Source organism: Phaseolus vulgaris, chromosome 11 (assembly GCF_000499845.2).
Source record: "Phaseolus vulgaris cultivar G19833 chromosome 11, P. vulgaris v2.0, whole genome shotgun sequence".
Taxonomy (NCBI): domain Eukaryota; kingdom Viridiplantae; phylum Streptophyta; class Magnoliopsida; order Fabales; family Fabaceae; genus Phaseolus; species Phaseolus vulgaris.
Window position 1 is genome coordinate 28554067 of NC_023749.2, and position 72089 is coordinate 28626155.

Sequence of the window (72089 nt, forward strand, 5' to 3'; positions counted from 1 at the left end):
AAATTAGATTTTTAGGATCGTCTAATGACTGGCATGTTTCATAATTCTTGCAAATCTTGGTTTCTTGATATTTGTTGTTTCAGTCGTTTTGCTATCAAATTAATATGAATCAAGCGTAGACTTGTCCAATGCTAGAAAGATAATAGTATAACAGTGGTCAGATTATCACAAGTCGTCTCCCAAAGAATCCAATAGTGAGTCCAGTGAACAAACATTCATAGCTAATTAGATACCAATTTATAAACTATTTAACAATAATATAAACTAAGTTTTTTAAGTCTCTCGTCTCTAATTTATTAACTATAACAACTAATTCTTTTTGGTATCTAAAATTAGTTTGTATTAGTAGTGATGTTTCACAAAAACTAGTTAGAAATTGAAACCTGAAAGTAATTAACTTATAAATTTTACGTTTTCAGATGTTTATAGTTTTGGTTTTTAAAAATATATATTTTAAATCTTTAAATTTTTATTAGTAGATGGTTTATTTTAATTGCAATTTTTTTAGTTTCAATTACTGCTTTTATTTTATATTATATTATTAATCTTATACTATTTCATAACATATTTTTAATCAAAATTTTAAAAATAATATTAATAATACTACATCAATTAGTGTATTGGAGTAATAAATTAAATATTACTATAAAGTCAAAATAAGTACGTATAAATGGAGGGGAATAAGTTAAATAAATAATAACTCGCTCTAGTTGAAAAAAAAACGGAAGATTTAATAAATATTTAAAAATTAATAATAGAATAAATATAAAAAATTAGAAGTTAATATTTTAAATATCTACTTCAAATAAAAATTGATTTGCAAACTGGTTCTAATCAAGTTAAGCAAGCTTCTTAAATAATATAAGTTAGAAACTAAATAACCTGGTAAAAATATTATATCTAAATTTAGTTTTACAAAAATTAATGAAAAAGTTATGTAAACTTTAATTTTTCAATTAAACTTTAAAACTTCCACGTTAATACTCTAGAAATGAACTTATTCTATATATTTATACATGAATCTTTGTTAATAACAACACTCTAAAAATATAAATGATAATATTTAAGTTTTTCATATATATAAAAATTGATATTCAAATATATATATATATATATATTAATCTATTATAAAAATTATATATTAAAATTATTTTATTCATTAAATTTCTATTAGATTCACGTCAAATATATTATTTTCTCTAAAAAATGAAAAGTTGTAGAGGAAAAGTCACGTCAGACTATATTATCTCTGAATTCAAATTCATTTATAATCCTGTTATAGTATTTTTTTTCATTACGATAAGGTTTTCTAATATTAAAAAATATTATTTTTTATTTATATAAAATGTGATTTATTTTTTAATTTTATAATATATGTTTAATATTTTAAAAAATTATTTTAAATTTTTGTTTTTATTTAATTTGTTGTTGTGTTTATATTAATATATTTCTGTGTATAATTATTATGTTTGAGTTATAATTTATTTAATTATAATGTTTTATGATTTTTTTTTATTGTTAATTAAGTTATACTTTTTCTTGTACTATATTTGATTTTTCATTATTACAGGGTTTTTAATGTTAAAAAAATAATTTATTTAATGATTTAATGATTTATTTTTTAATTTTATAATACATTTTAATATTTTAAGAAATTACATGAAGTCTTGTTTTTATTTAATTTGTTGAATAGATATTTCTTTTAATTATAATTTTTAAATTATACCTATTTGCATTTAATACATATTTATTTATTTTTAATTATAATTTTTAAATTTATGAACATGTGAAAGTTATTTATTTTTAAACAAAAAGAAACTCATTTGATTATTAATATTTTTAATAGGTAAGGGTAAATTTATAAAGTAACATTTTACACCTTTAAAATATTCAAAATTCCCTCACAAACATCACATTACTCAAAAACTTCAATAAACTTTCCTCATAGATTCACTCTAACATATCTCAATCCAAACATTTCTTACTTCTCTCTCACATCCTCATAAATTCACTCCCTCAAATCCCCACAAATTATCTGATTCACTCTAACATATCTCACATCCTCATAATATTTTTGAATTCCCACAAATTCCCACAAATTCTCTCTTTAATCCAATCACACCCTTAACACATAATATTTTTTTCTATATGAATTCAATATCAAGGGAGGATCATCTCCTTCATAATCTCAATTTTAATACTGAACATAAAAATACCTATATAATGTTCTTTTTTGAAAATAAATATATAATAAATTATAAACTTACCAATCATTCCCGTATAATAATATTAAGCATAATATATTAATAAAATATAATATAATAACAATATAGTGAAAAGATAAACAAATTATAACACTTATAAAAATAAGCATAGTAATTGAGGTGTCAGTCTAATTTAAATGTGAAGTTGCATAGATGCTTAACATGAAAACTTTTTATAAAAAAAAAAAGATAAACATCATAAGACATGTTTTTATTCTATGATTTTTTTAATTATAACTCTCATTAATCTTACAAATATTGTTAGGGTAACATTAAATTGATAATTTATATTCCTATTTTTCACTTGATATACACAAAACTCATAATAGAAACATTTATAATACTTTCTTTTTTATAAAAAACTTTCATGTTAGGTATAACTATGCAACTTGACATCTCAGCTAAATCGACACCTCAAGCAACCACAATCATCTATCATCATATAAAAAAAATATTATTAAAAAAGAAAAAATACAAAATTAAAGACTAATCCAAAATTTCATATGTAAAAAAACCTTACATAGATATATTATATCTATTTCCTATTTATAAATATTAAAATGAAAATTTTCTTTGTACAGTAATAATTAGCTTTTAAAGGATATATTGAATTTTACAAAATAATGAAAGTCCTGTTAATTTTTATTTTCTAATTAATAATTAAATATCATACATTAATAGTTCATATATAAACTTATTTTATATAATGACGCGTAACTCTTCATTAATGACGATATCTTAAAAAGATATTGAATCTTTAACATATACACTGAATTTTACAAAATTAAAAATTAATAAAAGTCATGTAAATTTTTTTTTTCAATGAATATTTAAAAGCTACACATTAATAATCTTTGAATCAACATGAAATTTATAAATTGATATATAATTAATTATCAATGTTTTAACTACAAAGTTTAGGATTTAAATTAATCGCTAGCTATCAATTTAGAGAGTAGTTTATAGATAATAAAAATTACTTTATATACCAATAAATTATTTTAGTCTCTTTATATATATAATATTACATATACTCTTATTTTATCTAATAATAAATTAACAATGAAATTACATTACTTAAGAATTATAATTCACCGTAAAATTTTAATTTCTTTTATTAAACAAATCAAATTTGTATTCATACTAAAAAAACATCCATTAATTTATTATGATGTTTGTTCAAACATAATGTTGAATTTTGTCTTTCATTGCCATTGTTGTTGTTATTGTTAAAAATAGAGGAAAAAAATGATAGACCATTTACTAAAGATAACTTTTAACTTTCAGAGTTATTCTATACTTGTTAGATCCAACATTTTTTATCTGCAAATTTAATTTATTATTTTTGTACGATGTTCCAATATTGTTGATAAAATTTTATATGATTATTTTTACTTTCTATGTAAAATATATCGGTCAAACTTCATGATACCAATTATTGGATAATTTGTTATTAGGTCAAAAAGATTTATAATTGATAAGGTAACTTTTTACTTAAGAGTATAAAATGACTTGACTAATATAGTTTATACTATAAAATAATTCATGCAAAAAGAACCAATATTGTTTATAATTTGTTTTTTAAATGTTGTCATATAAAATTTCAATATCAATTTTATCATTTATATAGACCACACATTGATCAATTTTCAATCACAATAATTGGATTTCATTTTAATCTCACTGAACATAAATTTATCGCCAGAAGACTCATTAAGTATGAACACCATATATATCCATCTCAACTTCTCACCACCTTATATCTTAGTCTATATGACTTAGATCATCATGTGAAGCTAGAGGATCTTTGTTAAACATAGGTTTTTTATACTAATTGTACCATCAAACAAAACTCATACATCATCCCAGATCTATAACATAAATTTCTTACAATTTTCATCATTCATATATAGTACATATATAATACATATCATGTAATTTAGATTCTAACTTCCAATTATTTAGATTATAAATTTGGTAGAAAAATCTTCATAGCTAATTAGATACCAATTTAGAAACTATTTAAGAATAATAGAAACTAATTTAAAAACTAATTTTTTTTAAGTCTCTAGTCTCCTAATTTATTAACTATAGCAACTATTTATTATTTTGTCTCTAAAATTAGTTTTTATTAGTAGTGATGTTTCACAAAAACTAGTTAGAAATTGAAACCTGAAAGTAATTAGCTTATAAATTTTACGTTTTTATAGTTTTGGTTTTTAAAAATATATATTTTAAATCTTTAAATTTTTATTAGTAGATGAATTATTTAAATTGCAACTTTTTTAGTTTCAATTACTCCTTTTATTTTATATTATAATATTAATCTTATACAATTTAATAACATATTTTTAATCAAAATTTTAAAAATAATATTAAAAATACTATATCAATTAGTGTATTGGAGTAATAAATTAAATATTATAATAAATTCAAAATAAGTACATATAAATGGAGGGGTTTAAGTTAAATAAATAATAACTCGCTCTAGTTGAAAAAAACCCGGAAGATTTAATAAATATTTAAAAACTAATAACAGAATAAATATAAAAAAATTAGAAGTTAATATTTTAAAAAGCTACTTCAAATAAAAATTGATTTGCAAACAGGTTCTAATCATGTTAAACAAGCTTCTTAAATAATATAAGTTAGAAACTATCTAAATAACCTGGTAAAAATATTATACCTAAATTGAGTTTTACAAAAATTAATGAAAAGGTCATATAAACTTTATTTTTTCAATTAACATTTAAAACTTCCATGTTAATACTCTAGAAATGAATTTATTCTATATATTTATACATAAATTTTTGTTAATAACAACACTTTAAAAAGTATAAATGATAATATTTAAGATTTTTCATGTAAAAATTGATATTCAATTATATATATTAATCTATTATGAAAATTATATATTAAAATTATTTTATTCATTAAACTTCTATTAGATTCACATCAAACTCTCTACCAGTTGACTACCTCTCTTATCATAAAGTCATTGACATTAACATTACAATGCCATAGATCTATTACACTTATCAGACTACCTTCATTAACTTGTCTCACAGTAATACTACATAATGATAATAGAAAGAATTTACTTGTGTTACAAAAAAAATTCATGAGACCTACCATACACAATTTTGTTCTTGCCGGTTAACTCGCTCCGCCGATTGATTCTAACGACAGCCTTTGGCCCTTTTATCTCCGCTTGAGAATGGTGTTTCGTTATCAAGAAATCTCTCACCTACAAAGACAAAGGGGCGCGTTGACGATCGTTTGCACTCCGACGCTCAAGTCAGATAAGGGCAAAGAAACACCAAGTGTATAAAGTAGTTTCAGTCTCAAAAACTCTGTACCTTGCTAGGGTTCTTGGCACCTTTTATATAGGTTGAAACTAGGGTTTACCTTTGTGTTGTTACCCTTGTCTAGGGTTCCTTGGAGAATGTCCCTGCGCCGCTATTTACATAATCTTAGCATATCTGGCACATAGAACTTCCCTTAACTGGAATGCAACGAATAACAGAGTGGTCGCTTGGGTACCAACTAGTGCACCTAATCTCTAGCGCCATCTGCTTTGTGGGTGCCCTAAGCATTCACGTGCCATGCATGCAACTTTGCCTGGAAACCTTAACCCTAATGGGCTTTAGCGCCTCCCAGGAATATTCTCTCGTGCCGCGCCTGCATGTGGTATACACACTACGTGCATGGATCCTTCATGATCTAGGCTTCCCACATATCTCATGTCTTAACTGTTAACTTATTTTGGGTGTTTTGATTGTCTCATGTGTTAACAACCGATGACTCCTCCTCACCCCTTCCAATGTGCTAATATGTTGGACTTCTGCCAAGTTGTCTGCGGTAGTCCGAGGTGTCTTCAGGGTCTCCTGAATCACTGTTCTCTGCCTGCCCCCCTTGACTGAACTGGCGAGCTTTGCAAGCAAGTTTGCTCGGGCATTTTGTTCTCTGGGTACGTGGACTAACTCGAACACCTCAAACGTTTCCTTCATAACTTGGACGTACTCTAGGTATGCAGTCATTTGAGGATCCTTAGCTTGGTATTCCCCCGTGACCTGACTTGTGACTAACAAAGAATCACTCTTTGCCAACAAACCTTTTGCTCCCATCTCCTTGGCCAACAACATTCCAGCAATTAGGGCCTCATATTCTTTTTGGTTGTTACTGGCCTTGAAAGCGAACTGTAGGGCCTGCTCAATCAGCAACCCATCTGGTCCTTCCAAGATGACACCAGCCCCGCTGACTTGTTGGTTTGAGGAATCATCAACAGAGAGCACCCATATGAAATCTGCTCCTTCTTGGTGCGTGGCTGCCGAGGAGATCTCTACTACGAAGTCAGCGTAAACCTGGCCTTTAATGGGGCCTCTAGGCTCATACTGTACGTCAAACTCATATAGCTCTACTGCCCATCGCACCATTCTCCCTGCCACATCTGGCTTTTGTAAGACCTTGCGAATTGGAAGGTCTGTCATTACTATCACAATGAAGCTCTGGAAGTAGTGGCGAAGTCTTCGCGCTGAGAATACTACTGCCAGAGCTGCTTTCTTTAGGGCCTGGTATCTCACCTCTGGCCCTTGCAGTACTTTGCTGACGAAGTAGATCGACTTCTGCACCTGGTCTTGTTCTTGCAGCAGAACCGAACTAATCGCCTTCTCCGTGACTGCAAAGTATAGGCGAAGCGGGGTACCTAATTCTGGCTTGCACAACATCGGTGGACTGGCCAGGTACTCCTTTAGCTTCACAAACGCATCTTCGAACTCACGGGTCCATACAAACCTACTATTTCTTTTCAGACATTGGAAATAAGGATGCCCCTTGTCGCCACCTGCCGATACGAATTTGGACAGAGCGACCATGCGCCCTATCAGCTGTTGCACCTCCTTTGCCGAGATCGCGCTTCTCATTGCTATTATCGCAGCACACTTCTCGGGATTCGCCTCTATCCCATGCTCAGTGAGTAGGAACCCCGAGAACTTGCATGCTTCGACTCTGAACACACACTTCTTTGGGTTCAGCTTCAGCCTATACTTCGCTATCGTGGTGAACAACTCTTCCAGGTCTGCCACGTGCTGCTCCTTTTGTTGGGAGGTGACCACCATGTCATCTACATATGCTTGGACATTTCGCCCTAACATGGGCTCTAGTACTCTGTCCATCAGCCTTTGGTAGGTGGAACCTGCGTTCTTCAATCCAAAGGGCATTTACCTTGTAGCAATAACAAGACAATGTTAGAATGAATGGCTTTAAACTAGAGGGGGGGGGGTGAATTGTTTAAGGAGGATTTTTGTAAACTTTAAAACAAGAATGAATTTATCTCAAGAAACAATTGATAAGAAATTCAGTTTACCAAAAATAGCAAACAAAAACAGCAGAACCAAAAAAACAAACGGTTGTTTCACATAAACAATCGGTTGTTTATACCAGCAAACAACAAACAAAACTGAATTTAAAGAGTTAAGGATAGAGAGATTGCACACAAATGTTTATACTGGTTCACTCCAAATCCAGAGCTACATCCAGTCTTCTCAAAAACCCTAAGGAAATCCACTAAGCAATCACAACTTGATCACTTACACAACAACCAAGATAATGACCTTGAACACCTCAAGAAACACACTCTTCTTGGCCAACACACCAACACCAAGATTGATGATCTTGATCCCCTCAAGAACACACAGCCAATCTCAGCAAACACAAAAAAAAAACTTGTTTCACAGAGTTCAAGGATTACACTTGTTGCAGAAGATAATCTGAAATCAATACAAACATAATCCTATTCCACAAACTTTGATCAATCACAAACTTTCAGCAATCTCAGCTCTTTGAAAAACTCAGAAAACTCTATTCAAAATTCTTGTTTTTTTACAAACTGTTTTTCTGAATATATTCAAAGATGTAGTTTGTTATCAAATCTTAACAAACTCTTAAATTGCATTAAAAGATTGGTCAAAGCATTTAATGACTGGAGCGTAAGCAGTTAAATCATTTAAAGCTCAGTCAAAGATAAAATAGTTTTTCTGTTATGGTCCCAAAATAAACAATCGGTTGTTTCTTCGAATCAATTGTTTGTTTATGTTCTTAACAGTTCAACCATTTTAAAAACAATTTTCAATCTTTTTCTCAAAACATCTAAGTATAAACAATCGGTTGTTTCGACAAAACAATCTGTTGTTTTAACTTAGTTTGAAAACATTTTACTTTCACAAAGATTGAGATGTTTATGCCTTAGATTCGATCAAGGGGTGGATTACAATGCTCAAACTACCCCAGAACTATACTAAACTAGCACAGCCAAGGCTTTAACATCCTTCAAAGGGTTTGGATTCTTCAAAGCTTGAACACCACTTGGTTCAACAATCTCTCCCTATTTGATGAAGACAAATCCCTGATGCTTGTGTTGTACTTGATTGAATCTGAAGCAGTTCCTGCAAGATACAGTTTTGAACAAAGCATAGAACTTCTGATATTTGGTTAGCACAGATAAACAATAATAAACTTCAGAGCTAAATATTAGAAAATATTACTCATCCAAACTGTTTTAACAACTAAAAGTAGAAACTTAAACACAACATATATCTCCTCCTATTTGTCTTCACAAATAGACAAAGAGAAGAGATAAAACAAGATATTGTTTTGATTACATTAGAATTAAAGCAGCAACAACAGAAAGAAAGAAAAGATTTAAAAACCAGATATAAGCACCAAAAACAATCGATTGTTTCGATACAACAATCGGTTGTTTTTCCTTCATTCTTCATCATCAGCAAACTGGAGATCAAAGATTTGGTTCTAGACAGCTTTAATCTGTTCATCTAGAGTCATGAATCGTGCATCAATGTTGTCAAACCTGGTGTCAATCCTCTGGAAATTACTAACACAGAGATCATGAAGGCTCCTTTGATTTTCAGCGAAGCTATCAAGCCTATTCACCATGAGTCTTTCAAAAGGAGACATGGTTTGCATCCTTTCTTCTTGATTTCCAGCACCAGCACGAGGTCCAGCATCATGATAATCTTCAGGTAAATCTTCATGTTGAACATCCATATCGGCAGGTTCATCTTGTTCAAGATCAGCAAGACCACTAGATGAGGCACCAAGGTCACCATCTTTGCTTATCCATTTTCCACCTACTTTGGTAAAACCCATTTTGCTGAGTGATCCATTATTCAACTCTTGAGTTGACTTGACCAACTCAGATGTTTCATCTTCAAGGTTCACTTCAAAATAGAGTAGAAATTTAGATACCAAAACAGCTTATGGATAATGATAGTCACTTAACCTCATAGCTTTATGCATGTGCTCTTTGATGATGTAAATCCAATTGATTATGATTTTCTTCATGATTGGTCAAAGCATTAAATGACTGGAGCGTAAAAGATTGGTCAAAGCATTTAATGACTGGAGCGTAAGAAATTAAATCATTTAAAGCTCAGTCAAAGATAAAACAGTTTTTCTGTTATGGTCCCAAAACAAACAATCGGTTGTTTCTTCGAATCAATCGGTTGTTTTAGTTCTTAACAGTTCAACCATTTTAAAATCAGTTTTCAATCTTTTTCTCAAAACATCTAAGTATAAACAATCGGTTGTTTTGACAAAACAATCGGTTGTTTTAACTTAGTTTGAAAACATTTTACTTTCACAAAGATTGAGATGCTTATGCTTTAGATTCGATCAAGGGGTGGATTACAATACTCAAACTACCCCAGAACTATACTAAACCAGCACAGCAACACCAAGCACAGCCAAGGCTTCAACATCCTTCAAAGGGTTTGGATTCTTCAAAGCTTGAACACCACTTGGTTCAACAGACAACTCTGTCATAAATGATGTCTTGCACTCGTCCCTGGGTTGCATCATGATCTGGTTGTAACCAGAGAAGGCATCCAGGAAGCTGAGTAATCTGCATCCAGACGCGTTGTTACCAAGGCATCAATACTGGGCAGCGAGTAGGAGTCCTTCAAACAGGCCTTGTTGAGATCCGTGAAGTCAATGCCATCCTCCACTTCATGTGGCCTTCTTTACTAACACCACATTGGCCAACCATTTGGGGTACTGAATCTCCCTAATGTGGCCAGCTTTCAACAGCTTCTCCGTCTCTTCGCGTATGACCTAACGCCTTTCTTCGTTGAATTTTCACCTTCTCTGGCGAACAGGTCAGACCTGGTGGTCCATGGTGAGACGATGACACAGGAAGTCAGGGTCTATGCCAGGCATGTCAGAGGCAGACCACGCGAAGGCGTCATGGTGTCGCGCTATGACCTCGACAACTTGATCATGCGACTCTTGGCTCAAAGATTTTCCAAGCTTGAACCTCTTCCCACCGATCTCTCTTTCTACTACGTCTTCGGCGGGTTCGAGTCGTTTCTCCCAGGCGATCTCTGCACGAGTGATCCCTTCTTCCCTTGGAGGCTGGGTAGTAACAGCGAACACCCCTCTCTTTGTCTTGAAGCTATTTTTGTAGCACTTCTTAGCCTCTTTTTGGTCAGGCTTGATGGTGATCACCATACCCTTAAGGGAAGGAAACTTCATCTTCATATGCCTTGTGGAGGCAACTGCTCCAATCCTGTTTAAAGCAGGTCTACCTAATAGTATATTGTAGGCTGACAGAGCATTAACGACAAAATACCTTATGCTGGTAGTGTGTGAAGTCGTGACATCCGTGAAGGTCGTCCTCAACTCTATATGCCCACGCACCTCCACCTGGTCTCCAGCGAAATCACACAAACATCCGGTATAGGGCCTCAACTGGTCTGGGCATAGTTGTAACTTGTTAAAGGTTGATCAGAACATCACATCGGCCGAACTTCCTTGATCCACGAGGATGTGGTGCACCTTCCTTCTTGTTGTGACAAGCAAAATCACTACCGGGTCATTGTCATGGGGTATGACATCCTGGAGGTCGGCCTTGGTGAAGACGAGATCGACGTCAGGAGTCTGATCTACCTGCTGCACCTCCACCGCCTTTACCTCTCGCGCGTACTTCTTTCGTTGGGAGGCGGTGCACCCTCCTCTTGAAATCCTCTTGAGATTGTGTTGATATCCCCGTGAATGGAAACCTCGTGCCCCTGATCTGCCCCTACAATTACCAACGCTTGATCGTTCTGCGGCTCTTGAAGTTAATCCTTTAAGAACTCGCTCTTTACTAGCTCATCTAGTTGGTGTGTCAGGGCCAAGCAATTGCGTATGTAGTGGCCATTTGCTTGGTGAAACTCACACCAAGGGTTCTTGTTGGGCCCCATCTTCCTATCGGTCTTTGTGGGCACCTTCAGTCTCGTCGCTATGTTTGGGACAGCGATTAGCTCCTTGAGCTCCACTCGAAAATTATGCTTCGAGGGCAGGTCCCTCCGTGTGCACGTCCCCGCCTGGAATCGTTCGTAGGGCTTTTTCGTTCCCTTTTTCTCTATGGTCACCTCGTGCACCCTCATGGGCTGAGGTCGACCTGCTGCTCGAGGTCGGATAGGACTGACAAGTCCTTGTTTCTCCGTTACTCGATCATCTGTAGCGATGTGTGCCAACGCTCGCCGTCTGTTCTCGGTGAACGTCTTTGTGCAGAACCTTAGCAACGATTCACTGAAAGGTCCTGGCAACATTCCCTTGACAAAGGCATGCACCGTCATGGCCTCAACCGTGGGTTTCAACCTCACCACCTGAACCCCAAATTTGTTCAAGTAGTCCTTTGTGGACTCCACCTAATACTGTTTAATATCGAAGACATCATAGGAAAGTCAAGTGGGGGCTTGTTAACAAGGTATTGTTCCCTAAACAACGTAGCAAACTGGTCGAAGGTGGTGATGTGTCCGTCGGGAAGGCTAACGAACCATTCCAACACCGCGCCAGCCAACGTACTCATGAGCAACTTGCAGCACACGACGTCAGATCCTCCTGTAAGCATCATCTGAGTGTGGAACGCCGTGAGATGGGCCTCTAGGTCCTCTACCCCTGTGAAGGTGACCTGGGCACAGACACGTGGTTGGTAACGTTGTATCCATGATCGCTTGTGAGAACGGCATGAGATGTGCCCTGAGTGGTACAGGTGGGGCATGTTCGTCCACCGCGTGCTCCCCTACTTGCTGCAAATCCCGGCGCAGTTCCTCATTGGCTCTGCACAGTTCTTCATTGTCCACTCGTGATGCGGCAATTTCAACCCTAGATGTTGCCACCTCTGCTTGGAGGGCTCCCATAGTCTCCAAGACTTGTTGCGTTGTAACATTTTCCCCTCTAGAGGGCACAACTCCTGTGGGTACAGCAGTTCCTTGCCTCGTACTCCTCATATCGCTGGTAAAGACTCTTAACACGATTGTGAGTGGGACCTTTCTTTAACGGGCCCCACGGTGGACGCCAAATGTTCTTGCCGGTGGACTCGCTCCACCGGTTGATTCTAACGAAAGCCTTTGGCCCTTCTATCTCCGCTTGAGAATGGTGTTTCCTGATCAAGAAATCTCTCACCTGGAAAGACAAAGGGGCGCCTTGACGGCCGTTTGCACTCCGACGCTCATATCAGTATAAGGGCAAAGAAACACCAAGTGTATAAAGTAGTTTCAGTCTTTGAAACTCTGTACCTTGCTAGGGTTCTTGGCACCCTTTATATAGGTTGAAACTAGGGTTTACCTTTGTGCTGTTACCCTTGTCTAGGATTCCTTGGAGAATGTCCTTGCGCCTGCATGCACTATACACACGACGTGCATGGATCCTTCCTGACTTAGGCTTCCCACATATCTCATGTCTTAATTGTTAACTTATCATAACTCTAGGGCCCACCTTATGTGGCCCACTACATTGTTCATACCGCTGATGTCCGATCTCTCTCCTATGTTGGCGAGGTCTGATGTCTATCTCCAACGTCGGCGTCTACGATATCAATATCCGAAGTCTAACCAATTCCCTGGTGAGTGCGTTTGGGCCCACCTTACGTGGCCCCTTCCACTATCAGGCACCGGTGTGCGATGTCTGAGGTCAGTCACTAGGACCGATGACCGAGGACTGGTCGGGAAAAATTCTTTTCTTACACCATAAAATTTTCCTTCTACTCTTAGCGTCTGTTTGCTTATGTGAATGTACTGTTTACAAACAAATAAGTGAGGGGATAATAACTATTTGGTTTCAGAATTTTGTGGGGAAAAGAAGGAGAAGATATACTTGTGCACAGTAAATATAATTTTCCCTCAAAATGAATAGATGTAGAGGAAAAGTCACGCCAACATATATTATTTTAGAATTCACACTCATTTATTCTCCTGTTATAGTATTTTTTATTTTCCATTACGATAAGGTTTTCTAATATTAAAAAATATTATTTTTTATTTATATAAGATTTGATTTATTTTTTAATTTTATAATATATTTTTAATATTTTAAAAAATTATTTAGAATTTTTGTTTTTATTTAATTTGTTGTTGTGTTTATATTAATATATTTTTGTGTATAATCATTATGTTTATGAGTTATAATTTATTTAATTATAATGTTTTATGATTTTTTTTATCATTAATTATGTTATATTTTTTCTTGTAATATATTTTATTTTTTATTATTACAGGGTTTTTAATGTTAAAAAAACAATATATTAATTTATTTATATAATATCTTATGTATATAATGATTTATTTTTGAATTTTATAATACATTTTAATATTTTAAGAAATTACATGAAGTCTTGTTTTTATTTAATTTTTTTAATACATATTTGTTTTTATTATAATTTTCAAATTATACCTATAATACATATTTATTTATTTTTAATTATAATTTTTAAATTTATGAATATGTGAAAGTTATTTATTTTTAAACAAAAACAAACTCATTTCATTATTAATTTTTTAATAGGTAAGGGTAAATTTGTAAAGTAACATTTTACACCATTAAAATAATTCAAAATTCTCTCACAAACATCACATTACTCAGAAACTCCAATAAACTTTCCTCATAGATCCACTCTAACATATCTCAAATCAAACATTTCACACTTCCCTCTCACATCCTCGTAAATCCACTCCCTCAAATCCCCACAAATTCACTCTTTAATCGAAACACACCCTTAGCACATAATATTTTTTTCTATATGAATTCAATATCAAGGGAGGATCATCTCCTTCATAATCTCAAACTTAATATTGAACCTAAACATTTCTATATAGTGTTCTTTTTTTGAAAATAAATATATAATAAAATATAAACTTAACAATCATTCCCCTATAATAAATTTAAGCATAATATATTAATAACTTATAATGAATATAATAACAATATAGTGAAAAATATAAACAAATTATAACACTTATAAACATAAACATAGTAATTGATGTGTCAGCCTAACTGATATGTCAAGCTGCATAGTAATGCCTAACATGAAAACCTTTTATAAAAAAAAACATAAACATAGTAAAACATGTTTTCATTCTATGATTTTTTTAATTATAACTCTCATTAATTGTAACACCCTAGAAAATACATCTAACTATTTTAAAACACGTTCTACATTTTTTTTATACAAACTTAAAGTTTTTCAAAATATTTCTATTACAAGATTATGACTTATAGAAATACAAATATTTACAAATACATAGCTCAAAATAAAACTCTGAAACCTTTAAGGCTCTCCTGCACCTATATGGTCATCTCCTCGTGTACATAGTACAATCATTGCGGTTCAAACACAACAAGAAAAACAAGGGTAAGCTTGTGAAAATAAAAAAATTATAATATACGCAATTAAATTAAAAGAGAAAGTCAAATTGCATGGTCAAAATCTCAATTATTCAATCTTCTTCAAATTCCAACATAAAACAATCATATAGATCTCACATGGATCTACACATCTTGAATATTCAACAAACAACGTCTTTTGGAAGACCCGTATTAAGAAAGTCCTACCAGAGACTAACACCTGATTCGAAGATTACTAGCAAATCTAACAGAAAGGATCAGGGTAAGTTCAATACAACCCAAGTCGTGCATCTCATATGTCACGGTGTTCATGAACCTCCCCATCAGCTTCTCACCACCTGATATCTTAGTCTATGTGACTTAGATCATCAGTGAAACTCGAAGATCTCTATTACCACATAGGAATCAATACTTAATACACAACAAACATCATTCCATACATTATCCCAAATGTATGAATTCAATTCCACACCATTTCATCATACAATATCATTCCAAACACGATCCACAACATTTAAAAGCTTAATTAACATAAAAAAAAACAACACATAAATATTAAACCAGCAAAATCTAATATTTTTATAAATTTTAAATAATATATAAACAAACAAAACAATATATAAACACACAATATATCCCTACAAGAGAAATTGAATATTGGGACCACGTCCCTTCCACATTAAGATCTTCTATCCTGGGATGCTATTAAAAATTAACTTTCGCTTTCCTTACCTTAATTGATTGCTTTCCAAGCAACCTCTAGAATTTTATTCCCCACAGTCTGGATAAGCTTCAAGATTTATGGGCCTAATGCAAGTTATCCAAACAGAACAAAAATTCAGTATATAGTAGAATAAGTTGAGAGGATTAAACTTCTCAACTGACCCTACCAAGATTGATAACTAAATCCTAAGGAAATGTTCCGTAACAACTCAACTACAGCGTGGTATGATCAAATTCTAAAATAGATGAGGATTGGAGTGAGAAATTAAGAGAGAAGATAGAAGGGAGAGATGGAGAAAGAAATAAGGAGAAAAAGAAGATTGTGGTGCAGTGAGGGATCCCAAGTAGAATCTACAGAGAAGGATCCCACAATACTTTCACCATGGGAATATTTATTTCGTGAAGTTGTTTCACTTGTGAATCTAAAATTCTTATTGACTTCCCTTGAAATGACAAATTTTCTTTCACTTGGATGGAATCAGACTTTAGAATGTGGCTGGGATCAAGTACAAATTTTCATAGCTGGGATACATGAAAAATATTGTGAATGTTAGCTAAAGGAGGAGGAAAAGCAATTTCATAAGCCACAGGGCCTATTCTCCTGAGAATTTGATAAGGTCTTATGAACTTAGGAGTCAATTTCTTGGATTTAAGTGCTCTTCCAACACCAGTGAACAATGTAACTCTTAAAAAGAAATGATCACCTGCAGAGAATTCTAAAGGTCTTCTTTTTTTTGCTTAGAGATGTTTTCAAACTTTCTTGAATCTTTTTGACTTTCTCATTGGTTTGTTGTATTAATTTTGGTCTAATTAACACACTCTCACCATCCTGAAACCAACACAGAGGTGTCCTTCACTTTCTTCCATACAATGCCTCAAAAGGAGCCATTCTTATGCTAGCTTGGTAACTGTTATTGTAAGTGAACTCTACCAAAGGTAGAATTTCATCCCAACTGCCCATTTGATCTGACACACAAGTCCTAAGCAAATCCTCTAAGGACTGGATAGTTCTCTCTGATTGTCCATCAGTCGTAGGATGGTATGCTGAACTAAGTCTGAATTTAGTCCCCAAAGCTTCTTGAAGTGTTTGCCAGAATTTGGAGGTGAATCTAGGATCTCTATCTGAAACTATGTTGTAGGGTACACCATGCAATCTAACTATTTCATCTATGTAAATCTGGGTCAACTTTCACATAGAGATTCTCAAATATATAGGTAAGAAGTGTGTCGTCTTTCTCAACCTGTCCACTATGACCCAAACAGAGTCATGCTTCCTCAAAGCACGTGGTAAGTGGGTAACAAAATCCATTGAGATGTTATCCCACTTCCACAATGGAATGTCTAACTGAATTAGCATGCAGGTTGAAACTAGGGTTTACCTTTGTGTTGTTACCCTTGTCTAGGATTCCTTGGAGAATTTCCTTGCGCCTGCATACACTATACACACCACGTGCATGGATCCTTCCTGACTCAGGCTTCCCACATATCTCATGTCTTAACTGTTAACTTATCATAACTCTAGGGCCCATCTTATGTGGCCCACTACATCGTTGATGTTCAATCTTTGATTTCTGACAAGTCAAGCAAGCAACTACAAAGTTAGCTACATCATTCTTCATGCCATGCCACCAATAAGTCTTCTTGAGATCTTGATACATCTTGGTCATTTTTTGATGTAAACTGAGTTTGCTTTTATGACCTTCAGATAACACTGTTTGCTTTATTTCATTATCCTGGTATGCATATTCTATTCTTAAATCTCAAAATACCATCCACTCCTAAAGAGAAGTCTTTAGCTTTGTCAGTATTTAACAAGCCCATGAAGTTCTTCAATTTTGAATCTTCCAACTGCTTCTCCTTCACCTTCTCCAGAAATTCATTAGTTATAACAAGTGTATTACAACTAATGCAATTTGAAGACATGGAAACCTCCAAATTCATACTCCTGAATTCTTCAATCAATGCTAGCTCTCTAATCATAAGCGAAAACATTTGTATCTTTTTACGACTCAACGCATCTGCAAAAACATTTGCCTTCCCAGGATGGTATATTAGCTGGAAATCATAGTCCTTTAAAAAATTGATCCACCTCATCTGCATCATATTAAGCTCCTTCCGATCAAACAAATACTTCAAGCTTTTGTAATCACTGAACACATTAAAGCTAACTCCATAAATAAAATGTCTCCATATTTTTAAAGCAAAGACAACTTCTGCCAATTCTAGATCATGAGTTGGATAATTTCTTTCATGCACCTTTAACTGACGAGAAGCATAGGCAACAATTTTCTTATTCTGCATTAGAACACAACCCAATCCCTGATAGGAAGCATCACAAAAAACTTCAAAAGATTGATTGGTACCAGGGATTGTCAATACATGAGCATTAGTCAACCTTCTTTTCAACTCTTCAAAGCTTCTTTCACATTGTTCAGTCCATGCAAAAGGATGATCCTTTCTAGTCAATTGGGTCAAAGGAGCCACTATTTTTGAAAAGCCTTATATAAATATCCTGTTAACCCGACAAAGCTTCTAATTTCTGTAATTAGTTTAGGACGTTCCCACTGAAGTACAACCTCCACTTTAGAAGGATCTACTGATATTCCCTGTGCAGAGATGACATGTCCTAAAAATGATATTTCTGACATCCATAAGTCATATTTTGAAAGTTTAGCATATAGTTGTTTTTCTCTCAAAATGTTCAGGACAGTTCTAAGATGTTTTGCATGTTCTTCCCTTGTACGAGAATAGATCAAGATATCATCTATGAACACTACCACAAACTTATCAAGAAAAAGTTTGAATATCCGATTCATATAATCCATGAAGATACTTAGAGCATTGGTCAAACCAAATGGCATAACCAGAAACTCATAGTGACCATACCTTGATCTAAAAGTAGTCTTCTGAACATCTTCCGCTTCCACTAAAATTTGATGATAACCTGAGCGCAGATCTATTTTAGAAAAGACAACTGCCCCATGCAACTGATCCATCAGATCGTCAATTCTAGGAAGAGGATATTTTTTTTTATTGTTAACTTGTTTAATTGTCTATAACCTATGCATAGACGTGATGAACCATCCTTCTTCTTCACTAATAGCATTGGAGCTCCCCATGGAGAAACACTAGGTCGAATGAATTGTTTCTCCAAGAAGTCTTCTAGTTGTTTCTTCAATTCAGCTAACTCTGCTGGTGCCATTCGGTATGGAGAAATTGACACTGGGCCTGCTCCAGGAATTAAGTCTAATGCAAACTCTATCTCTCTTTTAGGTGGAAGTCCAGGAGTCTCATCAGGAAATACATCCATAAAATCTTGAACTACAAACATCTCTTTTTGTACTTTATCTGTAAATATAGAACAAACAAAGAGCATACAAAATTTTGCACCTTCTTATATCTCTCTTTCAAACTGTTGAGCTGAGATAACCTGCATTCCTTCTAATCCAGGGAAAATTAACTTCTTCCGACCACAATCTATTAGGATATGATTAGTAGACAACCAATCCATTCCCAATATAACCTCCAAACAACAAATATCAAGAAACCAAGATTTGCAAGAATTATGAAACATGTCAGTCATTAGACGATCCTAAAAAGCTAATTTATTTTATTTAAGCAGAAAATGAAACTCAAAAAAAGCAAACAAAAACAAGTGACAAAAATAAATCCTAAACTATAATTCTTCTCCCTCACACTTAAATCAAACATTGTCATCAATGTAAAAACAGTTAATAGATGTGTACGATAAAAGTAAGAGAAGGAATACTCCCTCTTCAAACTTGAAGGTAATTGGCGCCCTTGCTGAGGAATCCAATTTGATTTGGGTTAACAGTTCTTTTTTCTTTATCTGCAATTTATTTATTTATTTATTTTTACTTTTTTATTTTTTTTTATTTTCCAATTTTAATTTAATTTTTTTTTGCATATTTAAATTTTATTTTCTTCTTATTAGTTTTTATTCATTTAGTATAAGCTAAAAAAAGAAACGAAAAAAAAACTAAAAAGAATCTAATATTCATGATTTTTTCTCCTTCTTGTTTACTTTTATAAAAAAAACAATAAAAAAATGAAAAAATAAAAAAATATAATAGTTAAGAGTTTTCTTCTTGTTTTTATTTTATTCATTTATATCTTTTATCTTTATCTTATTTTGTTTTTCCTTTATTTTATATTTTTTATATTTTTTGTTATTTTTTTATTTTGTTTTGTCATTCTTTATTTATTTATGCTTTTGTTTTAATTTTTATAATTATTATTTTTATTTTTTATATTTTATTTATTTCTTTATCAAGCCTTGGAGAAGGCGGCTTTGGCGATTGTGTTTTCAGCAAGGAGGTTGCGCCATTACTTCTAGAGTTTTACAGTGTTGGTAATGATTAATTTACCTATCCAGAAGGTTTTGTAGAAGCCAGATGTAGCTGGAAGAATGGTAAAATGGGTGGTGGAGTTATCGGAATTTGATATTAAGTATGAGCCCCGAGGACCAATCAAGGGGCAAATCTTCGCTGATTTTGTGGTCAAGCTCTCTTTTGAAGCAGCGCAGAGTGAGGGGAATGATTTTCGTTGGGTGCTCTCAGTGGATGGATCGTCTAACCAACAAGGTAGCGGTGCTGGAGTTATTTTGGAGGGGCCCGACAGTGTGTTGATAGAACAATCCCTGAGGTTTGCCTTCAAAGCTAGCAATAATCAAGCAGAGTATGAGGCATTGATCGTCGAAATTTTGTTGGCAAAAGAAATGGGAGCAAAGGTGTCGGTGGCCAAGAGTGACTCGTTGTTGGTCATTGGGCAGGTAACTGGCGAGTTTCAGGCCAAGGATCCGCAAATGGCGGCTTACCTGGAGTATATAAAAGAGTTAAAGGGGTCCTTCGCCTTGTTTGAAGTGGTACACGTGCCAAGGGAGCAGAATGTTCGAGCTGACTTGCTAGCCAAGCTCGTCAGTTCGGGCAAGGGGGGCAGGCAGAGGACCGTCATAAGAAACTTTGAAGATACCTCGGGCGTTTGTGGCAGATCATCAGGTTCTTCAAGTAAGCAAGTTGACGAAGGGAATGGCAAGGAGTCATAGATCCTTGACTCAGGAGACTTTGAAAAGGCCGAGAATTAGAGCACATCCAGTGGGAGAAGTAAAGATGATGCAGGTTTGTACTATCCATGAGCCAGATACATGGATAACGCCATACCGGCGCTACATGGCGGATGGCGTGCTCCCACTGAACCCGACAGAAGCTAGAAAAATAAAGAAGAATTCCAGCAAGTTTACCCTCATTGATGGCGAGTTATACAGGTTTGGGTTTACGCATCCTCTTCTAGTATGTGTACACGGAGAGAAGTGCATGAGAATTATGGCTGAGCTCCATGAGGGGATTTGTGGGAGTCACATCGGGGGTCGAGCTTTGGCAACGAGAACTCTCCGTGCAGGTTATTATTGGCCCACAATGAGGGAAGATTGCAAAAGATATGCCCAGTGTTGCAAACAATGCCAGCAGCACGCTGATTGGCACAAGGCGCCTCTAGAAGAACTGAGGTCAATTTGCAGCCCCTGGCCGTTTCACACATGGGGAATTGATATTCTGGGACCCTTTCCATTGGTGATTAGGCAAATGAAGTACTTGGTTGTGGCAATCGAGTACTTTACGAAGTGGATTGAAGCAGAGCAGGTGGCCCAGATCACCGCGCACAAGATTCAGAGTTTCATGTGGAAGAATATTGTGTGTCGATTTGGTGTGCCTAAACGTTTGGTGTCGGATAATGGAACTCAATTTGCAAGTTTCCGGTTAAAGAAGCTGTGCGAGGATGTTGGAATAAAGCAGGTGTTTGCTTTTGTGGAGCACCCACAAACGAATGGGCAAGTTGAGTCTGCCAATCGGGTTTTGCTGAGAGGCTTGAAGAGGAGGCTAGAGAAGGCTAAGGGGTCTTGGGCTGAGGAAGTTCCCCGTATAGTATGGGCATATCATACCACCGAGCAGTCAGGAACCCATGAAACCCCGTTTAGTTTGGTATATGGGTGTGATGCAATGATTCCAGTTGAAATCCAGGAAAGTTCGCCGAGATTTCAGAATTTTGTGGCTGAAGATTCGAATGAAGAGAGGAGAATGAATTTGGACTTGCTGGACGAAATCAGGGAGGAGGCTCGGGTGAAAGCTGAAGCGGTGAAGAGAAAAGTGGAACGCAGGCATAACTCTAGGATAAAGCCAAGGCAGTTCAGAGATGGCGATCTGGTGATGAGGAAGGCCCACCAGTATGAGATGGAGAACAAATTGTCGCCCAAGTGGACAGGACCGTTCAGAATAACCGAAGTGCTCGGAAACGGCACCTACCGCTTGGAGACGTTGGAGGGAGGGGCGATTCCTCGTACTTGGAATGCCACCCATCTCAAGTTTTATTACAGTTAAAATATGGTAAATAGTGATTAAATTGAACAGTTTTAAACAGTTGGTATTCAGTTGAAACAGTTTTCAAGGGGGCACTCTTTTTTCCCTAAGGAAGGTTTTTAATGAGGCCACCCAATAAAGAAGGTTTCAAAGTTTATTAAAGTTTCCAAGATTATTAAGTTTGCATGTTTATCATTCTAAAGTTTTCAGAAAAATACCTTATCGCTCTTGTGTGATTTAAGGCAACAGTTTAAAGATTATCGCATGCATTCAGTTTAAAGTTTTTAAGTCCTCATCGCTCTCGTGCGATCGGAGGCATTAGTATAAAGTTTAAAAGTCCTCAACGCCCTTGTGCGTTTTGAGATGATAGAGAGAAGATTGAAAGGTCCTTCTCGCCTTGAGCGGGTGCAGGCAAGAATAGATTGCAAGACCTCTTTGTTGTAAGCCAGTTGAGGCAAGTTTGAAAGTCCTCAGTGCATCCAGGAGGGATGAGGTATCACCCCTGGGCAAGTTGAGGCACTAGAGAAAGTCCTTCTCACCCTCGAGTGAGTTCAGGCAAGTTGAAACTGAAAAGTCAGGGGTGTTAATGATCTTAAATGTGGAGGAGGAAGGTTGATGGAAAACGCCTCCTCTCTTTAAGTGAAACATCAATATTGGCCTAGTAAAACCTGTTAAAGCTTCCGCGTTTGCGGGCGTTCTGAAGATAGATAAAATCCTTCTCGTCTTGAACGAGCTCATGTGCGGTGTGAAGGGTGGAAAAGGTTAAAGGGTGGCTGAGGTAGGTTCACAGTGAACACCTCACTATCCGGATCATTGTTTTAAAACTCAGGGAGGTAGGGAGGGATCCGAAAGGCAGCTTTACCCCCAGATGAGGGAACAATGATCAAGTTATTTCAGGTTAAAGGCTCAGGGAAGGTAGAGGGGGATCCGTAAAAGGCACCTCCCTTTCCTAGATGAGTGGATGGTAGTAAAGATTGGAAGCTCAGAGAGGTAGAGAGAGATCCGCAAGGCAGCTCTCCTCCCAGATGAGTAAAGATAACCACTCAAAGTTATGAGGTAGCTCCATAGAGGACGCCTTTCCAGTTAAAAGAAAAATGACATTGCCGAAAGCCTGTGGCTTTAAGATTGAGATGGCAAGAGGATTACACAGCGAGAACTAGATCAGCGGAGTTTTGGGCGATGACATAGAAATACACATTTCACTTGGCAGATCGGGCAACGGTATCTAAAATACTAGATTGACTTGCACCTCCTGCCCAACAAGTGATTTTACGTTAAATGTTATTGCTATAAGTTAACAGTTTATTCAGGATAATTTGATTTTTAGAAAATTAAGTGTCAGTTTGTGCTGAGTTAATTTGGTTAAGCAAATTTAGCCAGTTACATCAGATAATTGCACAACAGACAAAGGTAAAGATATACAAAGCTAAGATAGATTGAATTGCCATAAACAGGTGATGTCGCATATACAAAAGTAGTTTATACAAGATGAGAGTTATTACAGATAAATCAAAAAGTTCAATGTAAGAGTTTCCAAGATAATAAGGTTGAAGTGGCGGATGAAAGCAGTTAAATCGAAGGCGTGATCTTGCCATCCACCACTTCATTGTACACAGAGAATTTAGAGAGGTCGAGATCGGGAAATTCACAAGCAAACTGCTCCAGAGCGGCCCCAAAGCCTGAGGTTAGAACATGCGCGGCATTGAGTTGAAGTTCGTCGATCTTCTTCTTGAGCTCACTATTCTCTTCATGCACTTGGGCAAGCTCCATGGTAGTTTTGCTCAGTTCTTCAGATTTTTTATCCCGTTCTGTTTTGATTTGTCCTAGAAGGCCTTCTCTCTCAGCTGATCTTTCCTTTAGTGTAGCCATCTCGGCCTTGTCGGTTTCGTGGGCCTTTTCCAACTCAAATGTTTTGACCTTCAAAGAAACAATCCTATTCTCTAACTCAACAGCTTCTTGAAGCTTGGCATCCAGCCTTTGGCGCAGATCAGCATTATCTTCGCGCAAACTTCGAAGCTCAGCATTGAGGGCATTTTCTACTCGCGAGAACTCTAGCCCTTGCATCGTTGTGTCACATCTAAGCTTGTCGGCTTGAGCTCTCGCGGTGTTTGCCTCTTCTTGATGAAGGCAGTTGTCGATTTCAAACTTGTTCAAGGAGTCCTTCAGGGCTTCACCAACAATTTGGGGAAGGCGTTTCTCCAAATTTTCAACAGCTATGTCACTGAAGTGTGCAGTGAAGGACTTCAGAGCTTCCTGGAGAGGAGCTGGAAGCGTTCGAGCTGGATGAGGAGTTGTTGGTTGATTCTCACCACCACCACCTTCATCAGGTTGGATGGTAAGAGCAGCTTCAGGGTGTGGTGGTGAGGAGGGTTGCTCAGCTGCAGGTTGAGGGGATGTTTGGGTATCAGCAAGTTGCTCTTGGGAATTCCCAGCAGTGGAGGCATTTGAAGGAAGAGCGTCGTCAGCAGATTCAAATGGTGTGGAAGCGCTTAGGGGGTTTTCTGCGTAGTCGGGGGTGACGCCTTCATTCGCAGATGATTCAACAGCAGTTGCTCTTTTCCTTTTAAAGGCCGATTCTTCTTGAGGGCTCTCATCCTCTTCCTCATCAGAGACCACCCTAGCAGCTTTCCTTTTGGTCTTCTTTAATGGCGGCTCTCTTTGTTCAAGGGCAGGGGGAACTAGGCCAACTGTTGGAGATTTGCCACGTGCTGCAGCAGTTTCTGCAACGGAGTTGGGAATGGTTTGGGAGCCCGCCTCCAAGTTGTGTAGTTCGGCAATGGAGTGCAGTCTAGCCATCTGTTCTTTTACCAACATCGTATCTGCATAAGAGGAACAAGATTTACAAACTAGCACAGAGAATTTTGAGAGTTAATAGTGTGCAGAAAAGCAAGTAACGTGAACAAACGCATGAGTTAGCTAGTGAAGACTGAGTGCAAACCAGAATAACACAAACAAAGGCGATAAAAGATAGTATGATTTGGGACACAGGGAAAAGGGAATTTGGAGATGAGGGGAAAACAAACCAATATGGAAGTCCAACTGATCTTCATGGAATTCAAAGGTAATTATGGAGGAGGTGGGCAGAGTGATGTTGGAAGAAGCGACTCCTTTCCAGAAATTGCACAAGTCTTTATCGAGGTCCCCCATCTTCTTTGGACTCCTTGCCCTTCTAAAGTTGTCTTTAGATTCTTTCTTTCCCTTATTCACCCAATACAAGGGAAATCCGTCGAGGAGGGTGGGGTCTTGATCGTTATGGCAAACATGAACGAATTTTCCTTTCCAGTCTTTGTAAGACTGCTGGAAGATGGAGAGGATGGACCTCCCAGCAATCCCACTGAGGCTAACCCATTGTCGATCACCTGGGTTTTTAGCCTCGAACAGGAACAGGAAGACATCAACGGAAGCTGGATGCCCCAAATGTGCGCACATGATTTGATAGGCCCTAACGAACGCCCAGCTGTTGGGGTGTAGTTGGGCAGGGGCTATGTCCAGTTCAGTTAGAAACTGATGAGAATCAAATAAAGGAGGCTTTTATTAATGGAGGAAGAGGACATCCACCCTCACATTTGAAGTTCTTCCTTCTAGTCTTCTCAAAATTAAAAGAAGACATAAAATAAAGAAGAGGCCCAAGCCCAAAGCCCAAGCCCAAGCCCAAGAAGGCCAAAGCCCAAAGAGCCCAAGTCCATCCCATGAGGGGCAAGGCCAAACTTTGAAATACTCTTGTATAGTTTTAGGAGGTGTGGTTATTAAATAAAGGACTGTGAAAATGTAAAATAAAGTCACATTACCCATGTGACTTAGGAGAGTGGTGTAGGTGTAGTTTTTGGGAGGTGTCAGAGTAGAAAAAGGTCACACCTCCCATGTGACTTGTTTTTGGTGGGAATTTCAAATGAGTTTATTTGAAATTTCCCACCTATTTTTCAGCACCTTAGGCTATAAATAGAGGTGCTTCCTTTGTAAAATTCAGATTGGAATTAATCTAAGAAAACTCTACTCAAATTTTGAGTGATCATTGGAGAGCTTTTGAGCCTTCTTCTCTAGTCTTATCTTGATGGATCCATGGAGTCCTCAAGTGGCGGCAGCAACTCTTATCTAGGAGCATTCCACACTTCTAGTGGCGAGATCATCCAACATCCTTCCATCTTCATGAGCAATTCTTCTCTCCTTCCTTTCTCCTCTTTCTATTGTTTTTGTTAGTTTGTGTTCTTGAGTTTTGGTTTGATGTTCTTGCTGTTTTTATGAGTTTTTGGTTCGACAGTTTTATAATTCTGTCCATTCATCTTGTTCCTTTGTTTTTCTTGCTAATTTGTTCGGTTCAATTTGACTATAATTGGTTCATCCAAATGAGTTTGGGATTTGGTACTAGTTTTTGGTGAGTTCTTATCTTAGAACAATGATCCAACTCTAAGAAAAGTGCCTCTATAATGTCCAACTCAAGGTGATTCCTAAGAAGGTCAAGAACCTTTCTCTATGTGGCTAGTGGAATCGCATCAGAAGCTCTCTTTCAAAGCGGGTGAGGGGAAGGCGAAGTCTGACCTTCTTGAAGACGGTAGTATAGATGAAGAAAAATGGTTCACCGTTGTTCCCTTGGCCATCGGTGCATACGGGTTCTCTAGGAAAACAAGGGTGAACGGTGACTTTGTCGTCATGTTCTTTGCTAAACGAAAGGTGGGCCTTATCAGCTCTCTTGAGACGAAGAACGGCGGGTTCTGTGTTAATGGAGGAAGTTTCACTCAGCAAAGTTGAGGTGGCCCAAGGATATAGTTTTCTGTAGTCATAAAGGGGTTTCACAGGTTCTTCAGTTTGTGGTGGAGTTGGTTGTGGTTGGTTGGGTTGAGAAGGTGCGGGTCTCTCAGCTTGGTTTGAAGGGATATTGGGATCCCTCGGTGGATTGTGAGAGGAGGAAGGGTTTTGTGAAGGATTGACTCTGCGAGTCTTTGGTGGAAGGTTTCGGAAAGACAAAGGTAGGTTTGGGATGTTTCTTGTACGAGCCATTGGAAGAGCTGCAAAGAAGGTAAAAAGGGAAGAGATGAAGGTTTATAAACAGAATGATTTGATTGAAAGGAAGAAAACAACATGAACAAGGGGGGCTCGCAAAGAGAAAACGTAATAGAGAAAACCTAAATACAGAAAAATAGAGCAACCCACAACGTATGCTTCAGAACAGTTAATGGATGATGCAAACCGATTAAAATACAGCAAATGTCAGTGGGAGGAAGAAAAACGTTACCTTTTGATGATCGGAAGTGCTTTGAGAAAGACGATGATTGAGGGAGATGAAGGGTCCGCAAGAGTATTTCGAACGCTATGAGTAAAGAATAGAGTAATGAAACAGTGAAGTGGCGGAGGGTTTTAAGAGTTTTGAACGATGCAGGAAGCGCAAACGAAAACAAATAATGGCTGTTCCACGTGTGGGTTGATTGAAGGGGGTTGGGGAAATGTTGAATCAGTAAATAGTACAAGTGTTAGCACGCAGAGCCACGTAGATCGCCGAGAATTCGACTTCTTAGTCTTTTCGCTGGACAAGTCACAGCTTAAGACTGGGGGGCTTGTGTACCGGTCAGGTCATCGGGTGTGATGGCGTGGATAGTAAGTCTATGTGGAGCATACTTGGAGGGACACGTGGTCGAGAGAAAGACGAGTAGTCAAGAAGTTAACATAGTCGCCATTCGTTGAAGCGGCGTTCTTTAGTGTACATAGTCGGTTGTCGCCAGAGTTTCGTATCATCGCCGTGTTTGAGAATAGAAGATCAAGTGGTCAGGAATCGGCGTAAGAAGCACATCGCCGGATGTTTCAGTAAACTTAGTTAAAGTTGTTAGGAGGTTCAGGCGTGTAAACATCAGCACGGAACATAGAGGTTAAGATACAAGGTGATCATGTCCTAGCATGAGAAGTGAGTTAGAGGAAGCAGCTTGCTCATCGGTGATAGGGTTTCCCAGAATGGACATTCATTGATAGCAAGGTTTCCTTAGCTAGAACATGCATGGCGTGTCAATGAAGAAGGTGGCACTTGCGACAGGCGATACCACAGAGGTGGTGTACTCTGTTGCATCCTGGTACTTGCTTTGTCAGGTGTGCATTCCAGAGTGTGTTACGTGCTAGGTTACTCCTTGTATGGGTAACTTAGTCGCGTAACGAGATACATAGAAATGACGCTTGAGTTACTTTAGCCCCAGATGATGACACGTGTAAAGTTGGATACGAGCCACGTGTCCAAAGGTGTAACTGTCTGGAGAGAGAAAATGCCTAGGTATAAAAGCTGAACTTAACAGAATTTCAAGGGGGGGGAATTCATTACGATTCATTTTCTTAGAGAGGGCACTTGAGCACGGTTCCACAGAATCCAGTTTCTCTGAGTTTTTGGTGTTCCTGCTGTTGACTTGACAGTCGGAGTGCACCGGCCGCAGTGGCGCTATTCTGTAATTTTAGGTTCTCAAAGAGGAAATCTGGAACGAAGACTTGAAATGCACATGGCGTTGAAGTTGGTGAGTGTAGGTCGTGACGAGGCAACATTCTTGCATTTAGTCAACCGGCTGGATCAGTACAAGTTGTCCATACCATCAGATTAATGAACAACTTCTAATAAAATATTTTTACGAGGGTCTGATGGCTAGTGATAGACAGATGATAGATGCGGCCAGTGGAGGAGCGCTAGTTGACAAGACGTCAGCCGCTGCAAAACAATTGATTGAGATCATGGCTTCTAACAATCAACAATTCCACACACGTAGCAACTTTGCAACACCTGTTCGTGGAGTTCATGAGATGACAACCAATTATGCAGTTGATCATGCTCAGATGAAGGCACAATTACATGATCTCATATCCATGATGAAGCAGCTAACTATGCCTCAGATGGTTGCAAGGGTATGTGGAATTTGCATCGCTAACCATGCCACTGATGCTTGCCCCACTCTTCAAGAAGTTGAAGGAGGAAACAATGTTGAATGTCCTCAAGCTTATGTTGCAAACATCTTTAATGGTGGTAGACAGTCTAACCCACCTCAACAACTATTCAACCATTATTTGTCCACTAATAAGTATAATCCGGGTTGGAGGAATCATCTGAATCTTAGATGGGGTAACTCACAGCAACAACAACCATCCCCACCACCAGTTGTTGTATCAGAAAAACGTGGATGTTCACTGGAGGATGTAATAAAGCACATGGCTGAAGTTAATACGCAATTCCAACAGAGAACAACTGAAATAGTACAAAGAGCAGATGAAAGAATGCAAAGAACAGAGGTAAGCATTCATAACTTGGAAAATCAGTTTGGTCAGTTAGCCACTCATATGAATGAGATGAATTCCAAAGGGACTGATAAGCTTCCCTCCTAGACGACCATCAATCCAAATAATGTCAGTGCCATCACTCTGAGAAGTGGTACTCAGTTTCAAGCACCTGTGCGAAAATCCACCAAAGTAGACGATCAACTGAAATCGTCTAACACCTCCAACATTACTACTCCTCCAGCGAATGATGATCAAAGAAGGGTCAACACAAAGAATAATGACATGGATGCTCCTCCTAGACTATCTCATGAAGATGATGTACAAGGAGAAACTGTTAGTCTTGACAAACCAACTATTCCTCTTCCTTTTCCAAAAAGAGTTGTTCAGACAAGCAGAAAAATGGAAGAGGCTGACAAGGAGATTCTCGAGACATTCAGAAAGGTCGAGGTGAACATTCCTCTGTTAGATGCTATTAGACAGATTCCTAGATATGCCAAATTTTTGAAGGATCTATGTACACATAAAAGGCGTCTTAAAGGGAACAAAAAGGTAAACATGGGAAGGAATGTTTCTGCTCTCATTGAAAAGCCGGTGGCAGCAATACCTTTATCTGTGTTTACTTCTTTGTCTCTTGGTCCTCTCAAACCCACAGGCGTAGTTATTCAACTCGCTAATAGGAGCACAGTTCAACCTGCAGGACTTATTGAAGATGTCCTTATTCAAGTAAATAAACTTGTTTTTCCTGCAGATTTCTACATTTTGGACATGGGTGGAGAGGATTCACATTCTGGTGCAACAACCATAATCTTGGGCAGACCTTTCTTGAAGAAAGCCCGCACCAAGATTGATGTTCACGCAGGCACACTGACTATGGAGATTGGAGACAATCTAGTCCAATTCAATATCCTAGATGCTATGAACCACCTAGTTGAAGATCACTTTGTGTATTATCTTGACATTTTGGATGATAATGTGTTGGATTTTTTAGAGGATTGTGATCTTTCTTATTTAATTGATTGGACAGACTCTGAGATAGATGAGTTTATATCATCTTATGGTCTAAACTGTTCTAACCTTTGTGATGCCGGTTTTGCAACTAAAGCAAATGTTGTTGATACACACTTGACAACATTAGATGATTCTAACCCTGATAAATTAAAGGTTACTGAAGTTTCTCTCAGTAATAGACCATTACCGTCCATCATCCAACCGCCTTCACTTGAACTGAAGCCACTTCCAAATCATCTTAAGTATGCCTATTTGAAAAAAAAAGGAGCAACTTCCAGTGATTATCTCCACTGCTCTATCTGATGAACAAGAGCAAAAACTGTTACAGGTGATTAGAGAGCACAAGAAACCCATTGGCTGGACGGTGGCAAATATTCCAAGTATCAGCCCTGTTATTTGTATGCATAAAATTCTACTACAAGAAGGGACAAAATCTGTGAGACAGCCTCAACGTCGACTTAATCCCCAGATTCTTGATGTGGTGAAGAAAGTGATCAACAAGCTGCTACAAGTTGGTATCATATACCTATCTCTGACAGCACTTGGGTGAGTCCAATTCAACTTGTTCCTAAGAAATCTGGGATAACAGTGATAAAGAATGAGCGTAATGAACTTATTCCCACTAGAGTGCAGAACAACTGGAGAGTCTGTATTGATTATAGACGCGTGAATCAAGCCACACGGAAGGACCACTTTCCCCTTCCTTTCATCGATCAAATGCTTGAGCGCTTAGCTGGTAAGACACACTACTGTTTCTTGGATGGTTTTTCTGGCTATTTCCATATTTGGATTGCACCAGAAGATCAACACAAGACTACCTTTACCTGCCCCTTTGGAACCTTTGCTTATAGAAGGATGCCCTTTGGTTTGTGCAATGCCCCTGGAACCTTCTAGCGTTGTATTATGATCATATTTTCTGACTTGATTGAACATGGCATTGAACTTTTTATGGATGATTTCAGCATTTATGGTTCTTCTTTTAATGATTGTTTGACTAACCTTAGTAAGGTACTTGATAGGTGCATAGAAAATAATCTTGTTTTAAGCTATGAAAAATGTCATTTTATGGTGTCACAAGGCATAGTCCTAGGCCATATAATTTCTTAAAAATTTATTCAGGTAGACCCTGCTAGATTGAATCTTATTTTACAGTTACCTTACCCCTCTTCTGTTAGACAGGTTAGATCTTTTCTTAGACTATCTAGCACATTTGAACTCATACCTTGCTATGTTGACATAGTGAACTACCTTGCTACTTCAATTTTTCCACCATTGGCAACCAAGGCACATTGAGACAAACTCAAGAGTGAGTCCAAGTACTATGTTTGGGATGATCCTTACTTATGGCGTTTTTGTAGTGATCAAATCATACGTAGATGTATTCCTGACCTTGAGATCCCATATGTGCTGAATTTTTGTCATGCCTCACCCTTTGGAGGACACTTAGCTACACAATGTACTGCAAGAAAAGTATTGGACTGTGGTTTCTTTTGGCCAACAATGTTTAGAGATGCATGGATTGTCTCATCCACGTGTGAGAGATGTCAAAGAGCAAGCGCTGCTATCTCTAAAAGACAACAGATGCCCCAACAACCCATGCTCTTTTGTGAAGTCTTTGATGTATGGGGTATTGATTTCATGGGTCCCTTTCCTGTCTCTTTTGGATTCACTTATATCTTACTTGCTGTGGACTATGTCTCCAAATGGGTGGAGGCAATAGCCACAAGAACTAATGATTCTCATGTTGTTGCAACTTTTATTCGCTCTAACCTCTTTTGCAAATTTGGGATTCCTAAAGCTATCATCAGCGACCAAGGCACACATTTTTTTAACAGGTTACTAGATGGTCTACTTAGGAAATATGGGGTGATCCATAGAGCATCCACACCATATCATCCACAAACAAATGACCAAGCTGAGGTCTCCAACAGAGAAATAAAGCGCATTCTGGAGAAGATGGTTAACCCAACAAGGAAGGATAGGAGTAAACGTCTTAACGATGCCATTTGAGCCCATTGTACAACCTATAAACCACCTATTGGGATGTCTCCCTTTAGGGTCGTCTTTGGAAAAGCTTGTCATCTACCTATGGAGATCGAGCACAAAGCTTATTGGGCAATAAAGGCATGCAGCATGAATTATGACAAGGCAAGAGAGCAGCGAAAACTCCAGTTGCAAGAGCTGGATGAGATCCGTTTGGAGGCATCTGAGAACTCAAAATTTTACAAGGAGAGGACCAAGCGTCTCCATGACCACTTCATCACTGGCAAGGAGTTTGTTGCAGACCAACGTGTGTTAATGTTCAACTCCAGATTAAAGCTTGTGCCTGGAAAGTTGCGCTCAAGATGGATTGGTCCATTTTTTATCACCCATGTCCATCCTCATGGTGCTGTAGAATTGCAGAGTCTAACGTCTACAAAGACATTTAAGGTGAATGGACATCGTCTAAAGCTCTAACATGAGATTCCTCAAGAAGACACGGTGGAAGAAATTACCTTGCAAGCCCCCAATTACCTTCAAGCTTGAAGAGGAAGTATTCCTTCTCTTACTTCTGTCGTACACATTTATTAATTGCTTTTACATTAAGGACAATGTTTGATTTAAGTGTGGGGGAGGAGAATTATAGTTTAGGATTTATTTTTGTCTCTTGCTTTTGTTTTCTTTGTTTGAGTTTAATTTTCTGCTTAAATAAAATAAATTAGCTTTTTCGGATCGTCTAATGACTGGCATGTTTCAAAATTCTTGCAAATCTTGATTTCTTGATATTTGTTGTTTTAGTCGTTTTGCTATCAAATTAATATGCATCAAGCGTAGACTTGTCCAATGCTAGAAAGATAATAGTATAACAGTGGTCAGATGACCCCAAGTCGTCTCCCAAAGAATCCAATAGTGAGTCCATTGAACAAATCTTCATAGCTAATTAGATATCAATTTAGAAACTATTTAACAATAATATAAACTAATTTTTTCAAGTCTCTGGTCTCTAATTTATTAACTATAACAACTAATTATTTTTTGGTATCTAAAATTAATTTGTATTAGTAGTGATGTTTCACAAAAACTAGTTAGAAATTGAAACTTGAAAGTAATTAACTTATAAATTTTACGTTTTGAGATGTTTATAGTTTTGGTTTTTAAAAATATATATTTTAAATCTTTAAATTTTTATTAGTAGATGGATTACTTTAATTGCAATTTTCTTAGTTTCAGTGCTTTTATTTTATATTATATTATTAATCTTATACTATTTCATAACATATTTTTAATCAAAATTTTAAAAATAATATTAATAATACTATATCAATTAGTGTATTGGAGTAATAAATTAAATATTATAATAAAGTCAAAATAAGTACGTATAAATGGAGGGGAATAAGTTAAATAAATAATAACTCGCTCTAGTTGAAAAAAAACGGAAGATTTAATAAATATTTAAAAAATAATAATAGAATAAATATAAAAAATTAGAATTTAATATTTTAAAAATCTACTTCAAATAAAAATTGATTTGCAAACAGATTCTATTCAAGTTAAACAAGCTTCTTAAATAATATAAGTTAGAAACTATCTAAATAACCTGGTAAAAATATTATATCTAAATTTAGTTTTAAAAAATTAATGAAAAAGTTATGTAAACTTTAATTTTTTAATTAAACTTTAAAACTTCCACGTTAATACTCTAGAAATGAACTTATCCCATATATTTATATATAAATCTTTGTTAATAACAACACTCTAAAAAGTATAAATGATAATATTTAAGTTTTTTCATGTAAAAATTGATATTTAATTATATATTAATCTATTATAAAAATTATATATTAAAATTATTGTATTTTTTAAACTTCTATTATATTCACGTCAAATACTAGAGAACAGTAAATATCATTTTCTCTAAAAAATAATATATGTAGAGGAAAAGTCACGTCAGCTTATATTATTTCTGAATTCAAATTCATTTATTATCCTGTTATAGTATTTCTTTTATTTTTCCATTACGGTAAGGTTTTCCAATATTAAAAAATATTATTTTTTATTTATATAAGATGTGATTTATTTTTTAATTTTATAATATATGTTTAATATTTTAATAAAAATTTAGAATTTTTTTATTTATTTAATTTGTTGTTGTGTTTATATTAATATATTTTTGTGTATAATTATTATGTTTATGAGTTATAATTTATTTAATTATAATGCTTTATGAATTTTTTTTATTGTTAATTATGTTATATTTTTTCTTGTAATATATTTTATTTTTCATTATTACAGGGTTTTTAATGTTAAAAAAATAATATATTTATTTATTTAATGATTTATTTTTGAATTTTATAATACATTTTAATATTTTAAGAAATTACATGAAGTCTTTTTTTTATTTAATTTGTTGAATAGATATTTCTTTTAATTATAATTTTTAAATTATACCGATTTATATTTAATTATTTTTAATTATAATTTTTAAATTTATGAATATGTGAAAGTTATTTATTTTTAAACAAAAAGAAACTCATTTGATTATTAATTTTTTTAATAGGTAAGAGTAAATTTGTAAAGTAAGATTTTACACCTTTAAAATAATTCAAAATTCCCTCACAAACATCACAGTACTCAGAAACTCCAATAAACTTCTTTTTCTCATGAATTCACTCTAACATATCTCAATCCAAACATTTCACACTTCCGTCTCACATCCTCATAAATTCACTCCCTCAAATCCCCACAAATTCTCGCTTCAATCCAAGCACACCCTTAGCACATAATATTTTTTTCTATATGAATTCAATATCAAGGGAGGATAATCTCAATTTTAATACTGAACCTAAAAATTCCTATATAATGTTCTTTTATGGGACTTGCTACTTGTGGAGGTATTTTTCGTGGGAGTATGGGAGAATTTATTGGTGCTTTTTCAGCGTTTCTTGAAGTTCAAACTGCTTTGGTTGCTGAGTTTTATGGAGTTATACATGCTATGGAGGAAGCTCAAAAAATGGGACTTACTAATGTCTGGCTTGAATGTGATTCTGCCTTGGTTTGTTCTGCGTTTATTGCTAGGACTAATGTTCCGTGGATGCTTCAGAATCGATGGAATACTTGTCTTAATTTTTGTGGGACAATCAGGTTTAGGGTAACTCATATTTTTCGTGAAGGGAATGCGTGTGCTGATAAGTTAGCTAATTTAGGATTTATTCATAGATAATCATTTCATTGGTATAATAGACTCCCAGCTAGTCTGTTCTTAGAATTCTTTATGAATAGGTATAATCTACCTATGTATCGTTTGTGTTAACATATGGGTTTTGGTCTAGTCCCCCCATATTCTTGTATTTTCTTTCTTTTTTCTTTTTTTAATAATATTTTTTTTCATGTGATGGCAGATGATTGTTGTTACTTGAGGTGTCAGCTTAGCTGAGATGTCAAGTTGCATAGTGATGCCTAACACGAAAACTTTATAAAAAAAAAATATAATGTTCTTTTATGAAAATAAATATATAATAAATTACAAACTTACCAATCATTCCCCTATAATAATATTAAGCATAATATATTAATAAAATATAATAAATATAATAACAATATAGTGAAAAGATAAACAAATTATAACACGTATAAACATAAGCATAGTAATTGAGGTGTCAGTCTAGCTGAAATGTCAAGTTGCATAGTGATGTCTAAAGTAAAAACTTTTTAGAAAAAAAAAAGATAAACATAATAAGACATGTTTTTATTCTATAATTTTTTTAATTATAACTTTTATTAATCTCCATTTCATTGTACTATTGTTTTCTTTTTTATTTAAAAAGTTTCAAACTTTGAGAATCTATAATATTAAAAATTAGTATAATAAGTGTTACTTATAATATTAGTAATAAGTGTTTTTTTTTATCAGCAATTAGTAATAAGTGTTATTGGGTAGTGTTAAAGACATGCTTGTAAAACATTTCTCTCTTCACTATTTTTCTACAACCAACTAATTAAAAATAAATAAAACTTACAAATATTGTTAAGGTGATATTAAATTGATAATTTATATTCCTATTTTTCACTTGATATACACAAAACCCATAATAAAAACATTTATAAAACTTTCTTTTTTATAAAAAACTTTCATGTTAGGTATAGCTATGCAACTTGACATCTCAGCTAGACTGACACCTCAAACAACCACAATCATCTATCATCATATGAAAAAAAATATCATTAAAAAAGAAAAAATACAAAATTAAAGAATGACTAATCCAAAATTTCATATGTTAAAAAAAACCTTACATAGATAGATTATATGTATTTCCTATTAAATATTAAAATGAATTTTTTTCTTTGTACAGTAATAATTAACTTTTAAAGGATATATTGAATTTTACAAAATCAATGAAAGTCCTGCTAATTTTTATTTTCTTATTAATATTTAAATATCACACATTAATAGTTCATATATAAACTTATTTTATATAATGACGCGTAACTCTTCATTAATGACCATATCTTAAAAAGATATTGAATCTTTAACATATACACTGAATTTTACAAAATTAATAATTAATAAAAGTAATATAAATTTTTATTTTTCAATGAATATTTAAAAGCTACACATTAATAATCTTTGAATCAACATGAAATTTATAAATTAATTTTTAAATTGATATATAATTAATTACTAATGTTTTAACTACAAACTTTAGGATTTAAATTAATCGCTAGCTATCAATTTAGAGAGTAGTTTATAGATAATAAAAATTACTTTATATACCAATAAATTATTTTAGTCTCTAAAATAATATCTAATTTAAACAAATAACTAATTATTATTTTTCTCAAAAGTCAATTTCTATTTAATGATTTTTCTAATGTAAATTAAAGAAAATCATGTAAATTTATTTTTTAATTAATATTTAAAACTTACACATTAATACTCATAAATATTCAATTATATTATAGTATTATGAAAATAAAGTTTAAAGTTGAGTATTAGAATATGTTGAATTTGAATTCACATATAAAGGCAAATGTATATTGATAAATCATATAAAGCATATTGAAGGAAAAGCAGGACAAATTGTAAGAATGGCTGGTTATTCAGTAATGTGGATGATTTTGTTCAAAGTTCTCCTTGCAACAACAATTGTTCTTGTCATTTCATCTGGTACGTATAAATTATTATATTATATTTTAGAACATATATTTGTAAAACATGTGTGCCTTTGAGTTTTGGTTTTGGTGAATTGTTCCTAATTTTAGTTTTGAAAATCCATAATGTAGGTGTGAGGAGTCAAGATCCACCGAAGTGTCCTGGAACATGTTCTCAATTTCCTGACTGTGATGCTCAGTGTAGGTTCATAGGTTATGGTGCAGGAAAATGCACAGGCAAATTGTGTTGTTGCTCCTTTGATCTTCAACAGTTCTCTTAGTTCAGATCTTACTAGATCTGCTTGCAACCAAACAATCTATTCCTTCAATAATATTGCAACATCATGTTTATAAAACCTTGTTTACAACTAAACTCTCTCTCTCTCACTATATATATATATATAATATTACATACACTCTTATTTTATCTAATAATAAATTAATAATGAAATTACATTACTTAAGAATTATAATTCACCGTAAAATTTTAATTTCTTTTATTAAACAAATCAGATTTTGTATTCATACTAAAAAAACATCCGTTAATTTATTATGATGTCTGTTCAAGCAATATGTTGAATTCTTTCTTTGGTTGCTATTGTTGTTGTTATTGTTAAAAATAGAGAAAAAAAAGATAGTTTTGTTAGATCCAACATTATTTAATTTATTACTGTTGTACGATGTTCCAATATTGTTGATAAAATTTTATATGATTATTTTTACTTTCTATGTAAAATATATCCGTCAAACTTCATGATACCAATTATTGGATAATTTGTTATTAGGTAAAAAAGATTTATAATTGATAAGGTAACTTTTTACTTAAGAGTATAAAATGACTTGACTAATATAGTTTATACCGTAAAATATTTCATGCAAAAAGAACCAATATTGTTTATAATTTGTTTTTTAAATGTTGTCCTATAAAATTTCAATATCAATTTTATCATTTATATAGACCACACATTGATCAATTTTCAATCACAATCATTGGATTGCATTTTAATCTCACTGAACATAAATTTATCGTCTTTCGGAAGACACATTAAGTATGTATCATCAAACAAAACTCATACATCATCCCAGATCTATGACATAAATTTCTTACATTTTTCATCATTCATATATAGTACATATATAATACATATCATGTAATTTAGATTCTAACTACCAATTATTTAGATTATAAATTTGGTAGAAAAACCTTCATGGCTAATTAGATACCAATTAAGAAACTATTTAACAATAATAGAAACTAATTTAAAAACTATTTTCTTTTAAGTCTCTAGTCTCTAATTTATTAACTATAGCAACTATTTATTTTTTTGTCTCTAAAATTAGTTTTTATTAGTAGTGATGTTTCACAAAAACTAGTTAGAGATTGAAACCTGAAAATAATTAGCTTATAAATTTTACGTTTTTATAGTTTTGGTTTTTAAAAATATATATTTTAAATCTTTAAATTTTTATTAGTAGATGAATTATTTAAATTGCAATTTTTTTAGTTTCAATTACTGCTTTTATTTTATATTATATTATTAATCTTATACAATTTAATAACATATTTTTAATCAAAATTTTAAAAATAGTATTAAAAATACTATATCAATTAGTGTATTGGAGTAATAAATTAAATATTATAATAAAGTCAAAATAAGTACGTATAAATGGAGGGGTTTAAGTTAAATAAATAATAACTCGCTCTAGTTGAAAAAAACCCGGAAGATTTAATAAATATTTAAAAAATAATAATAGAATAAATATAAAAATTAGAAGTTAATATTTTAAAAAGCAACTTCAAATAAAAATTGATTTGCAAACAGGTTTAAACAAGCTACTTAAATAATATAAGTTAGAAACTATCTCAATAACCTCGTAAAAATATTATATCCAAATTGAGTTTTACAAAAATTAATGAAAAGGTCATCTAAACTTTATTTTTTCAATTAACATTTAAACTTCCATGTTAATACTCTAGAAATGAACTTATTCTATATATTTATACATAAATCTTTGTTAATAACAACACTCTAAAAAGTATAAATATAATATTTAAGTTTTTTCATGTAAAAATTGACATTCAATTATATATATTAATTTATTATAAAAATTATATATTAAAATTATTTTATTCATTAAACTTCTATTAGATTCACGTCAAACTCTCAACCAGTTGGATACCTTTCTTATCATAAAGTCATTGACATTAACATTAAAATGCCATAGATCTATTACACTTATCAGACTACCTTCATTAAGTTGTCTCACAGTAATACTACATAATGATAATAGAAAGAATTTACTTGTGTTACAAAAAAAAAAAAATCATGAGACCTACCATACACAATTTTGTTCCTGCCGGTTAACACGCTCCGCCGATTGATTCTAACGGCAGCCTTTGGCCCTTCTATCTCCGCTTGAGAATGGTGTTTCCTGATCAAGAAATCTCTCACCTACAAAGACAAAGGGGCGCCTTGACGGTCTTTTTTACACTCTGACGCTCAAGTCAGTATAAGGGCAAAGAAACACCAAGTGTATAAAGTAGTTTCAGTCTCTGAAACTCTGTACCTTGCTAGGGTTCTTGACACCCTTTATATAGGTTGAAACTAGGGTTTACCTTTGTGTTGTTATCCTTGTCTAGGGTTCCTCTGAGAATGTCCTTGCGCCGCTATTTACATTATCTTAGCATATCTGGCACATAGAACTTCCCTTAACTGGAATGCAACGAATAACCTTCACCCTTAACTATTTCTATTCTCCCATCGTAGACTATTAGAGCATCCAAAGCAATCCAAGGCTCTCTCTCTTCCTTCCATACAGATAGCTATCGATGGAGCATCTTCTTTTCATTTGAATACGCTGTTTGCAAGAATACCTGGGATATTCCTAATTCAGTCTATGCTTTCAGTAAAGTAAGGGCCCACCTTTTATGCTCGGGCATTCTGTTCTCTAGGTACGTGGACTAACTCGAACACCTCAAACGTTTCCTTCATAACTTGGACGTACTCTAGGTATGCAGTCATTTGAGGATCCTTAGCTTGGTATTCCCCCGTGACCTGACCTGTGACTAACAAAGAATCACTCTTTGCCAGCAAACCTTTTGTTCCCATCTCCTTGGCCAACAACATTCCAGCGATTAGAGCCTCATATTCTGCTTGGTTGTTAGTGGCCTTGAAAGCGAACCGTAGGGCCTGCTCAATCAGCAACCCATCTTGATGAGAATCAAATAAAGGAGGCTTTTATTAATGGAGGAAGAGGATATCCACCCTCACATTTGAAGTTCTTCCTTCTAGTCTTCTCAAAATTAAAAGAAGACATAAAATAAAGATGAGGCCCAAGCCCAAAGCCCAAGCCCAAGCCCAAGAAGGCCAAAGCCCAAAGAGCCCAAGTCCATCCCATGAGGGGCAAGGCCAAGCTTTGAAATACTCTTGTATAGTTTTAGGAGGTGTGGTTATTAAATAAAGGAGTGTGAAAATGTAAAATAAAGTCACATTACCCATGTGACTTAGGAAAGTGGTGTAGGTGTAGTTTTTGAGAGGTGTCATAGTAGAAAAAGGTCACACCTCCCATGTGACTTGTTTTTGGTGGGAATTTCAAATGAGTTTATTTGAAATTTCCCACCTATTTTTCAGCACCTTAGGCTATAAATAGAGGTGCTTCCTTTGTAAAATTCAGATTGGAATTAATCTAAGAAAACTCTACTCAAATTTTGAGTGAACTTTGGAGAGCTTTGAGCCTTCTTCTCTAGTCTTATCTTGATGGATCAATGGAGTCCTCAAGTGGCGGCATCACTCTCATCTAGGAGCATTCCACACTTCTAGTGGCGAGATCATCCATCCTCCTTCCATCTTCATGAGCAATTCTTCTCTCCTTCCTTTCTCCTCTTTCTATTGTTTTTGTTAGCTTGTGTTCTTGAGTTTTGGTTTGGTGTTCTTGCTATTTTTATGAGTTTTGGTTCGGCAGTTTTATATTTCAGTCCATTCATCTTGTTCCTTTGCTTTTCTTGCTCTTTTGTTCGGTTCAATTTGACTATAATTGGTTCATCCAAATGAGTTTGGGATTTGGTACTAGTTTTTGGTGAGTTCTTGTCTTAGAACAATGATCCAACTCTAAGAAAAGTGCCTCTATAATGTCCAACTCAAGGTGATTCCTAAGAAGGTCAAGAACCTTTCTCTATATGGCTAGTGGAATGACATCACATCTGGTCCTTCCAAGATGACACCAGCCTCGCTGCCTTGTTGGTTTGAGGAACCATCAACAAAGAGCACCCATATGAAACCTGCTCCTTCTTGGTGCGTGGCTGCCGAGGATATCTCTATTACGAAGTCAGCGTAAACCTGGCCTTTAATGGGGCCTCTAGGCTCATACTGTACGTCAAACTCAGATAGCTCTACTGCCCATCGCACCATTCTCCCTACCACATTTGGCTTTTGTAAGACTTTGCGAATTGGAAGGTCTGCCATTACTATCACGATGAAGCTCTGGAAGTAGTGGCAAAGTCTTCGCGCTGAGAATACTACTGCCAGAGCTGCTTTCTTTAGGGTCTGGTATCTCACCTCTGGCCCTTACAGTACTTTGCTGACGAAGTAGATCGACTTCTGCACCTGGTCTTGTTCTTGTAGCAAAACCGAACTAATCGCCTTCTTCGGAACTGCAAAGTATAGGCGGAGCGGGGTACCTAATTCTGGCTTGCACAACACCGGTGGACTGGCCAGGTACTCCTTCAGCTTCACAAACACATCTTCGCACTCTCGGGTCCATACAAACCTGCTGTTTCTTTTCAGACACTGGAAATAAGGATGCCCCTTGTCACCACCTGCCGATACGAATTTGGACAGAGCGACCATGCGCCCTTTCAGCTGCTGCACCTCATTTCGAGATCGGGCTTCTCATTGCTATTATCGCAACACACTTCTCGGGATTCGCCTTTATCCCACGGTCAGTGAGTAGGAATCCCAAGAACTTTCCTGCTTCGACTCTGAACACACACTTCTCTGGGTTCAGCTTCAGCCTGTACTTCGCTATCGTGGTGAACAACTCTTCCAGGTCTACCACGTGTTGCTCCTTTTGTTGGGAGGTGACCACCATGTCATCTACATATGCTTGGACATTTCGCCCTAACATGGGCGCTAGTACTTTGTCCATCAGCCTCTGGTAGGTGGCACCTGCGTTCTTTAGTCCAAAGGGCATTACCTTGTAGCAATAACAAGACAACTCTGTCATAAATGATGTCTTGCACTTGTTCCTGAGGTGCATCATGATCTGGTTGTAACCAGAGAAGGCATCCAGGAAGCTGAGTAATCTGCATCCAGACGCTCTGTTTACCAGGGCATCAATACTGGGCAACGGGTAGGAGTCCTTCGAACAGGCCTTGTTGAGATCTGTGAAGTCAACGTCATCCTCCACTTCCCACTGGCCTTCTTTGCTAACACCACATTGGCCAACCATTTGGGGTACTGAATCTCCCTAATGTGGCCAACTTTCAACAGCTTCTCCATCTCTTCGCGTATGACCTAATGCCTTTCTTCGTTGAATTTTCGCCTTCTCTGGCGAACAGGTCGGACCTGGGGGCCCATGGTGAGACAATGACACAGGAAGTCAGGGTCTATGCCAGGCATGTCAGAGGCAGACCACGCGAAGGCGTCAAGGTGCCACGCTATGACCTCGACAACTTGATTTTGCGACTCTTAGCTCAAAGATTTTCCAAGCTTGAACCTCTTCCCACCGATCTCTCTTTCTACTACGTCTTCGGCGGGTTCGGGTCGTTTCTCCCGGGCGATCTTTGCACGGGTGATCCCTTCTTCCCTAGGAGGTTGGGTAGTAACAGCGAACACCCCTCTCTTTGTCTTGAAGCTATTTTTGTAGCACTTCTTAGCCTCTTTTTGGTAAGGCTTCCGGTATAGGGCCTCAACTGGTTTGGGCATAGTTGTAACTTGTTGAAGGTTGATCAGAACATCACATCGGCAGAACTTCCTTGATCCACGAGGATGCGGTGCACCTTCCTTCCTGTTGTGACTAGCGAAATCACTACTGGGTCATTGTCATGGGGTATGACATCCTGGAGGTCGGCCTTGGTGAAGACGAGGTTGACGTTGGGAGTTTGATCTACCTGCTGCACCTCCACCGCCACTACCTCTCGCACGTACTTCTTTCGCTGGGAAGCGGTGCAGCCTCCTCTTGAAAATCCTCTTGAGATCGTGTTGATCTCCCCGTGAATGGAAACCTCGTGCCCATGATCTGCCCCTACAGTTACCAACACTTAATCATTCTGCGGCTCTTGAAGATAATCCTTTAAGAACCCGTTCTTCACTAGCTCATCTAGTTGGTGTGTCAGGGCCAAGCAATTGCGTATGTAGTGGCCATTTGCTTGGTGAAACTCACACCAAGCGTTCTTGCTGGGCCCCATCTTCCTGTTGGTCTTTGCGGGCACCTTCAGCCTTGCCGCTATGTTTGGGATAGCGATTAGCTCCTTGAGCTCCACTCCGTGTGCACGTCCCCGCCTGGGACCGTTCGTAGGGCTTTTCCGTTCCCTTTTTCTCTATGGTCGCCTCGTGCACCCTCATGGGCTGAGGCCGACCTGCTGCTCGAGGTCGGATAGGACCGACAAGACGTTGTTTCTCCGTTACTCGATCATCTGCAGCGATGTGTGCCAACGCTCGTCGTCTATTCTCGGTGAACGTCTTTGGGTAGAACCTTAGCAGCGATTCGCTGAAAGGTCCTGGCAACATTCCCTTGACAAAGGCATGCATCGTCATGGCCTCATCCGTGGGTTTCAACCTCACCACCTGGACCCCAAATCTGTTCATGTAGTCCTTCATGGACTCCCCCTAATACTGTTTAATATCGAAGACGTCATAGGAAAGTTGAGTGGGGGCCTTGTTAACAAGGCATTGTCCCCTAAACAACGTAGCAAACTGGTCGAAGGGGGTGATGTGTCCGTCGGGAAGGCTAACAAACCATACCAATGTCGCGCCTGCCAACGTACTCATGAGCAACATGGAGTACACAATGTCAGATCCTCCTGTAAGCATCATCTGAGTGTGGAACGCCATGGGATAGGCCTCTAGGTCCTCTGCCCTTGTGAATGTGACCTTCGGGCACAGAGACGTGGTTGGTAACGCTGTATCCATGATCGCTTGTGAGAACGGCATGAGACGTGCCCTTAGTGGTACAGGTGGGGCACGTTCGTCCACCGCGTGCTCCCCTACTTGCTACAAATCCCGACGCATTTCCTCATTGGCTCTGCGCAGTTCTTCATTGTCCGCTCGTGATGCGGCAATTTCAACCCTAGATGCTGCCACCTCTGCTTGGAGGGCACACATAGTCTCCAAGATTTGTTGCGTTGTAACATTGTCCCCTCTAGGGAGCACAACTCCTATGGGTACAACAATTCCTTGCCTCGTACTCCTCATATTGCTAGTAAAGACTCTTAACACGATTGTGAGTGGGACCTTTCTTTAACAGGCCCCACGGTGGGCGCGAAATGTTCTTGCCAGTTGACTCGCTCCGTCGGTTGATTCTAACGAAAACCTTTGGCCCTTTTATATTCTCTTGAGAATGGTGTTTCCTGATCAAGAAATCTCTCACCTAAAAAGACAAAGGGGCGCCTTGACGGTCTTTTACACTCCGACGCTCAAGTCAGTATAAGGGCAAAGAAACATCAAGTGTATAAAGTAGTTTCAGTCTCAGAAACTCTGTACCTTGCTAGGGTTCTTGGCACCCTTTATATAGGTTGAAACTAGAGTTTACCTTTGTGTTGTTAACCTTGTATAGGGTTCTTTGGAGAATGTCCCTGTGCCGCTATTTACATAATCTTAGCGTATCTGGCACATAGAACTTCCCTTAACTAGAATGCAACGAATAACAAAGTGGTCGCTTAGGTACCAACTTGTGCACCTAATCTCTAGCGCCATCTGCTTTGTGGATGCCCTAAGCATTCACGTGCCATGCATGCAACTTTCCTTGGAAATCCTAACCCTAATGGGCCTTAGTGCCTCCCAGGAATATTCTTTCGTGTCGCGCCTGCATGCTCTATACACACCACGTGCATGGATCCTTCGTGACTTAGGCTTCCCACATATCTCATGTCTTAACTGTTAACTTATCATAACTCTAGGGCCCACCTTATGTGGCCCACTACATCGTTCATACTGCCGATGTCCGATCTCTCCCTCTATTCACGAGGTCTGATGTCTATCTCCAACGTTGGGGTCTACGATATCAATATCCAAAGACTAACCAATTCCCTGGTAAGTGCGTTTGGGCCCACCTTACGTGGCCCCTTCCACTATCAGGCATCGGTGTGCGATGTCTGAGGTTAGTCACTAGGATCGATGACCGAGGACTGGTCGGGAAAAATTCTTTTCTCACACCACATAAAATTTTCCTTCTACTCTTAGCGTCTGTTTGTTTCTGTGAATGTACTGGTTACAAACAAATAAGTGAGGGGATAATAACTATTTGGATTCAGAATTTTGTGGGAAAAAGAAGGAGAAGATATACTTGTGCATAGTAAATATAATTTTCCCTCAAAATGAATAAATGTAGAGGAAAAGTTACGCCAACATATATTATTTTTGAATTCACACTCATTTATTCTCATGTTATAGTGTTTTTTTATTTTCCATTACGGTAAGGTTTTCTAATATTAAAAAATATTATTTTTTATTTATATAAAATTTGATTTATTTTTTAAATTTATAATATATGTTTAATATTTTAAAAAATTATTTAGAATTTTTATTTTTATTTAATTTGTTGTTGTGTTTATATTAATATATTTTTGTGTATAATCATTATGTTTATGAGTTATAATTTATTTAATTATAAATTTTGATGAATTTTTTTATCGTTAATTATGTTATATTTTTTCTTGTAATATATTTTATTTTTTATTATTACAGGGTTTTTAATGTTAAAAAAACAATATATTTATTTATTTATATAATATCTTATTTATTTAATGATTTATTTTGGAATTTTATAATACATTTTAATATTTTAAGAAATTGCATGAAGTCTGTTTTTATTTAATTTTTTGAATACATATTTGTTTTAATTATAATTTTTAAATTATACCTATAATACATATTTATTTATTTTTAATTATAATTTTTATATTTATGAATATGTGAAACTTATTTATTTTTAAACTAAAACAAACTCATTTCATTATTAATTTTTTAATAGGTAAGGGTAAATTTGTAAAGTAACATTTTACACCATTAAAATAATTCAAAATTCCATCAGAAACATCACATTACTCGAAAACTCCAATAAACTTTCCTCATAGATCCACTCTAACATATCTCAATCCAAACATTTCACACTTTCCTCTCACATCCTCGTAAATCCACTCCCTCAAATCCCCACAAATTCACTCTCTAATCGAAACACACCCTTAGCACTTAATATTTTTTTCTATATGAATTCAATATCAAGGGAGGATCATCTCTTCATAATCTCAAACTTAATACTGAACCTAAACCTTTCTATATAGTGTTCTTTTTTGAAAATAAATATATAATAAATTATAAACTTACTAATCATTCCCCTATAATAATATTAAGCATAATATATTAATAACTTATAATAAATATAATAACAATATAGTGAAAAAGATAAACAAATTATAACACTTATAAACATAAACATAGTAATTGCAGTGTCAGCCTAACTGATATGTCAAGCTGCATAGTAATGCCTAACATGAAAAAATTTTACAAAAAAAAACATAAACACAGTAAAACATGTTTTTATTCTATGATTTTTTTAATTATAACTCTCATTAATTTTAAAACATGTTCTACCTCTTTCTATACAAACTTAAAGTTTTTCAAAATATTTCTATTACAAGATTATGACTTATAGAAATACAAATATTTACATATCCATAGCTCAAAATAAAACTTTGAAACCTTTAAGGCTCTCCTGCACCTATATGGTCATCTGCTCGTGTACATAGTACAGTCATTGCGGTTCAATGACAACACGAAAAACAAGGGTAAGCTTGTGAAAATAAAAAATTATAATATACGCAATTAAATTAAAAGAGAAAATGAAATTGCATGGTCAATTTCTCAATTATTCAATCTTCTTCAAATTCCATCATAAAACAATCAAATAGATCTCACATGGATCTACACATCTTGAATATTCAACAAACAACGTCTTTCGGAAGACCCGTATTAAGTAAGTCCTACTAGAGACTAACACCTGATCCGAAGATTACTAGCGAATCTAACAGAAAGGATCAGGGTAAGTTCAACACAACCCAAGCCGTGCATCTCATATGTCACGGTGTGCATGAACCTCCCCATCAACTTCTCACCACCTGATATCTTAGTCTATGTGACTTAGATCATCAGTGAAGCTCGGAGATCTCTATTACCACATAGGAATCAATACTTAATACACAACAAACATTAGTCCATACATTATCCCAAATGTATGAATTCAATTCCACACCATTTCATCATACAATATCATTCCAAACACGATCCACAACATTCAAAAGCTTAATTAACAAAAAAAAACAACACTTAAATATTAAACCAGCAAAATCTAATATTTTTATAAATTTTAAATAATATATAAACAAACAAAACAATATATAAACACACAATATATCCCTACAAGAGAAATTGAATATTGGGACCACGTCCCTTCCACATTAAGATCTTCTATCCTAGGGTGCTATTAAAATTTAAATTTCGCTTCCCTTATCTCAATTGATTGCTTTCCAAGCAACCTCTAGAATTTTATTCCCCACAGTCTGGATAAGCTTCAAGATTTATGGGCCTAATGCAAGTTATCCAAACAGAACAAAAATTCAGTATATAGTAGAATAAGTTGAGAGGATTAAACTTCTCAGCTGACCCCACCAAGATTGATGACTAAATCTTAAGGAAAAACAGAGAACAAATGATCTTTAGAGCAAAAATGAACTTACTCTGTTTAAAAATCTGATCGGGTAGAAATGTTCCGTAACTCCTCAACTACAGCGTGGTATGATCAGATTCTAAAATATATGAGGTATGGAGTGAGAAATTAAGAGATGGAGAAAGAAATAAGAAGGAGAAAAAGAAGACTGTAGTGCAACGAGGGCTTCTCTGCTTTTGTACCACGCTGTTACATTATCTCCAACTACAAAAAATTTCTTCCTCGAAAATGAACTTACCAAGAAAGAGATTAGGGTATCATGCTTGTATATCCTCTTCAATTTCCCAAGTAGAATCTACAGATAAGGGATCCCACAATACTTTCACCATGGGAATACTTCTTTCCCAAAGTTGTTTCACTTGTGAATCTAAAATCCTTATTGACTTCACTTCAAATGACAGATTTTCTTTCACTTGGATGAAATCAGACTTTAGAATGTGGCTGGGATCAGGTACAAATTTTCTTAGCTAGGATACATGGAAAATATTGTGAATGTTAGCTAAAGGAGGAGGAAAAGAAATTTCATAAGCAACAGGGCCTATTCTCCTGAGAATTTGATAAGGTCTTATGAACTTAGGAGTCAATTTCTTGGATTTGAGTGCTCTTCCAACACCAGTGAACAATGTAATTCTTAAAAACAAATGATCACCTGTAGAGAATTCTAAAGGTCTTCTTCTTTTTTTCGCATAAGATATTTGCTTACTAAGAGATGTTTTCAATCTTTCTTGAATCTTTTTGGCTTTCTCATTGGTTTGTTGTATTCATTCTGGTCCAATTAACACACTCTCACCATCCTGAAACCAACACAGAGGTGTCCTTCACTTTCTTCCATACAATGCCTCGAAAGGAGCCATTCTTATGCTAGCTTGGTAACTGTTATTGTAAGTGAACTCTACCAAAGGTAGAATTTCATACCAACTGCCCATTTGATCTAACACACAAGTCCTAAGCAAATCCTTTAAGGACTGGATAGTTCTCTCTGATTGTCCATCAGTTTGAGGATGATATGCTGAACTAAGTCTGAATTTAGTCCCCAAAGCTTCTTGAAGTGTTTGCCAGAATCTGGAGGTGAATCTAGGATCTCTATCTGAAACTATGCTAGAGGGTACACCATGCAATCTGACTATTTCATCTATGTAAATCTGGGTCAACTTTCGCATAGAGATTCTCAAATCTATAGGTAAGAAGTGTGTCGTCTTTGTCAACCTGTCCACTATGACCCAAACAGAGTCATGCTTCCTCAAAGTACGTGGTAAGTGGGTAAAAAATCCATTGAGATGCTATCCCGCTTCCACAATGGAATGTCTAACTGAATTAACATGCCTCCAGGTCATTGATGTTCAATCTTTGATTTCTGACAAGTCAAGCAAGCAGCTACAAAGTTAGCTACATCATTCTTCATGCCATGCCACCAATAGGACTTCTTGAGATCTTGATACATCTTGGTCATTTTTTGATTGAAACTGAGTTTGCTTTTATGACCTTTAGATAACACTGTTTGCTTTATTTCATTATCCTGGTATGCATATTCTATTCTTAAATCTCAAAATACCATCCACTCATAAAGAGAAGTCTTTAGCTTTCTCAGTATTTAATATGCCCATGAAGTTCTTCAATTTTGAATCTTCCAACTGCTTCTCCTTCACCTTCTCTAGAAATTCATTAGTTATAACAAGTGTATTACAAGTAATGCAATTTGAAGACATGAAAACCTCCAAATTCATACTCCTGAAATCTTCAATCAATGCTAGCTCTCTAATCATAAGCTAAAACATTTGTATCTTTTTACGACTCAACGCATCTGCAACAACATTTGCCTTCCCATGATGGTATATTAGCTGGAAATCATAGTCCATTAAAAATTCGATCCACCTCATCTGTGTCATATTAAGCTCCTTCTGATCAAACAAATACTTCAAGGTTCTATAATCACAGAACACATTAAAGCTAACTCCGTAAATAAAATGTCTCCATATTTTTAAAGCAAAGACAACTTCTGCCAATTCTAGATCATGAGTTGGATAATTTCTTTCATGCACCTTTAACTGACGAGAAGCATAGGCAACAATTTTCTTATTCTGCATTAGAACACAACCCAATCCAGATAGGAAGCATCACAGAAAACTTCAAAAAAGACTGATTGGTACCAGGGATTGTCAATATATGAGCATTAGTCAACCTTCTTTTCAACTCTTCAAAGCTTCTCTCACATTGTTCAATCCATGCAAAAGGATGATCCTTTCTAGTCAATTGGGTGAAAGGAGCCACTATTTTAGAAAAGCCTTCTATAAATCTCCTACTAACCCGACAAAGCTTCTAATTTTTGTAACTGTTTTAAGACGTTCCCACTGAAGTACAACCTCCACTTTAGAAGAATCTACTGATATTCCCTGTGCAGAGATGACATGTCCTAAAAATTATATTTTTGACATCCAGAAGTCACATTTTGAAAGTTTAGCATATAGTTGTTTTTCTCTCAAAATGTTCAAGACAGTTCTAAGATGTTCTGCATGTTCTTCTCTTGTTCGAGAATAGTTCAAGATATCATCTATGAACACTACCTCTGGCGACATTGGTGGAAGTTGCTACATTTTTAGATACAACCTTCTTAGAGGTTCCATGAGATGCCAATGTTTTTTGAAGGCATAGTAATCTACCGTTGTACGTTCACATGTCTGATTTGCTGAACCTTGCATCTGGAGATCAAGAGATTAACCTAACAGTTCTGCAATTATGGATGATGTAAGTTCAAATATTAAAATCTTTATACTTTTGATTTATTAAATATATTAGTACTAACTTATTGAAATTTAGGTATCTTTTTGGATTATGCTTGGATGAAGGGAAACACAATATATATGGTTTTTAGACCCTCAAGTCATTGAATTAATTGGAAAAAAGAAGTCGGAAACACAAACATACATCACCACTGTCTTAAAAAATGGTGGAAAACAAATTTATTTTGCTTCGAACATCCATGAGTAAGTCCTTATTTATTAAATAAGTTATAATAAATTATTGAAATAAGAGAAACTAATTAACTGATTTGTTATATAGGCTTCTTTGGCAACTATTGATCATATTTGTTCAAGATCATACCGCTGCATGGTTTTGCTCCTTGCATAAAAAACCACCTACCTATTTTAAAAACATTATAGATAGGTACGACAGTTTCATTTAACATTTATTATTACTTATACATTATATAATGTTATGTATTCTTACATGCAATCTTATTATTTTAGTGTTTACTCTGGATATAATATGTTGTGTGGGAGAAGAAGTTCAAACGCACAAAAACTCACTTGGATTTACCTTAAGGTATTTAAAGTATATTTGTTCACTCAATTTAATGTGTTTCACTCATTTATTTAATACATTTATTTTCACATGCAGTCCAACAGGCAATTTGGAAATTATGAGTGCGGTTACTATGTTATGCAGTGGATGTTGACTATTTTGCAAGCTGCAATTAATAAAGGTTGGGATGAGGTAATACCTCAATACAATAAACACTTTAAAATTTGGGGTTTATTATTCATGCACTAATTCAAAAAATTTCAAATGTCACAGTTGTTCAACGACCAACACCCGCTAGATTCGGAAGCATTGAAATATGTGAGAACAACATGGTCAATGTATTTTGTAACCATGTATAACACCTAAGAATAGATAAATCATTAGAATCTTATAATCTCTAGCTTTGGAAGATGACTCCTTATGAGGATACTTTGAAAAGGATTTGTTTTTATTTTTCCTAGAGTTGTTGTAGAAGCCATCATTATGAGTGTTTTTGAAAGCATTTTTCTTTGAAATTTGAGTTTCAACCTTGATGGAAAGGTGAAGTAAAGTTTGTAAAGATGAATACTCATGAAGATCCACAACATCTTGGATATCCCTCCTAAGAACACTTAAAAACCTAGCCATTTTAGCTTCATCATTTTCATGCATATTTACCTTAATTAATAGTGTGTCTAGTTCCTTGAAATATGCATCCACACTTAGCGTGCCTTGGTGAAGCCTTTGGAGCTTCAACAATAGGTCTTTCCTAAAGTGTGGTGGAACAAATCTATCATGCATACACTCTTTTAAATTGTCCCAAGAAACCACGAGAGGTCTCTTGTTTAGCCCAATGTCCATAAGAGTCTTATGCCACCATTGCATGGCATAGTCTAAAAATTCTAAAGAGGCTAATCTAACCCTTTGATCTTCTTGGACCCCATGTACATGAAAGATTTGTTCACATTTAGGCTCCCAACCTAAATACACATTAGGATCACTATTCCCACTAAAACTAGGCAATTTTGCAATTGGAAAATAAGGCTTTGCCACATTTTGGCGCCCATCTTCATGGTGATGCCTATCTCCATGATGGTGATGATGCCTCCTCCTTCTATGTTCTTTTTCATTGCCGTGAGCATTGGAAGAACTCCTTGAAGAATGTCTATGAGCATAGTGGCTTCCATGGGTGGAATTGGTTGATCTATCGTGATTCATTTCATGTCTTTGTAATCTTTCCTCCAACTTTTTTATAGCTTCATCCTTTTGTGCAAGGGAGCGTTTTTCCTCTTTCAATTCACCAAGAATAAATGCTCTATGAGGAGAGTGTGGTTTGGAAGAGTCACCACTTGAATATGCAGCCATTAGAAAAAAGAAAACAGCAAACACAAAGAACAAACAATTTCAAGAAAAAACAAGGTTAGAAAATGGAACAATTATGATGCTGTAATAAAAATAAAAAAGACACTCAAATCACTCCAAGAAAGAATACTTCCCTCAACCAATCTGCTCTTGGGGTTTTGTTAACTCTCAAATGAAATATGTCAAAGCAAAGCACTCTCTCTTAAAGCCAATACACCACAAAACTTAAAGAACAATAAAAGACAAGCAAAAAAGGTGTAAACAAGAAATGGCTATATCAAAAGGAATACAAGATATATGACAAACTCACAGAATAGTGAAGAAAAGACAAGCAAGAAAAATAAGGTACTCAATTAAAAGATGGCATACAAAATAAACCCAAAGAAAAGCACTAGAGTAGATGAAGAAAACAAAAAAACCGAACTACTAGAATTTTATGTAAACTGAGCGTGACTTTACAAATTTATCTGGAACTGAAGAAATCAAACTGGATTATGAAATTAAAAAAAAAGAAAGTTCAAGATCTTATCTCCACAATGACACTGGAATCACACAAAAATAGTGCGCCAATTAATTGTGATAAATTTTGCAAAATTACTGCCACTTTACCGTATTTTTTTTGTGCCAGAATTACACACCGAATGTATTCGATTTATCATTTTTTTTTCTGTTTTGAATTTTGACTCACTTCTTTTTTCTACCTTTTTCTAACACTCTCAAAAAACTCAAATCCAGAATTTCAGAATTTTCCAGTAATCACTGAAATTTTAATAATCCCAAACAGTCAACACATTTTCAAGAAAACAGAGGAAACCTAATGGAAAATGAAAAAACAGAATTGAGAACTTCAAAAGACATAATAGAATTGATATTTCAAGAACTTGTATAGATCTAAAATACAAGTAAGAACTCAAATCTAAAAGGAAAACGCACCAAAGGATCAAGAAAACAAACACATAAAACTACACTCAATTAAAAAAAATCAAGAAACCAAAATTATCAACTGATCCTGCTGGTTGACCCAGCGCAAGAGCGTTGCCTCGTCACGATCCTCCTCACCAGCTTGACACCACGTGCCCTTCACGTCCACACCACAAATAGCCTCTTTGAGAACCTGAAAAACACAAGGTGGCGCCTCTGCGGCCGGTGGCACTGACAAGAACACCCAAAAACTGAGAGAAAATATACTCTCTAGAACCGTACTAAAGTGAACACAACCCTAGCAATGAGCCGTAATGAAAAACGTACCTCTGCAAATTCTGTTAAGTTTACCTTTATAGCTAGGTTTTTGCTCTCTCCAAGCAGTTACGCTTTGGACGCGTGGCTCGCATCCAACCCTGCACGTGTCATCATCTGGGCTGGGGTAGCAGGTAGTACCCAGCCCTACACGTGTCATCATCTGAGCTGGGATAACCCGAGCGTCATTTCTCTATTGCATCCAGCCCTACACGTGCTATCATCTGGGTTGGAATAACAGGTAGCATCCAACCCTACACGTGTCGTCATCTGGGTTGAGGTAACTTCTGTGTAGTAACTAGTCGCGCGGCTAAGTTCTCTACTCAAGGAGTAAGCTAGCACGCAATATGCTTTAGAACACCACTTGACAAGGCGAGTATTGGGTGCTGCAAAGTGCACCATCTCTGTGATATCTCTTGTCGCTAATGGCACCTTCCTTTTTGCTGCGCCATGCATGTTCTAGCTGAGGAAACCTTGCCACCAACGAATGTCCACTCTGGGAATCCTGTCGCTGATGGGCAAGCTGTTCCCTTCAACCCACACGACCTTCACGCCCTATGTTGGCGCAACAATCATCTTACTGAAATTATACGCTTGAACTTACTCTTCTGAGCCTCCAACAGCTTCAACTGAGTTTACTGGGAGATCCGGCGATGTGCTCCTCGCGGCGACGTCAGACCACCTGATCTCCCATTATCTAACACGTCGATGACACGCAAACCCGGCGACAATCGACCATGTTCACTACAGAACGCCAGTTCCATGAACATGCGACTATGCTCACTCTTGAACCATTCGTTTCTCACTTTTCCACGTGTTCTGCTGAGCATGCCCCACACGGTCACATGGCAGGCACGTCATCACGACCGGTGACCTGGTCGGTACACAAGCCCCCAGTCTTGAGCTGCGGCTTGTTCAGCGAAAAGGCTATACAGTTAAATTTCCGGCGACCTACGTGGCCTTGCGCATTGGCGCTCATTCTGTTCATCGATTTGACACTTCACCAACCTCCTTCGATCGCTCGACACGTGGACGTATCAACGACCATAATTCCGTGTCGCTTGCGCTTCTCGCAACGTTTGGGATTCTTCAAAACCCTTAAACACTTCGCGCCACTTCACTGTTTCATTATCTTCTTCCCTACTCCAAACGCTCGAAACACCTCAGTGAGCGCTTCGACTCCCTCGATCTCCATCTTGCCCAGCGCTTCTCTGATCATCAAAAGGTAACTTTTTTGTCACTCCCACTGATATTTGTTGCATTTTAATCGGTTTGCATCATCCATTAACTGTCTGGTGCATACGTTGTGGGATGCTCTCACTGTTTTACTTTTTCTTCTTTACGTTTAGGGTTTCTAAACCTTTTCTCTGCGAGCCCCCCCTTGTTCTTTTATCTCCTTCTCTTATGTCGAGTCTCTCTGCTTACGAACTCTCATATCTTCCCTTTTCGTCTTCTTGCAGCTTCTTCGATGGCTCGCTCCAAAATTACACCAAACCCTCCTCCGTCTCCTCGCAATCCTCCGGCGAACACCCATAGGGCAACCCCTTCCTCCTCCCGCGACCCCCCAAGGGACCCTAACGTCCCTTCGAGCCAGGTCGTGAGACCCGCGCCTTCTCGACCCAACCAAGCACAGCCAAACCCACCTCACACTAGCGCAGCTGTGAGGCCCCTTCCCAACTACAAGCAACTATATCCTTGGGCCTCCGCAACCCTGCTGGGTGAGACTTCATCCATCAACACTAATGTTGATGTCCTCCGCCTCAGAAAGGTGATCCCGTTCACCTTTCTTTCAGCAAAGAGGACGACGCCAAGGTGTCCGTTCGTCCTTGCCCTCGCGGGGAACCCATTTGTGCTGACAACTAGGGAAGCGACGGCAGACCCTTCTGTTTTATCTATGCCACCATGTTCAAAAACGTCAAGCTTCGCTTTCCCTTCACTCGCTTCGAGAGGGAGCTTCTGACGGAGCTTGAAATAGCCCCCGCCCAGCTTCATCCCAACGGCTGGGCGTTCGTTAGGGCGTATCAAATAATCTGATGGGGCATCCGGCTTCAGTGGACGTTTTTCTCTACCTGTTCGAGGCTAAAAACCCGGGTGATCGCCTATGGATAACCCTCAATGGGGTTGCTGGGAGGTCCATCCTCTCCATCTTCCAGCAATCCTATAAGGACTGGAAAGGGATGTTTGTACGCATGTGCTGCAACGCTCAAGACCCCACCCTCCTCGACGGTTTCCCCTTGTACTGGGTGAACAAGGGAAACAAGGAGACCAGCTTCAGGAGGGCCAGGGGGTTGGAGAAGATGAGGGAGCTTGACAAGGACTTATGCAAGTTCTGGAAGGGAGTCGCCTCCTCCAACGTGACCTTGGCCACCTCCTCCATCATCACCTTTGAGTTCCACGAAGGTCAACTGGATGCCCACATAGGTTCGTCTCTAAGTCCTATCCCTGGCTCGAAATCGCCTAACCTTGTTTTTACTTAGGAGCCACTGTTCTGGTTAGCGCATAGTTTTAACTTATTCCATGCATTGACTTACACTGTTTGTTTTCCTAAGTCTCATCGCCTGTTGAATCTCTGCACTGGTTTGTAATTGTTGACCTCTTTGTGCAGATATGATGCTAGGAAAAGACAGGATGGCTGAGCTGCGCTCCATAGCCAAACTCCACAAACTTGCCGAAGCCGATGTCGCCCGAGGTGAGTCTCCGTCGGTGGGCCCATCCAACGCCGCTGCTCTTCTCGCCCCCGAGCAGAAGAAATTACAACCCAAAAGGGCTAAGAGGAAGGCCCCCAGGGTTGTTTCAGGGGATAAAGCTGATGAGAGTACCGAGGACGGGCTGATCTGCAAAAGAAAAAGGGGAGTTGCAACTACAACGCCAGCAGCTGAGGTCGCCCTCCCTGATTACGTCGAGAACCCCCCCAGCACCTCCACGCCCTTCGAGTCCGCTGGGGACGTTCTTGCTTCAAACGCCTCGGCTGCTGAAGTTGCCCCTGAACAGCTTGCTGACACGCAAGCTTCCTCTCAAGCTGCGACGGAAACTCTCGCCTCACCACCACGCCTCGAGGCTCCTCTCGCCATCCAACCTTGCGAGGGTGGTGGTGAGCACCAACCTTCAGCTCCTCCTACAACTCCAAGCCTTCCAGCTCCTCTCCAGGAAGCCTTGAAGTCTTTCACCGTGCGCCTACATGCCATGGTCGACGAGTGTCTTCCCCAAATCGTCGGTGAAGGGCTAAAAGACACCTTGGACAAGTCTGAGCTCGATAACCGTGTCCATCAGGAAGTGGCGAGCACTGCGAGAGCTGAAGCTGAGAAGATCAAATGCGATATGATGATGCAAGGCTTGGAGTTCTCAAGGGTCGAAAACGCTCTCAACGAAGATCTCCGAAGCTTGCGCAAAGACAAAGCGGAACTGCGCCGGAAATTGCACGACAAGCTTCAAGACACTGTAGAGTTGGAGAGCAAGCTCGTCCCTATGAGGTAGAAAATTGCAACACTGGAGGAGGCTCGAAAACTGACGCCGAAAAAATGGCCAAGCTGGAGAAAAGGTCAACTGAGAGGGAGACCCTTCTGGGAAGGTCGAACAAGACCGGGATAAGGCTTCGAAAGAACTGAGCGAAACTGCTGCCGAGCTTGCCCGAGTTCGTGAAGAAAACAACAGGTTCAAGAAGAAGGTCGACGAGCTCGAGCTTGAAGTCACCCAGGATCGTGAAGAGAACAATGGGTTCAAGACGAAAATCGACGAGCTTCAACTTGAAGTTGCCCAAGTTCTTACTTCCGGCTTTGGGGCGGCCTTGGAGCAGTTCGCTTGCAAGTTTCCTGACCTTGATCACTCAGAGTTTTCGGTGTACAATGAAGTGGTGGATGGCAAGATCATGCCTCCGACTTAACTGCTGCTCCCATCTACCACTTCAACTTTACCGCCTTAACTTTGGAATTCTTGTATCTAATTTGACTTGTATGTAATAACTTTCACTCTGCTTGAACTGTTTGATATACCTGTGTATATATATATATATATGTGGTCTTCTAATTTATCTGTTGTGCGATCACCTGGTTTGACTGGCTGATTTTTACTCAACCCAATGCACTTTGCACAAATTGGTACTTGATTATCTGGAAATCACCTTAATTTAAACAAACGGTTAGTCTGTAGCAATAGCGTTTAACGCGAAATCACTTACTTGGCAAAAAGACGTAGGTCGATCTTAGCATCTGAAATCTCACTCGCCTGATCTGCCAAAGGACAAGCGTATTTCTACGTTATCGCCCAAACTTCGCTGATCTAGCTCTCGCTGTGTGATCCTCTTACTATTTCGATTTCAAAGCCATGGGCCTTTGGCGACGCCATTTTACTTTGACTGAAAACGTCCCTTGCGGGACCACCTCATGACTTCATCTTTGCTCATCTGGAAGGAGAGCTGCCTTTCGGATCTCCCTCTACCTTCCCCGAGTCTTTAACTTGAGATAGCTTAAATCATTGTCCCCTCATCTGGGGGTAGAGCCGCCTTTCGGATCCTTCTCTACCTCCTTGAGTTTTAGGACAATGACTTAGGTGGTGAGGTGTCCTCCGTGAACCTTCCCCGACCACCCTTTAACCTCTTTTTTAACTAGTCTTACTAGGTCAATATTGATGTCTCACTCAAGGGGAAAAAAGTTCTTCTCCAACCCTCCTTTCCCATACTTAAGATTATTAACACCCCTGACCTTTCAGTTTCATCTTACCTGAACTCACTCGAGGGCGAGAAGGACTTTTCTTGATGCCTCAACTTGCCCAGAGGTTACATCTCCTCCTCCCCTGGATGCACTGAGGGCTTTCAACTTGCCTCAATTTGCTCACGCAAAGAGGCCTTGTGATCTGCTCTTGCCTGTGCTCGCTCAGGGCGAGGAGGACTTTAATCTTTTCTCGCCTACACTCGCTCAAGGCGAGGAGGTCTTTGATCTTTTCTCGCCCACGCTCGCTCAAGGCGAGGAGGTCTTTTAAATCTTTTTCTTGCCTGGTGGCGGTCAGAAAATTTAATACTTGTGCCTCCGATCGCCGGGTGGCGGTGAGGACTTAAAACTTAAACTTGCACCTCCGACCGCCGGGTGGCAATGAGGATTTAAAACTTCATGTTTTGAAAATTTTGTACTGGATGCATGCGATTTGGATTTACCATTGTTTAAAACTACACAAGGGCAATAAAATCTCTCCCCACAAGCTTGAAAAACAAACAGCATGCAAACTTAATAACTGGGAAACTTCGATAAACTTCTTTATTGGGTGGCCTCATTAAAAACCCTCCTTAGGGAAAAAAGAGTGCCCCCTTGAAAAATTGTTTAAACTGATACATCTTAAATTGTTCGAGTTAATTGCTACTTACAATGCCTTAACTGTAGTAAAACTTGAGATGGGTGGGGTTCCAAGTGCGAGGAATCGCCCCTCCTTCCAGCGTCTCCAAGCGGTAGGCGCCGTTCCCGAGTGCTTCAGTTATTCTGAACGGTCCTGTCCACTTGGGTGACAATTTGTTCTCCATCTCGTACTGGTGGGCCTTCCTCATCACTAGGTCGCCTTCTCTGAACTGCCTCGACTTTATCTTGGAGTTTTACTTACGCTCAACTCTTCTCTTTACTGCTTCGGCCTTCACCCGTGCTTCCTCCCTGACCTCGTCCAGCAAATCCAAGTTCATTCTCCTTTCTTCGTTCGAGTCTTCCGCCACGAAGTTCTGGAATCTCGACGAGCTTTCTTGGATTTCGACTGGAATCATCGCATCACATCCATATACTAAGCTAAACGGGGTTTCATGGGTTCCCGATAGCTCAGTGGTATGATATGCCCACACTATGCGGGGAACTTCCTCGGCCCAAGACCCCTTGGCCTTTTCCAACCTCCTCTTCAAGCCTCTCACCAGAACCTGATTAGCAGACTCCACTTGCCCATTCGTTTGCGGGTGTTCCACGGAAGCAAACACCTGTTGTGTCCCGATGTCCTCGCACAGCTTCTTCAACAGGTGGCTTGCGAACTGAGTCCCATTGTCTGATACTAGACGCTTGGGTACGCCAAAACGACACACAATATTCTTCCACACGAAACTCTGGATTTTGTGCGCGGTGATCTGGGCTACTGGTTCTGCCTCAATCCATTTTGTGAAGTACTCGATCGCCACAAACAAATACTTCATTTGCCTGATCGCCAACGGGAAGGGTCCCAGAATGTCAATTCCCCACGTGTGGAACGGCCAGGGGCTGTAGATTGACTTCAACTCTTCTGGGGGCGCCTTGTGCCAATCGGCGTGCTGCTGGCGTTGCTTGCAACGCTGGGCATATCTCTAGCAATCTTCCCTCATTGTGGGCCTGTAATAACCTGCACGGACAGTCCTCGTCGCCAGAGCTCGACCTCCAATGTGGCTCCCACAAATCCCTTCATGGAGCTCGGCCATAATTCTCGTGCACTTCTCTCCGTGTACGCATACAAGAAGAGGGTGTGTAAATCTGAACTTGTACAGCTCGTCGTCGATGAGGGAAAACTTGCTGGAGCTCTTCTTTATCTTTCTGGCCTCTGTTGAATCCATTATCTGCCAAGTAGCGCTGGTATGGCGTTATCCACGTATCTGGTTCGCGGATAACGCAAACTTGCATCGTTTTTACCTCTTCCGCTGGGCGCGCTCTGACCCTCGGCGTCCTCAAGGTCTCTTGTGTTAGAGATCTATGGCTCCTTGCCGTCCTTTCCATCGATCGGCAAACGTGAAGGACCTGGTGATCTGCGACAAAAGCCCGAGGGGTCTTCAAAGTTTCTTGAATAACGGTCCTCTGTCTGCCCCCCTTGCCCGAACTGGCGAGCTTGGCTAGCAAGTCAGCTCGGGCATTTTTCTCTCTTGGCACGTGCACCACTTCGAACAAAACAAAGGATCTTCTTAACTCTTACACGTATTCCAGGTAGGCTGCCATCTGCGGATCTTTAGCTTGGAACTCACCAGTTACCTGCCCAGTGACCAACAACGAATCACTTTTGGCCATCAGCACCTTTGCCCCCATCTCCTTTTCCAACAGAATACCGGCGATCAAAGCCTCAAACTCTGCTTGATTGTTGCTTGCTTTAAAAGCGAACCTTACTGATTGCTCTATCAACACCCCGTTGGATCCCTCCAAAATAACCCCAGCCCCGCTACGAAGCTGGTTAGACGACCCATCCACTGAGAGCACCCAACGAAGGTCATCCTTGGCGTTTTGTGTTGTTCCGGAAGACAGCTCGACCACAAAATCGGCAAAGATTTACCCCTTGATCGGTCCCCGGGGCTCATACTTGATGTCGAATTTCGACAGTTCCACCGCCCACTTCACCATCCTCCCAGCTACATCCGGTTTCTTCAAAACCTTCTGGATGGGTAAGTCAATCATTACAACCACCGTAAAGCTCTGGAAGTAATGGCGCAGCCTCCTCGCCGAAAATACAACCGCCAGCGCCGCCTTTTCTAAGGCCTGATACCTCACTTCTGGGCCTTGCACCACCTTGCTAACAAAATAGATGGGTTTCTGGACCTGATCTTGATCCTGGACGAGCACCACGCTTATTGCCCTCTCAGTTACGGCAAAATACAGCCTGAGTGGCGTTGCTGCATGAGGTTTGCATAGAACTGGCGGGCTCGCCAAGTATTCTTTGAGCTTTATGAAGGCTTCTTCACACTCCTTCGTCCAGACAAACCTGTTATTCCTCTTCAAGCACTGGAAGTATGGGTGGCCCTTCTCTCCACTGGCTGATACGAATCGGGACAGGGTGGCCATCCGTCCCGTGAGTTGCTGCACTTCCTTCACAGTGGCAGAGCTCCTCATCGCCAAAATGGCGGCACATTTGTCGGGGTTGGCCTCGATTCCCCTCTCCGACAAGAGAAATCCCAGAAATTTCCCTGCCTCTACGCCGAAAATACACTTCTCAGGATTCAGTTTCAGCTTGTACCTGGCTATCGTAACGAACAACTCTTCTAGATCGGCAACGTGCCTGCTCCTTTCCAGGGATGTCACGACCATGTCGTCAACATATGCCTGCACATTCCTCCCGAGCATAGGGGCGAGCACCTTGTCCATTAGCCTTTGGTACGTGGCCCCTGCATTCTTCAGCCCGAAGGGCATCACCTTGTAGCAATAGCATGACCTTTCCGTCATGAAGGCAGTCTTTTCTTCATCCATGGGGTGCATTTTGATTTGGTTGTATCCTGAGAAGGCATCCAGAAAACTGAGCAACTTGCACCCTGATGCACTGTCTACCAGGGCGTCTATACTTGGCAAAGGATAAGAATCCTTTGGGCAAACCTTATTCAGGTCTGTGAAGTCAACACACATCCGCCATTTCCCGCTACTCTTCTTGACCAGAATGACGTTGGCGAGCCATTCTGGGTACTGGACCTCCCTGATGTGGCCTGCTGCAAGGAGTTTTTGCGTCTCATCCTTGATCGCCTACCTCTTTTCCTCGTTGAACTTTCTCCTTCTTTGGCGGACGGGCCTGACTTGGGGATCTATTGCTAAGCGATGGCACAAGAAATCGGGGTCGATTCCCGGCATGTCTGAAGCGGACCAAACAAATGCATCCAGGTGTCTACTTATCACCTTGGCAATTTGGTCTTGTGTCTCGCTGTCTAAGGCTTTTCCCAATTTGAACGTCTTGCCGTTGATCTTCCTCTCAAGCCATTCCTCCACCGGCTGAGGCTTCTTCTCGCTTGCGATCACCGCCCTCGCGATACTTGTCTCCCTGGCGATCACCGAGCAGCTCCTTTCTCCCTCCACCCGGGCGGCGCCCTCGGACCTCGCCTCGATATCCTCCATTGGCACATCGCCCTCGGCGGCCACCTCCAACACCGTATCCGCAACTCGCCGGTTATCCTGTGCGGGCTCCACGCCAGGGGGCGGCGTTGTGGTTACGTGGCATACAGATCTCTTGTTCTTGAGGCTGTTTTCATAGCACTTTTACGCCTCCTTTTGGTCAGAACAGATGGTGATGATCAAACATTCCATAGACGGTAGTTTGACCTTCATGTGCCTTGTTGAAGGCACAGCTCCTGTCCTGTTGAGCGTTGGCCTTCCCAACAGTATTTTGTATGCCGACGGAGCGTTTACGACAAGATACCTGATCTTTTCTGTTCGTGAGGCCAAATCATCTGTGAACGTCGTCCTTAACTCAATATACCCCTTGACCTCCACTTGATCGCCGGCGAAACCGTACAAGCAGCCCCCATATGGCCTCAGTTGATCGAGGGATAGTTGTAACTTTTCAAAAGTCGGCCAAAACATCACATATGCCGAGCTTCCTTGGTCGACCAGCACCCGATGGACAGTCCTTCCCGCCGTGACAAGCGAGATCACAGTAGGGTCGTTGTCGTGAGGCACAACGTCCCTAAGGTCTCCTTTGGTGAATGTGATGTCCACGTCGGGTGAGTGATCCTCAAAAACTTCCACCGACATCACCGACCTTGCGTACTTCTTGCGCTGCGATGCAGTACACCCTCCACTTGAGAATCCACCAGCTATGGTGTGGATCTCACCGTGAATGGGCACCTCGTGCTGCTGTCCTTCATTGCCCGCCGGTTGGGGACCTGTTGATTGGCCCGCTTGCTTTTCTAGCAAATAATCTTTCAAGAATCCACACTTGACCAACTCGGCGAGTTGGTATCCCAAAGCCAAACACAAGTTGATAGAGTGGCCAAAGCTCTTGTGGAATTCACACCACGCGTCTGGTTTTGGACCCAAAACCTTTTCCGTTGTCTTCTCGGGCACCTTGAGCCTGGCAGCAATATTCGGGATGGCGATCAGATCGGCAAACCCCATCACAAACTCATACCTTGGCGGGCGATTAGTCTCTCTGGGCCGCCCCGGACCCTTCCCCTTATTCTTCTTAGGGTCATAAGGATGACGCATCCTTTGGTCCCTCTTCCCCGCTGCTGCCTCCATTATCCTCTGCGGCTGGACCCTTGCCTGGGCGCGCGGCTTAGCTGGAGCCACGTTTCCCCTTTTCTCGGAGACTTCGCTTTCAGCGGCGATGTGAGCCACGACACGTCGCCGGATTTCAGCAAACGTGGCGGGGTGACTCCTGATAAGCGATTCACTAAAGGGTCCGGGCAACACACCCTTCTTGAAGGCATGTATAAACATTTCCTCGTCTTTACCTGGTAAGCGGACTATCTGAGCTCCGAATCTGTTCAGGAAATCCTTCAGGGACTCCCCTTGGTACTGCCTCACGTCGAACAGGTCGTAAGACACCAACGGTGGTGCCTTGTTCACTATATACTGCTCAACAAACATCTTGGAAAACTGTTGAAATGTGGTAATGTGGCCAGTAGGTAAACTAACTAACCAGTCCAGCGCTGTTCCACTAAGAGTGCTCATGAACACCTTACAGTAGACCGCGTCCGACCCCTCCGAGAGCATCATCTGGGTGTGAAACGCCGTGAGATGAGCCTCAGGGTCCTCCACACCGGTGAAAGACGCCTTCACCGCCACCGTATTGGCCGGGACCACCGAGTCCATGATCTCTTGAGAAAATGGCATGGGAAAGCTGCGTGGTGGGGATGGGGGTGCAGATTTGTCCCCGACCGCGCGCTCCTCCTGTTCTTGAAGAGCTTTACGCAACTCTTCGTTGACCCTGTTGAGCTCCTCATTCCTAGCTTGCGAGGTCACCAGCGCCTCGTGCATTCTTTCCTGTTTAGAACGTGATGCAACTACATTCTCCTGCAGCGTCCTCACCATATCCATGACCTGCGTCATGGACACAACATCCTCATCTGTTGACGGCGCGACTGAACAAGACCGCGTTGTCCTCATCCTTTCCCAGCAAACTCAACAACTCAAAGAAACTCCAAATGAACGGCGAGAACTTCGAAAACCGACTGCGACAACAAGCGGTTGGACAGGAAACACCAAAACTTCAGCAAACTCGAACTGTGGTTGGGAATCACCTTTTATACGGCCCCACGGTGGGTGCCAGATGATCCTCGAGTTGATCCAGCGCAAGAGCGTTGCCTCGTCACGATCCTCGTCACCAGCTTGACACCACGTGCCCTTCACGTCCACACCACAAATAGCCTCTCTGAGAACCTGAAAAACACAAGGTGGCGCCTCTGCGGCCGGTGGCGCTCCGACGCTCAAGTCAGTGACAAGAACACCCAAAAACTGAGAGAAAATATACTCTGTAGAACCGTACTAAAGTGCACACAACCCTAACAATGAGCCGTAATGAAAAACGTACCTCTGCAAATTCTGTTAAGTTTACCTTTATAGCTAGGTTTTTTCTCTCTCCAGGCAGTTACGCTTTGGACGCGTGGCTCGCATCCAACCCTGCACGTTTCATCATCTGGGTTGGGGTAGCTAGTAGTACCCAGCCCTACACGTGTCATCATCTGAGCTGGGATAACCCGAGCGTCATTTCTCTATTGCATCCAGCCCTACACGTGCTATCATCTGGGTTGGAATAACAGGTAGCATCCAACCCTACACGTGTCGTCATTTGGGTTGAGGTAACTTGAGCGTTATTTCTGTGTAGTAACCAGTCGCACGGCTAAGTCCTCTACTCAAGGAGTAAGCTAGCACGCAATATGCTCTAGAACACCACTTGACAAGGCGAGTATCAGGTGCGGCAAAGTGCACCATCTTTGTGATATCGCTTGTCGCTAATGGCACCTTCCTTATCACTGCGCCATGCATGTTCTAGCAGAGGAAACCTTGCCACCAACGATTGTCCACTCTGGGAATCCTATCGCTGATGGGCAAGCTGTTCCCTTCAACCCACACGACCTTCACGCCCTATGTTGGCGCAACAATCATCTTACTGAAATTATACGCTTGAACTTACTCTTCTGAGCCTCCAGCAGCTTCAACTGAGTTTACTGGGATCCGGCGATGTGCTCCTCGCGACGACGTCAGACCACCTGATCTCCCATTATCTAACACGTCGATGACACGCAAACCCGGCGACAACCGACCATGTTCACTACAGAACTTCAGTTCCATGAACCGACGACTATGCTCACTCCTGAACCATTCATTTCTCACTTGTCCACGTGTTCTGCTGAGCATGCCCCACACGGTCACGTGCCAGGCACGTCATCACGACCGGTGACCTGGTCGGTACATCAACAAAAGGACTACATAAAATTGATAACTTTTTGGGAGAAACATGACTTTGACAAAACTTATAGAGATTAAAAAATCAAAATGACACAAACATAATGTATTAACAACAAGAAAACAGCAAGAAATACCCAAAAACAGTAAAACACAGAATGCTAATGACAATAAAGGCAAGGTATATGAAATTAAAGAACAAGAATGTAAACTTCTTGAATTAAAAGTGCAAAAAACAACTGAAACACACAAGAACACACCTAAGACTCATGATATCACATGATATGAACCCAAGAACATGATATGAACATGTTATGAATTCAATATGAGTTGGAACATGAATAGACACCTTTAGAATTGGTTTAAGATTCTTTACCCATTCAAGAACTTAATCAAGAACACAAGAACCAAGCCAAACTCACATAGAAACCCATTTTTCAACATACAAACTGAATGAAACAAGGAAAGAAAGCTAATGCACCGATTAAAACTTCAACAAACACATTTAGAACAACAAACCCATGCAAACCACTGAACATAATCACAAACTAAACAAGTTCTACCGATTGAAAACAAGAAACAACAAAGACATGTTTTAGAGTTTGATTTGGAATGGGTATGGAAGAAGAAAATGAAAAGGACAAAGAAACTTATGTGGTTGGAGCTCTTGGAATTGTGCATGCCACTTGAAGGATGGTTGGCTTCAAGATGAGTGTTGTTGCCGCCACTTGAGAGCCCAAGAGATCTTCCAAGATAAGACTATAAGAGGAGAATACACAAGCCTCTCACACTCACTCACCAATTCGGTAAAGATTCCTTTCTAAAAACTCAATTTCAAACTTGTTATTTCAAAGACCCAAGCACCCCTTTTATAATAGAGAGGGTCGGTCACAAATGTACAATAGAGAAGGAGCTTGAAGGGTTACTTTCTAATTCCTTCTAAACTAGCGCCTAAGCCATAAAGGAATAGAAAGAGTCATTTCTTCTATCCTTTTCCTAAACTAGCGCCTAAGGTGCTATACAAATGGAGGTATCTTTTTGGTTTCCCTCTTAGCACCTTCCTAAACACTACCCTCATATGTTTTACAATTTTATACAAGGGTAATTACAAAAAGGGAAAACATTTGCACCCTATTACCCAAAACTTTAGCTTTGCTCCTTGTAATCCTTTGAGGTATGAAGGATGATGAGCTAATTTTCCTTTAAGAATCTTGAACTTGAGCCTCAGTCTCTTCTTCTACTTGATCTCCATCAGGTAGTGTGGAGTTTGAAGATCAATAGTCTAACTTTGAGAGGTTTTTGACAAGAAGTGAAAACATGAGCCAAGCCACTCCTTATATAGCAAGTGAGGGCCGATATACATACAAGCAACAGGAGGGAAATTCAAACTTACTCTAATTGAAATTGGCGCAAAAAATGGTAGCACATTGAAGGCATGTTCAAGGATCTAGAATGTGCAAGGATTCTAGAACTTGCGCTCCAATTGGGCTTGCTTTGGACCGGCCTAGGTTTAATTAGAATTTTAGGAAACTCTAATTAAACCTAGGTTGGTATTTTAGGTACCAATCTTCATTTTAACAAAAATTACAAAAGAAATTTCCTATGCTAATTTTGACAAGAATTTAAATGCTACCCTACACTAGAGTCTATGGCGTCTTGAACATGTATAAGAAGGTTTCTCAGCCATCAATAGCAGTATTCCAGTCTTCTTGAAGCTTCTTAGCCATGGCTCTAGTGGTTGGCCCAATTCTACACTTTGGTGGGCTTTCATTTGAGTTGGTGCTTGAGCCTCTTCCATCATCCCCTCCCTCTTGAAAAGGATTTGTCCTCAAATCCAATGCTTCTTCGTCTTCATTATTACCTACAAAAGGAGATAAATCAATGACATTAAAAGTATCACGCACTCCATATTCCACAGGTAAATCAAGTTTATATGCATTGTTATTGATTTTCTTTAGGACTTGGAAAGGTCCATCACCTCGGGGACTAAGTTTAGACTTTCTCTTAGTTGGAAATCGATCCTTCCTAAGATGAAGCCAAACTAGATCTCCTTCCTCAAAAATGATTTCTCTCTTTCCCTTATTGTTATGTTTAATATATTTCTCAGTTTGTTGTTGTATTTGTTCTTTAACCCTCTCATGCATTTTCTTAACAAATTTAACTTTTGTAGCTCCTTCCTTATGCACAAAAGTTTGTGGATTAGGAAGGGGTAACAAATCTAAAGGAGTAAGCGGATTAAATCCTAATACAACTTCAAATGGAGAAATATTAGTAGTCTTGTGAACTACTCTATTATATGCAAACTCAATATGGGGAAGGTACTCATCCCAAGATTTGTGGCTACCCTTCATGACTGCCCTAAGCATAGTAATAAGATATCTATTGACTACTTCCGTTTGTCCATCCGTTTGAGGATGACAAGATGTTGAAAATTGAAGTTTAGTGCCATGATTCTCCCAAAGGGTTTTCCAAAAATGACTTATGAATTTTGGATCTCTATCCGATACTATGCTTCTAGGTAATCCATGAAGTCTTACCACTTCTCTAAAGAAGAGTTTGGAAACATTTTGAGCATTATCCACTTTGTGGCATGGAATAAAATGTGTCATTTTGCTAAAACGGTCCACAACCACAAAAATGGAGTCAAAACCTCTTGCAGTCCTAGGGGGCCCTAGAATAAAATCCATGCTAATGTCTACCCACGAAACACTTGCAATAGGTAAAGGAGTATAGAGTCCATGAGGCATTGTTTTAGATTTAGCTTTTAAACATGAAATGCATCTAAAATAATTTCTTTGAACATCTCGTCTTATATGAGGCTAAAAGAATTTTCCTTTTAAAAGATTAAGAGTCTTATATACTCCAAAATGGCCCATGAGACCTCCTTCATGAGATTCCTTTACAAGAATTTTTCTATGTGTTCCTTGGGGTATACAAAGTTTTGCTTCCTTAAAAAGATACCCCACAGACACATAAAATCCTCCTTGTGCTCTATGTTCACACTTAGCGAAGATGGATGCAAAATGATGATCTTCTTTGTAAAGTTCTCTTATGTTGTCAAATCCAAGAATTTGGGCTCCAAGTTTTGAAAAGCTTGTCATCTACCTGTGGAGATCGAGCAAAGCTTATTGGGAAATAAAGGCATGCAACATGAATTATGACAATGCAGGAAAACAGTGAAAACTCCAGCTGCAAGAGTTGGATGAGATCCGTTTGGAGGCATATAAGAACTCAAAATTTTACAAGGAGAGGAGCAAGCGTCTCCATGACCACTTCATCACTAGCAAGGAGTTTGTTGCTGGCCAACGTGTGTTAATGTTCAACTCCAGATTAAAGCTTATGCCTGGAAAGTTGCGCTCAAGATGGATTGGTCCATTTTTTATCATCCATGTCCATCCTCATGGTGCTGTAGAATTGCAGAGTCTAACGTCTACAAAGACATTTAAGGTGAATGGACATCGTCTAAAGCTCTTTCTTGAGATTCCTCAAGAAGAGACGGTGGAAGAGATTACCTTGCAAGCCCCCAATTACCTTCAAGCTTGAAGAGGGAGTATTCATTCTCTTACTTTTATCGTACACATTTATTAACTGTTTTTACATTGAGGACAATGTTTTATTTAAGTGTGGGGAAGGAGAATTATAGTTTAGGATTTATTTTTGTCTCTTGCTTATGTTTGCTTTGTTTGAGTTTAATTTTCTGCTTAAATAAAATAAATTAGCTTTTTAGGATCGTCTAATGACTGGCATGTTTCATAATTCTTGCAAATCTTAGTTTCTTGATATTTGTTGTTTCAGTCGTTTTGCTATCAAATTAATATGAATCAAGCGTAGACTTGTTCAATGCTAGAAAGATGATAGTATAACAGTGGTCAGATGACCCTAGGTCGTCCCAAAGAATCTAATAGTGAGTCCAGTGAACAAACCTTCATAGCTAATTAGATATCAATTTAAAAACTATTTAGCAATAATAGAAACTAATTTTTTTAAGTCTATGGTCTCTAATTTATTAACTATAGCAACTAATTATTTTCTGTCTCTAAAATTAGTTTTTATTAATAGTGATGTTTCACAAAAACTAGTTAGAAATTGAAACCTGAAAGTAATTAGCTTATAAATTTTACGTTTTGATATGTTTATAGTTTTGTTTTTTAAAAATATATATTTTAAATCTTTAAATTTTTATTAATAGATTAATTATTTAATTGCAATTTTTTTAGTTTCAATTACTGCTTTTATTTTATATTATATTATTAATCTTATACTATTTCATAACATATATTTAATCAAAATTTTAAAAATAATATTAATAATACTATATCAATTAGTGTATTGGAGTAATAAATTAAATATTATAATAAAGTCAAAATAAGTACGTATAAATGGAGGGAAATAAGTTAAATAAATAATAACTCGCTCTAGTTGAAAAAAACCGGAAGTTTTAATAAATATTTTAAAAAATAATAATAGACTAAATATAAAAATTAGAAGTTAATATTTTAAAAATCTACTTAAAAAAAAATTGATTTGCAAACAGGTTCTAATCAAGTTAAACAAGTTTCTTAAATAGTATAAGTTAGAAACTATCTAAATAACCGGTAAAAATATTATATCTAAATTGAGTTTTACAAAAATTAATGAAAATGTTACGTAAACTTTAACTTTTTCGATTAACATTTAAATCTTCCACATTAATACTCTAGGAATGAACTTATTCTATATATTTATACATAAATCTCGGTTAATAACAACACTCTAAAAAGTATAAATGATAATATTTAAGTTTTTTGATATAAAAAATTGATATTCAATTATATATATGAATCTTGTAAGGATCTAGAAAATTACTTTAGAGTAGAAGTGGTATATTTTAAATGACTCCTGAATAATTTTAAATGAAAAGGGCATATAAATAGAAATTCAATTATTCAGGTTTCATTTTAAAAAGAACCACCATCTCTCTAGAAAGTTCTTTTCCTTTCCTCTCCCTTCTCTCTACAATTCTGACTTCCTTGTTCATCTATTTGACGATCAGAGTCCACCATCAGACTCCTGGCAGTGAGTACTACAAGACTGCCCGATCAGAATCTCTGCTAGAGTAAGTTCGTTTTTGCTCTTCTCTTTGAGTTAAATTTGGAACTTGTTAGGTTGTTTTTGTCCTTGCTTGCATGTGACCCTTTTAGCTTCAGGGTTAATCTCTGTTAGCTCAGGGTCCTAGTGATATAGTTAGATTTTTTAATAGGACTCTGTGATACAGGTTAAGTTACCTTTGGGTTCTTGGTGGTTTTGGGGCTCTTAGTGAATATCTTCTAATTTTTCAGGTAAGGGAAGCTAGCCTTAATTTCCAATAGAACACTAGGCTAGAAGATTTGAAGGTGAAATTGGATATAGGGTTGCTGTTATACAATTATAATGTTGTTGAGTATTGGTTGTTTGATGTTGATTAGAGTAATTTTAGCTATAGCAGGGCCTTTGTCAATTTCAGTGCTCTCTGGTGTGATTTCGATCAACCTAAAATATTTTCGTTCAGACCAAAATTTTTGGGTGCTCTCTGCTGTGATTTCGATCAACCTAAAATATTTTCGTTCAAACCAAAATTTCTGGGTGCTCTCTGTTGTGATTTCGATCAACCTAAAATATTTTCGTTCAAACCAAAATTTCTGGGTGCTCTCTGGTGTGATTTCGATCAACCTAAAATATTTTTGTTCAAACCAAAATTCCTGGGTGCTCTCTGGTGTGATTTCGATCAACCTAAAATATTTTCGTTCAAACCAAAATTTCTGGGT

General features: G+C 38.0%; 5 protein-coding genes across 5 annotated transcripts; 2 read left to right on the forward strand and 3 right to left on the reverse strand.

Moving 5' to 3' along the window:
* Positions 1–20097: 20097 nt before the first annotated feature.
* LOC137838632 (uncharacterized) lies at positions 20098–20733 on the forward strand. Its single transcript, XM_068647873.1, has one exon. The coding sequence runs from the start codon at positions 20098–20100 to the stop codon at positions 20731–20733; it is 636 nt and encodes a 211-aa protein (XP_068503974.1).
* An 11638-nt stretch (positions 20734–32371) lies between these two features.
* On the forward strand, positions 32372–32740 carry LOC137838643 (uncharacterized). The gene has a single exon (XM_068647882.1). The coding sequence runs from the start codon at positions 32372–32374 to the stop codon at positions 32738–32740; it is 369 nt and encodes a 122-aa protein (XP_068503983.1).
* Positions 32741–40338: 7598 nt separating this feature from the next.
* LOC137838651 (uncharacterized) lies at positions 40339–41874 on the reverse strand. The gene is made up of 2 exons (XM_068647887.1): positions 41611–41874; positions 40339–40602 (listed from the first exon to the last, which is right to left on the reverse strand). The coding sequence occupies exons 1-2, from the start codon at positions 41872–41874 to the stop codon at positions 40339–40341; spliced, it is 528 nt and encodes a 175-aa protein (XP_068503988.1).
* An 8244-nt stretch (positions 41875–50118) lies between these two features.
* LOC137838663 (uncharacterized) lies at positions 50119–52996 on the reverse strand. The gene is made up of 2 exons (XM_068647897.1): positions 52181–52996; positions 50119–50430 (listed from the first exon to the last, which is right to left on the reverse strand). The coding sequence occupies exons 1-2, from the start codon at positions 52994–52996 to the stop codon at positions 50119–50121; spliced, it is 1128 nt and encodes a 375-aa protein (XP_068503998.1).
* Positions 52997–61119: 8123 nt separating this feature from the next.
* On the reverse strand, positions 61120–64950 carry LOC137838668 (uncharacterized). Its single transcript, XM_068647902.1, has 3 exons — positions 64475–64950; positions 63577–64381; positions 61120–61371 (listed from the first exon to the last, which is right to left on the reverse strand). The coding sequence occupies exons 1-3, from the start codon at positions 64948–64950 to the stop codon at positions 61120–61122; spliced, it is 1533 nt and encodes a 510-aa protein (XP_068504003.1).
* Between the last annotated feature and the right edge of the window lie 7139 nt (positions 64951–72089).

Excerpts from the sequence above, each read along its gene's own strand:
- LOC137838651 (XM_068647887.1), bottom strand. The coding sequence starts at position 41,874 with ATGGCAGACCTTCCAATTCGCAAAGTCTTACAAAAGCCAAATGTGGTA. Across the intron at positions 40,603-41,610 it reads TCATCTTGGAAGGACCAGAT|GCCCTACGGTTCGCTTTCAA; the intron begins GTGATGTCATTC and ends CTGATTGAGCAG.
- LOC137838668 (XM_068647902.1), bottom strand. The coding sequence starts at position 64,950 with ATGACGCAGGTCATGGATATGGTGAGGACGCTGCAGGAGAATGTAGTT. Across the intron at positions 64,382-64,474 it reads TCCAAGATGTTTGTTGAGCA|ATTCGGAGCTCAGATAGTCC; the intron begins GTATATAGTGAA and ends TTTCCTGAACAG. Across the intron at positions 61,372-63,576 it reads AAGGAGACCTTAGGGACGTT|CTTCGTAGCGGGGCTGGGGT; the intron begins GTGCCTCACGAC and ends TCGTCTAACCAG.
- LOC137838663 (XM_068647897.1), bottom strand. The coding sequence starts at position 52,996 with ATGGCTGCATATTCAAGTGGTGACTCTTCCAAACCACACTCTCCTCAT. Across the intron at positions 50,431-52,180 it reads TACTTCACCTTTCCATCAAG|AATAAGAAAATTGTTGCCTA; the intron begins GTTGAAACTCAA and ends GTTCTAATGCAG.
- LOC137838632 (XM_068647873.1), top strand. The coding sequence starts at position 20,098 with ATGGTAAAATGGGTGGTGGAGTTATCGGAATTTGATATTAAGTATGAG.
- LOC137838643 (XM_068647882.1), top strand. The coding sequence starts at position 32,372 with ATGGAGATCGAGCACAAAGCTTATTGGGCAATAAAGGCATGCAGCATG.